Source organism: Conger conger, chromosome 6 (genome assembly GCF_963514075.1).
Source record: "Conger conger chromosome 6, fConCon1.1, whole genome shotgun sequence".
In the NCBI taxonomy this organism is placed as follows: Eukaryota; Metazoa; Chordata; class Actinopteri; order Anguilliformes; family Congridae; genus Conger; species Conger conger.
The window spans coordinates 14,148,371-14,220,459 of NC_083765.1; the positions used below are offsets into that span (position 1 = coordinate 14,148,371).

At 42.9% G+C, this 72,089-nt stretch overlaps 3 protein-coding genes across 9 annotated transcripts in view; all 3 read left to right on the top strand.

Moving 5' to 3' along the window:
• Positions 1–5,693, top strand: part of trim66 (tripartite motif containing 66) — a 27,942-nt gene extending 22,249 nt beyond the window's left edge. For all 7 annotated transcript variants that reach the window (XM_061246722.1, XM_061246721.1, XM_061246723.1 and 4 more), the window contains exons 14-18: positions 1–728; positions 1,678–1,810; positions 2,073–2,147; positions 3,536–3,688; positions 4,149–5,693. The exon at positions 1–728 is cut by the window's left edge and continues 600 nt beyond it. In XM_061246722.1, coding sequence (XP_061102706.1) covers positions 1–728; positions 1,678–1,810; positions 2,073–2,147; positions 3,536–3,688; positions 4,149–4,385 — 1,326 coding nt within the window. In that variant the 3' untranslated portion in view covers positions 4,386–5,693. The remainder of the gene's footprint in view (positions 729–1,677; positions 1,811–2,072; positions 2,148–3,535; positions 3,689–4,148) is intronic.
• An 8,977-nt stretch (positions 5,694–14,670) lies between these two features.
• Positions 14,671–19,624, top strand: rerglb (RERG/RAS-like b). The gene is made up of 5 exons (XM_061246328.1): positions 14,671–14,807; positions 15,841–15,897; positions 16,668–16,741; positions 17,299–17,447; positions 18,817–19,624. The coding sequence occupies exons 1-5, from the start codon at positions 14,756–14,758 to the stop codon at positions 19,100–19,102; spliced, it is 618 nt and encodes a 205-aa protein (XP_061102312.1). The 5' UTR covers positions 14,671–14,755; the 3' UTR covers positions 19,103–19,624.
• Positions 19,625–22,714: 3,090 nt separating this feature from the next.
• stk33 (serine/threonine kinase 33) lies at positions 22,715–47,408 on the top strand. The gene is made up of 14 exons (XM_061245247.1): positions 22,715–22,723; positions 24,582–24,602; positions 34,317–34,427; positions 35,166–35,279; positions 35,398–35,502; positions 36,133–36,271; positions 39,470–39,555; positions 41,405–41,492; positions 41,614–41,689; positions 42,519–42,631; positions 42,897–42,982; positions 44,418–44,687; positions 44,836–44,919; positions 46,054–47,408. The coding sequence occupies exons 1-14, from the start codon at positions 22,715–22,717 to the stop codon at positions 46,285–46,287; spliced, it is 1,536 nt and encodes a 511-aa protein (XP_061101231.1). The 3' UTR covers positions 46,288–47,408.
• The last annotated feature ends 24,681 nt before the right edge of the window (positions 47,409–72,089 follow it).

Consider the following 72,089-nt stretch of genomic DNA (forward strand, 5'->3'; position numbering starts at 1 on the left):
GACCCACACCGGGAACCAGACCCATACCGGAAACCAGACCGGGAACCAGACCCATACAGGGAACCAGACCGGGAACCAGACCCATACAGGGAACCAGACCCACACCGGAAACCAGACCGGGAACCAGACCCACACCGGGAACCAGACCCATACCGGAAACCAGACCGGGAACCAGACCCATACAGGGAACCAGACCGGGAACCAGACCCATACAGGGAACCAGACCCACACCGGGAACCAGACCCACACCGGGAACCAGACCGGGAACCAGACCCATACCGGAAACTGGACCGGGAACTAGGCCCATACCGGAAACTGGACCGGGAACCAGACCCATACCGGGAACCAGACCCATACCGGGAACCAGACGCTGGTTTGGAATCGGATGCAGATTCGGAACTGGATGTGGAACCAGAGCCCAATTTGGTGTCAGAGCCAGAATCAGAGACATATCTGGACCCATCAGCCGACGTGGACTTGGGTCCGGAGGAGGAGTCTGGGCCGGTTCCACAACCCGCGTCTGAACGATCGGGGCAGGCGGGTGGCAGGGAGCACGCTGATAGGCCAGCGGCGGTGGCAGGGGGAGGGGCAGAAGAAGAGGCGGGGCAAATGGAGAACGAGGACTTCTGCGGGGTGTGTCGGAACGGAGGGGAACTGCTGTGCTGTGACCACTGTCCCAAAGTCTTCCACCTGTCCTGCCATGTCCCCCCACTGCTCAGCTTCCCCACGTGAGTACCACACCGCTACACCACACACACAGCACTCACGCCCCACACACCCAGCACTCACACTCCACACACACCCAGCACTCACACTCCACACACCCAACACTCACACTCCACACACACAGCACTCACACTCCACACACACAGCACTCACACTCCACACACCCAGCACTCACACTCCACACACACACAGCACTCACACTCCACACACACACCCAGCACTCACACTCCACACACACACCCAGCACTCACACTCCACACACACACAGCACTCACACTCCACACACACACCCAGCACTCACACTCCACACACACACAGCACTCACACTCCACACACACAGCACTCACACTCCACACACACACCCAGCACTCACACTCCACACACACACAGCACTCACACTCCACACACACAGCACTCACACTCCACACACACAGCACTCACACTCCACACACCCAGCACTCCCACTCCACACACACACAGCACTCACACTCCACACACACACAGCACTCACACTCCACACACACACAGCACTCACACTCCACACACACAGCACTCACACTCCACACACACGGTACTCACACTCCACACACACACACAGCACTCACACTCCACACACACACAGCACTCACACTCCACACACACAGCACTCACACTCCACACACACCCAGCACTCACACTCCACACACACACAGCACTCACACTCCACACACCCAGCACTCACACTCCACACACTCCCAGCACTCACACTCCACACACACGTGCAGGGAACAGAATGCAGCCGTTTCTGCAGCCGTTGGTACTATATTTGAGCATGTGCCTCGGCAATCAGATAATGAAGGGAAATGTTAGAATCTCCCTCCATATATAAAATAAACACACACAGAAATGAGTACGTGTTCCCTCCGGGGCTGCTGCGGTTCTGATGTCGCACTGCGTGCCGTCCCCTCTCAGGGGTGACTGGGTGTGCTCCTTATGTCGGGACGTGCTGAGGCCGGAGATGGAGTACGACTGTGAGAACACGCGCCTCTCCGTGGATCCCGCAGGGCGGGGCGGGACGCGTGGACTGGCGGACTGTGACCAGCGGGTGAGTGGACAGGCCCCGGGCTCAGATACACCACACCCTCTGCTTTCCACTGAATTCAACAGCTAACAGACTGGTTTTATAATAGCTGAGTCCAACCAGCTTTCCACAGGTTTATTGTGTATCCCACTGCCCGCTGTTGTCCTTGTTATTTTAACTTGGTGCCGCTGGCCTTGATGGCCGGTGAATATGGAAAAAAGCATCTGCTAAATGACCTGAGTGACCTGGAGGTATTCATTCGCCTTTCCCCTGTCCTGGCCTGCAGAGCTGTGAGAAGCTGACGCTGTTCATCTCCTGCAACATCCTCAGTGCCCCCTTCCACGAGCCCGTCAGTCCACTGGTGAGCACCTTACTCTCCACCTGCCCTGTGGGCTGACACCTGCCTGCTGCCACACACATACTCACTCACACTCACACACTGACACGCACGTATGCACACACACTCACACACACACACACGCACACACACACACATTCACGCACACACACTCACACACATACACACTCACACACACACACACTCACACACATACACACTCACACACACACACACGCACACACACACACATTCACGCACACACACTCACACACATACACACTCACACACACATACACGCACACACACACACACTCACTCACCCACATGCACACACACTCACACACATACACACTCACACACGCACGCTCACACACACTCACACACACACACGCACACTCACACGCACTCACGCACACACGCACTCAGTCACCCACATGCACACACACTCACACACATATACAAACACAAACACTCACACGCACGCACACACTCGCACACACTTACACACAGTCACACAAATGCACATGTACTCACACATACACATGCACACACACACACACACACACACACGCACACACACGCACACTCACACACACACACACACTCACTCACCCACATGCACACACACTCACACACATATGCAAATACTCACACTCACACTCACACACGCACACTCACACACACTTACACACAGTCACACAAATGCACATATACTCACACATACACACACGCACACACACACACACACACGTGCACACACTCACGCATACTCCCACGCATACACATGCAAACATACACGCGCACATACATGTACAGAGAGAAAAAGAGAGTAAGTGACTTTTGATGTTCATTAAAGAAACAAAGTTACAATAACAACTTAAAAAGCAATGTCAAGTCACCCCCAACCCTAACACTTGGGTCACATATACATACACTCACACACACATGCCCACGCACATACACCACCACCACTACCACACGCAACAACAAGTATGAAATACATTATTAAATGTCGAACTTGTTGCATGTATATGTGCTTTCCATGTTTCTGTGGGTTTTTGCAATATAACTGTAGTTGTCTTGTCCTTCCAATAAAGCACATTGAGAGAGATAAAGAGAGTTAACTTTTTTTTTTTTTCATTTACTTTTCTTTCCATTTCATACCTACTTTTCTTTGCCACCCAATCTGGAATGCCCAGGTGTATGCATAGGTCTGTCTCCCTGCTGCAGCATCCTCTGTCAGGACGCTGTTCACCCACTGTGCTTTGAAGGACACATTTCAGAGGACTGACAGAGAATGTTGAAAGAATGGGACAATTGTTGCAATCGGGAATTACATTTTTTGGTGAAAACTTTTGCTACAGACAGCTTCTCCCCATAGATTTGCGTATGCATATTGCTCCTTGCAGGCCCGTCATTACTACCAGATAATCAAGAAGCCCATGGACCTGTCTGTGATCAGAAGCAAACTCAGCAGGAGGAGCCATTCGCACTACTACACTCCTCAGGAATTTGTGGCCGACGTCTTCCTGATGTTCCGGAACTGTGCAAAGTTCAATTATGTGAGTTCATCGTTTGCAAGCCTGGCTAAAGCATTCTGTGAGCTGTCTATGTTTGTTCTGTTCCGCTTTCTCGCTTTTGTGGTCGGTTATAGTTTATCATGAGCTCAACCAAATAAATAATCACCCGTTGGCCAATTAAAATGTCCATGTCTGAAGATGTCCGTTCTGCTGATATGCAGAACACCTGGTTTTGTTTAGATTTGAGAGAAAAAAGGCTGATCGTAGTTGCCAAAATGAACAGCAGAAAGACATTGCCCAAGTTGTTTATGATGTTATTTTCCAACTTTCTTTGATGAATTGTTGAGAATGGATATAGAAGAATGTGAAGGAAAATTACAGGATTACAAAAGTTTCACAACTGAAAACCTACACTAAAATGCAGGTAGGTTGACTATATGGGTGAAAAAGCAGGAGTTGTACGTATCGCTGGATAACTCTCCCCATCTTTCATGACCCGCAGCCCGACTCCGAGGTGGCCCAGGCAGGCCGTAGTCTGGAGGCCTTTTTCAGCTCCAAGCTGAGAGAAGTGTTTGGAAGCCAAACCTTCCCGGTGCCAGAAGAGGACTCGGACAGCGAGGAGTGTGAGGAGTTCTACAGGGCAGGTGCAGCTGGCTTCCCCTGGCCAGACAGGAAGGAACACTGTCACAGGAAGAGGAAGAGGCGACATTCCCTCAACTCAAGGAGACATCACGTGTAACAAGGGCCACACAAATTCACTCTCTGCAAGTGATGTTTCTGCTAAAGCACCAAGACTTTTCTTCCTGTATTCTTTTATTTTTTAGGAAGCACATATTTAGACTGAGTTAATCTTCTTCTTCCTTTCTTACTGAAACCACATCTGCACCACTGCAGATGATTTTACAAAACAAACTTTTACTTTTCCGATAAATCCATGGCTAAAATATCTATTATCTTATATCTTTATAAAATCGTATTTTTAGATTGTGCCTATTTATTGTAAATATATATTGAGTCTGCCTGTGATTCTTGTACCATATACTGACTTACATTCTAAATAACCCTGTTACAGTATGTATTCTGTATTTGTTATCTGGGGGCAGCTATAAAGTTGAGTATTGTTAATGAAAATCATTACTGCTACTGTTATTGATGTAAGATATTACATTTGAAAACTAAAAGCTTGAGGCTTCAGCTTTTTCTTCTTTCATTTTTACTCAGTATGTTGTTAAAAGGTAAGAGAGTATTTTCCCTCCGTGGCCTGTCCCAGTTCACCAGGAGAGCTTTGAAGGCCATTAAAATGGGGTTGAGTAAAGGGCACCAGCACCGTGGTATAATGTGCCATTTAGTTGTACCAGAGGACTAATGAATAAAGAGATCTAAAAACACTCACAGCCTTAGTGTCAAATTGAGGGGATAAAAATACATTTCTCTGTTGAAACAACACAATAGATCACGGTGCCCAGGGGCTGTGTACGCATACACGCTGTTGCTAAGCTACATATATGCATTTTCATTTCTGGAATGTAATTAGATTATGGTTGTTTGGAGCAAGAACCGTTTTTTATAAAGATGGCTATAATTTCCTCACGTGGCTGCCATGAAGTTTCAAGGGTTTGATGGAAGTGAAGGGCTGAAGGGTGAGGCTGGAGTTCAGCGAGTCCAGCATCTCCCAGTAAGACTGTTTCTGAATGAGAGCTTCCAGACTGAAGGGCTGGGCTGGAGTTCAGTGAGTCCAGCATCTCCCAGCATCTCCCAGTAAGACTGTGTAAGAGTGAGAGCCAGCAGACAAGCCTTGAGCGGGCAGTTGCCTTGTTTAATATGATGCTTACTTACTTAATCACTTATCACTTAAAATATTAATTGTGTAGAGCAGCCTTCTTGTTGACTATTTAATAAGCAAAAATGCTTTGTTAGGAACTAAATAATGGATTTTTAAAAAAGATCTATTACTTATAAAGCACATATGTGATTCTGACAAAATTCATTGTAATATATCGCTTTGTTGACATGAGTTGATGTTCCAATAAATTTAGCCTGGATTGTACTTAATTGCTCTCAGTCTGCTTGATTCTGTCTGTGCTTCTACATTTATCTAAAAATATGAATATTCTTGAAACGTATCATCATCGTCCTCTTCCAAAAAACTCATACCTTGACCAAATAAAGCCTGATTTTTTTAATGAGATTCGATATACAACAACATCAGTCACATTTTAAAAAACTACAGTTATGCCGTTTCCCAATGCAACTTCTTGCTCTTGTACCCTTTGAGGCCTTGTCCTCTTATGAAAAATAAAAAATTAACATTGACACTCTTTGAAGTAGCCAGCACCCATTTGCAGAAATTAGTATTTTGCATGTTTTGTCATGGTGAGCCTGGTCCTTTTATCCTCAGAAAATGTGCATAATGATTGGCTGTAAATGTTTTAAGTGAAGTAAAGAAACGTGTGTAATGGGGCTTGAGGGCTGAGCTCTGACAGAATGGGGCTGTGATGCTGTGCAGTTGAAACGGTGCACTGTGCCAGACTCCTGCCCGACCACGTGATTCCCCACAAACTCACTTCAGCCTCCCCATGAGGAGATACCAGCCACTTAGACACTTAGCTGCAGCGTCAGTCAGCATTACTGTCTAACAGTCCTGCACGGCGCTTCTCCATTTCTTCTGGGTTTTTTTTTTTTCAAATAGTTCAAAGAGTGAAATGTGAATGCTTTCCTGGAATGCTCCATTTAATATTTATTTAAGCTATATTTATAGTTCTTTGATCCTTTATAATTTATGAAATGGGAGCAGTCTTAACAACAAAACATTTAAGTTTCGTAGATAACAGCCTTTTGAAAAGCCGGAACAGATCTAGAGAGTGTTTGCCTAACGTTAAATAAACAAGTGAATTCACTTGGGGATCGTCTTCCAGGTTAACTGGCTCCAATGTATAATGCATGATCTTGTTTAGTTTAAATGGCTAGACTGGCCTGCATTTTATCAACATTTATTCTTGACTTTAACTTAAAAATACATTTCCGCTGCATAAACACTTTTATCGCTTAATATTGGTTGTCACTAAACATGCCTAACATTGTATGTGAAGAAAATAATTACAGTAACTTTTGCTTTAAAATGAGCTAAAGTTATAGGTCAAATTGTGATTGAACACAGACTATGATCCCTCTTTCATTATATTTGACCTCTGTCTGGTGGGAAACCCACAAAAAGGCCTGGTCATATGCCATTTTAGATTAGACCTATTCACTGTTTCTTTAGAATTAAAATGAGTCTGGCTATGGGTGACCTATATCCTTCTGAAAACCTCACTTTAAAGGTAATTTTTTGCTGCTGATGCAGTCCAGGCATGGAATGCAGACCTGAGATAGTTCTGGATTTGCTATTTGAATTGAACTTGTTAGTTCTAAGGATATTTCCAGCTAACCTTGATTAAATCATCAAAGCATTCATTCTTGAATGCTGCAAATCAAAAGTAGTCTACTCCAACCGACGCTGTTTGTGTTGGCCGTCACTGAGAACATTAACATACTATTTTTAACAGGTTAGTTGGCATTTGAGGTATGGCGTCTGTCTCGACTGTAGCCATAGCTTGGTGGTGAGGGGGAGATGGCAGGTCTGGTCGGTGCTCTGGACCTGGGCCAACGAGGAACAGTCCAGAATTATTTCACCAGGAACACTAAAAATGTGCACCCGTTAGCTGGACTAAATCAACTGTTTCACTGTGTTTACCTCTTACAGCTATTATAGGGAAAGGTACTGTTGCCTACCAGATTGCTTTCGGAGCCAGAAAGCATCTAGGCTACTTCTTGGGGTTGAACCATAGACTGTGGAAAAGGGTTGAACTACTCTGATAAAGTATTTCACTTGCTATAATTCAAAGGTTCCCTTGAGGTCCGACCGAGACATCAGTCGAACCTTGAAAATAAAATTCACCCCTTCTTGCACAAAAATCAAAGGCTTCGGTAACGACATATGAATTTCCATGGTGTTTACAGTACCTGTATTTTATGACCAATTTTTTCAAAACTTAATGCCCTTAAGCCCCAGTTGCAATTGTAAGCCATCACGGCAACATCCCCAGTCACGTTAGGAGCATGCTAGCTAACACACCCGTCGCATGCCCTGCCTGTTTGCAGTCTGCAGTCCTCCACTAGGAGTCAATGCAGTCAGAGGACTGCAGTTCATGCACAGCTGGGGCAGGCGGACTGCAGGCATTTGATCAACTAGAAGTGTGCTAAAACCATGCCCCCCTGGGGACACCTCTACACACGATACCCAAAAGTTGTAGGCTTTGTTTCCAAGTGGGCCAATGTGATTGTACAGCATTTTTATTTGAACATGAAACACAATGTGACCTGAATTTTTCATATAATGAATCTGAAAATGTCTGCTTTGGAGATATTTAAAAATACACAATTAAATGTGGGTGACATTGGCCCAGGAGGTAAGAGCAATCATCTGGCAGTTGGAAAGTTGCCTGAGAGAGACACCTAACCCCCAATTGCTGAAGACTAGCTGGTTGGTGCCTTCCTTGCATGGCACCCAATCACCATTGGTGTGTGAGTGTATGTGTGAATGGGTGACTGAGAAGCTTCAATTGTACAGGGCTTTAAATAAACTATATAAATGCAGATTATTTACCATTAAAAACTATATGGCCATGGAGAAAAGCACAAATTATTAAACTTATTTTTAATGTTTAATATTAATGAACATAAGCAGTACATTTTACTGCCTGTTTATAATGTATTTCTGTATGTATATATGTTTTCCCGTTCCCATCGTCTTAATCTTTTTCCTTGTTACAGTATGGCATACTGGGGCATCCTGGGGCTCTCATGTAAAAAGATCTGATATGATATCACTGTGACTTCCTGAGTAAAGGAAGAACGGAGACATGGCTTTGGGAGACATAGGGTATGTTGATCTTTAAACTAGTACACATACAGACTCAGGAAGGCATGCATGCTGAGGAGACTGTGTCATCACCTGCTGTAATTGATCCATGAAGTGCTGGACGACCTTCATGCCACCTGGGCCTCCAGGCCCAGAGAGCCCTGTTTAATACAGTATACAGACTATGAGCTGTACTAATGAGCATGTGCATGACCATTGTACACTTTTAAACTCATTTCATGGTGTACAAGAGCCACTTATGTATTCCCTAATAACCGTAAGAATGAGAATGTTCACTCTGTTTATAGTAGATCAGCTTTGGTTTCAGTGAATTAAACCATTTGTAGCGTTTGTCTCTACTGGGTTCTTGTCCTTAAAAAACGTGACTTCTGATTGGATTTAAATTATGAAACAAAATCACTCCCCAACTGGTTCACCGCAGTTCTGGGAAATGGAGTCACACTGTGCTGATTACATCATAATTTCTGAAAGAAGTGCCAGCTTGCAACAAATTCATCTACCTATAAAGGCAAAGCTACTCTTGGCCTGTGTCCAGTTACATCATGAGTCATGTCTCTGGACTGTGCAGCGATGTGTTTTTAATGAAATCAGTGAGAGAACGCTGTCAGAGCTTAGGTTCTGACTGCGTCTGAAGATTTTGCAGAAACAAAAGCTCTCAGAGATATTATAATTTACTGTAAAGCCACAAATCAGATGCAGTGACGGCTGTCTGCTGAAACCTTTTTCTTTTGAGATGCATTTGGGTTCCTTACCATTTATGTTCTCCTTCTGGCCATGTATATTTTAGTTTTTCTCTCCGTTGGGAATCATTTTGTCTCTTATTTCCTTTCCCACTGGAATGGCTTTGTTTTTTGTTGTTCAGCTCAGAGCATGACTGACACGATTAGCCCCCTCACTGACTTTGGTGTGTTGCCATTTTGGTTTTGTCATTTGGCTTTTGGTGTGGTTCTACATTAGCCGCGGCATTAGCTTAAGGCTGTGGTCAGCGCAGAGATGGGCGGACGGGTAGCACACAGCAGGAGGGAGAGCTGTTTGGCACTAGTGTTTCCTGATCCATGTTTGGAACTGTCTGGGGTGCAGTGGCATGTGATTTAAGATCATGTGTACTTAGACCAGCTGTGCACACGTGTGGGTGAAACCAGTCTAGACTGTGCACAAGACAAACCAACACTAACAGGAAATTAGTTTAATACTCAGAAACGGTAACTCAGTATCGTGGCGTCGACTGTAAATCACTTTAATCTACAGTACTGGAGCGTAGCTGGGTTAGATTACATGTTGCCATTAGGATTCTGTTTTTTTTTTGTGTGGGGCGGATTCAGATACCTTGCAAACTAAGAGGGATGGAAGAGCAGTCTCCGTGCTAATGCCCAGTAGAGGATAGATAACTTATGTCGGGCTCCTGAGAGTCTGCTTCCTTTTTTAAAAACAATTTTTACCCCATTGTACTTCTTCCTTCAAATGTGAAATTCCTACTCACATCCGTAAGCCAATCCAATCCCACTGCTGAAACTGCCTTGACATGAATTAAGAAGAATGTGCACTGGCACTGCGGCCCTCTGAAGCATGTGTAGTCAGCGTATGCCTGTTTTTACCATGCGCTCCATTAGCTGAGCTGTACCGTCGCTGACCCAGAGCATTGCCCTTCTGGGCACAGGCACCCCACAGGTGCTTGTGTTACCGGAGCAGATGCTCAAAGCAGGGAAATTCCTAAACTAACCTCTCCCTCCCTGGGTGATGCAGTGGCAAGATTCTGAACCAAACTGTGGACCTAAGAATGAGCATGCAAGAGTGATGACCAACCCAACATTACCTACAGAATGATTCTCACAAAGTCTAAGTTCCACCATGTCGCAGTCGTTGATGTCAGAGGCTGGAGTACTGTTCAGTAAAAATAGTTTTGGCTTCCTCCATGCTTTTCCATTGAGAGCTTCCAATGTTGCAATCACACAGGGTCTGAAGGTTTTTAGAGAAAGATCCTATCAACCTAGCCAGTATCACAGTACATTCACAGGCACGGTACAGCTTCCCATCACAGAAATGCAAAATGACCATGTTTTAGTGTCAACGCGTAATTTCATAAAAGCACAGAGGTAGAATCCAGTGTACATCATTATGTATGGCATGCATCACACCTGTAAAAAACAAACCTGAACATTACTGCAGCAATGAATTGTTCAGCAATTTGAGTACACGTCTTCAGTGTTTTCAAAATGCTGATATGAAAGGCCTCTTTGCACCTCATATATTCTCCCACACCTGTGATATCACAAGCTAAGATGGAATGTCAGAGCAGTATTGAGAGAACGTTATTTATTAGCTGGCTGAAGGAGGTATACTGTATCACTATGGAAGGATGGGTCTTACCCCTGTGTTTCTTTCAAAGCTGTAGGAGTTATTTTCTGCTTGACAAGGCTCAACTGGAGGGTTATTAACACAGAATTATCCCCTCTGCTGCCCGTTGAATTATTCTGTCAAGAGGATGTTCTTTTTTCACAATGTTCCAATCAGATGATCATATTCATTCAGAATTCATAAGGGTGTCTAAGCTAGCTCCAGTTGACAAGTACCTCAATAATGTTGATGCACATCTTTTGGCAAATTATTTGAAGAAAAAAAAAAATAGCTTGCAACATTTTTATGTGATGTGCAAAATTAATTATGCATACAAAAAATGTTGTCAAACATTTCCAGAGTGACTGAAATTTCAGTCATTTTAACCAGTGAGGACATACAGTGGGCTCCAGAATTATTGGCACCATTGCTGTGAACTAAAAAACTATACAGTTAATGACATAAACTTTATTTTCAAACATGCGTAAAGCAGTGTGATTTATTAATGAATGAATCAATCAAAGTCTTACATTTCCACAAAAAACAATTATTGGCACTAGTTTAGTAGTTTGTGCAAACACCCCTGGCAAAGATGACAGCCTTGAGTCGTTTGCTGTAATTTCTCATAAGGTTAGAAAACACATTTGGAGGGACTTTTCAGAATCATTGATATCCTTGGGATACCCCCCTCTTCAGTTCAGACCACAGGATGATTCATGGGATTTAAGTCAAGCGACTGAGATGGCCACTGGAGAGCATGGTTGTTGTTTTTACAGAACCATTTCTTAACCATTTTTATGTATCCTTGGAGTCATTGTCCTGCTGGACAATCTATGTACGACCAAGACTCAGCTTCCTAGCTGAGGCAACCTGATTATGTGCCAAGATTTCTTAAAACTTTGTTGAATTGTGCTTAAATAGTGTCCCTGGACCAGTGGCACCAAAACATCTCCAAAACATCAATGACCGACCGTCATATTTCACATATGTATGAGGTGCTTCTCCTTGTATGCATTCCATTTTGCCGCGTAACTTGTTGGTGGTGTGTATAGCCAAGATCTTCAAACTCAAGATGCTTGGTTTTGTGTATAGTGCGATCCTTGGCTTACTCATGGCCTCCCTCACCATCGTCCTTGCTGTCCTTGGGGATTATATGCACTTGCATCCTCTTCCTGGCAAGTTTCCAACCATTCCATAGGTTTTACACCTTTTTATTACTTACAGCGCTAAGTGGTATGTTTAACCGTTTTTCTTTCTTTTTTTGTACCTATTACCTGACTTGTGATAGTCAATTACCATTTGCGTCTTCTGAATTGACAGTTCTTTGGCTTTTCACATGCTGACAAAGGGATTTTGCAGCCTTGTTAACTCATTTTTTATACTTTAGTGAAACAGAAAGTGATGGAATAACACAATATAGTTGACTGTAGATTGAAATTAACTAAATTAAATTCAAATTGTATTGCCAATTTTACTTTGTTTGATTGTATCTACAATAATTGTTAGTGGCGCCAATAGTTACGGCACCAGAAAAGATTTGATTACTACTTCAAAACATTGAAACATGAGAGTAAATGTATTGAAATAAAAGTATCAAGTTTTCCCATATGTTTGAACATAACATATAGATAATTATCCATTTTGTTTATTATATGCAGCCTTTTTTTATAAATAAAATAATTCTGAGGCCAACTGTACATATGTTACCTGAATTCTTGGCTTACATGTGCTAAATAGTATAAGCTCATTCATCCCAATTTGTGTTTTTTCACAGCACAGGCAGATAGAAGCTTGCTGCATATGTTATAGCTCGGGAACATTTTGTGCTTTTGTTCTTAAAAGGGGTCAGTGCCTGTTCAGTTAAGTGCAAAGTAGTGACACATAGCAGGCTAATAGCAGGCCATCGCACTGAACTCCTCAGAAACAATAAAAAACTACAGGAAGTAATCAGTGAGGAGGAAAGTCTCTTTGACTGGTGAAACAGCCCATGAAATTGAAGAGTGTATGATTGAATACGTTTGTATAGTTTTTGCTGTGGGGATTGTTCAGCTTCTTTTTTGTATGAACTGACCCTTGGTGTAAAAGTATTTTGGAAATATGCTAGTAATCAGTGTTTTTGCAGTTGGAGCCTGTGTGTGTGCCATGCTTGGTAATAGGAATATATCCACAGTGTCTGCCTTCACACTTGTCATTTTTCACTATTACTTTTTATCATTTGTATCCCCATTGTAAGGATTCAGATTTTGTTGCTGGAAAGAATAAGAAGTTTATATTAATTTTCAATAATTCAATACTTAAATTCTTCAATATTTATTAAATGTATTCCTAGTAAGCATGGTAAAAGGTGCATGAAACATGAGATGACCATGGATAACCCAATGTGTACTGTATGCTTTGGTGCTAGGCAGCATACTTGCATCTTCGAGTCCACACCTGGCACCAACATCTGCTGCTAGAAACTCAATTTTGAGACTCGGAGGTCCCTCAAGACACGACATCCTTTAAGTCTGTTTTCAGAAAGTCAACCCTGAGGTGTTTTACCTAATTCAGTACTCAGAGGTCTCTTTAAGAGTTGGAATCTACGTAGCTCTGAGGGAGGCACGAATCTAAGTATAGGCTCAGGGAACGCTTTATTATGTATTTATTAGACTTATTACGTTTTCTGCTGCTGTAGCCTGTCCACTTAGATGTTTCACGTGTTCAGAGATGCTCTTCTGCATACCGCTGTTGTAGTTTGTGGTTATTTGTATTACTGTCACCTTCCCATCAGCTTTGACCAGTCCGGCCATTCTCCTCTGACATCTCATTAACAAGGTGTTTACGCCCACAGGACTGCTTGGATGTTGGATTTATTTTTATTTTATTAATTATTTTCGCATCACTCTCTGTAAAGTCTGGAGACTGTTGTGCATGTCCCAGGAGATCGGCAGTTTCTGAGATACTCAAACCATCCTGTCTGGCACCAACATTCCTCAGTCACTTAGGCCACATTTCTTCCCAATTCTGGCATTTGTTCTGACAGTTGAACCTCTTGGCCACGTCTGAATGCTTTTAGGCATTTAGTTGCTGCCCCATGATTGGCCCCATGATATTTGCATTAACAAACTGGTGTACAGGTCTACCTAATAAAGTGAATACTGAGTGTACATACCACCGTGCCTGGGACACTGTCACACTTTAGGACATACAGTACATACAGTACATGTTAAGAGTCTTATGCTATCTGTGCACGAGTGCAACCATGAAGAGGTAGTTTTAAGAAACGTTATTCTTCTCCACTAGATGCTAGATAATGCTTACAAACCTATGTAATCACAAAAAGGAGAAGAAAAGAAAACAATCAGTAATTGCCAGAAGAAGAAAAAATCATTATGAATGAAAATATGGATGTAATACAGTAATGGATGAAATACAATGAAATCTGTTTGCTGAAAAATCTAAGGATGAGTATTTGTTTCCTGAAACAGTTCAGGGGCATGCTCAACAAAAAGGGAAAAAGCACATTAAAATGAGATTAAAGTTCTGACTGTATAACAGTTCCCTGAGGGAAAAGTGGTGCATACTTAGCACATTCACACTAAACCCGGAGTTCAACAAAAATGGCAAGAAAGAAATGAAAAGCTAAAGGTTTTCGTTGGCAGTGACCTTTGAGTAACCCATTTTAGAGCTTTTCACGTCCGGTGGGAGGGGAGACTACGTGTCTGTGTGTGTGTGTGTGTGTCTTCTTATTTTTTCCCTGGGAGAGCTCTCCTGTAAGGGAACAGAAGAGCGGAACAGGGAGGCACAGCGCTGCTTCTCACAGGGCGGCAGGGCTCACGGCTGGTCTCTCCGTGGCGCGGCTCCCACTCGCAGGCATGAACGACATCAAGCTGGCCCTGCTGGGCAGCGAGGGAGCGGGGAAGTCAGGTGAGAGAGGGCAGGCGCCAGCGCTTCTGCTCCGGCTGCGGCGGGACCCGCACGCGCACTTTAGCACGGCTCCAGCCATGCGAGGGGCTGTGTGCGTTAAAGATAACATTTTATTATGCTCTCCACGTTGCCGCGACATTGCAGTGAGACGATGGCGATGCCTCAACGTTGCGTTGGCGTTCTGAAAATGTCATTTGTTAGAACCACGTGTGGTGTAACCCTTCCTTAAGCCTTTCTTAATGTAACCTAACATAGCCGTTCCTTACCTGAGTGTGTTTGTTTGCTGTGCATGGAGGGATAGGACAGTGTAACTGTTGTGACGGTTGTAAGTTACTGGCAGTGTGCATACAAGATAAATGTACTTTGTTTTCGGGAATAATTTTGCATGAAGAATGTGGAGTGAGGCACAGCTTAATCCATAGCAGAAATGAAGATGGATGATGTGGGGGCACCAAGATGATTTATAAAATAAGCCCTTCTTTGAGGAAGCAGATGGGGAATGTGTGCTTTTTTGTCTTTACAGTGCAGAGAAGTTTTTGCCCCTCAGGGCTGGCTAACTGAGAGCTCTTAAATAGAAATTAATTACCCCGGGTCCCTTAAGACCACAGCTTATGAAGTGCTGGAATGTTTAAGTCAAGTAGTGACTGGATTTAGACTTGAGAGGGTAAATCAAGACAAAATTTGTTTGGGAGCATCTGGTGCTGAGGTCATGCTTTAACACACTGCAGGGGACCAGTGCAGGGGGCAAAAACAGAGACGTGTTTACCCCATGAGCTTACAGAAACCTCCCCCCTCTCCACAATAACGCGCACCAATGCATGATTCACATATTTCATACACAGACTGGAGGAAAAATTAAAAAGCTACAAAGCAGCTTTTTTGATGCCACAGAGCCAATGTCTCAGAAAGCCTTTGTCCCTAGTGGAGCCCTTCATCTCCGGTTCATGTGGCCATTTTCACCATCGCTCCAGTCCTTCTTCCATCTCCTCAGGAGATGGTGTTGTTCACTGTCCTATCTCTCACTCTCATCCAGCTGTCTTAGTGCGGTTCCTGACCAGGCGATTCATCGGAGAGTACGCCTCCAATTCCAGTGAGTATTTAGGCTTCCTCGCTGATGTGATCTAACATTCTTCTCAGTGATTGCTGTAATGCTATAGCAGAACACCAAAATACATATATTTTGTGGTAATGTTGTGTTTTTGCAGTAAGGAGAGTGTTGTGTTTCAACTGGATTTACTAGCTATTCCCTTTGGAATTACATCTGAAACTAAGCACTCACAAAAAGGAAAAAGAAAAAAAACAGCACACAAAAAAGGACTCTTTTCAAAAGCAATTAATTAAAAAAATTGTCATTTGTTTTTGTCTATAATGAAACCAGTGTGAGGCGTTTCAATAACATTCCACTGTAAATGTGTTATTCTGCAGCCTGAAAAATGACTTGCTGAAGGTATGTCATGACTGCTGTTTGAAGGCACAGACATGCCAACCTCTTTCCCATATTTATTGCCTTTCTAATGTGCTGGAAGGGGCTTTGCATTTAATGCTTTGGATTACAGAAAAGTATAAAGTTTCAAGCCTCTGCATAATTGGATAACGGATCATTTTCTTACATCTTTCTTATATCTGACAGAACAGCCGGTACAGGGACTCATGAGGTTAATGCTTGTCATTGTTGTGGACTGCACGACCAGAGAGCTTAAGGAGCATTCAACACATTGTGTAGATAGTTCTGCTTTTATGTCATGCCTGTAAACTCATATTCACATTTATCTATCCTAACTTTATTTTTACTGTAGATAAGGAGGTCTGGCCTGCTGCATGTGTTTCTCATTACAGTTATAATCTCTCTTTCTGTTTCAGATTCCTTATACCGTAAAAGGCTCTCCATCGATGGCAGGCAGCTGAACCTGGAGGTCTTTGACCCATGCTCTCAGGTGTGTATTTCCATCCTCCTGAAATGTGTTCTTAGCTAACCCATAGGGCCTGTTTCACAGACACAGATTAAGTGTAGTGCTGGATGAAATTTAGGTTTCTACTGAAATCAAAATCCAATCTTAATCTGTGTCTGTGAAACTGGCCCATTCTAAAAAAATGGTCATAACATTGTGTTGCTCATATGCATCTCCATAAATTGTAATTCTCTGGAGTAAACACTGCCTCTCCTTTCCATTTACCACTGAGCAGTATGCTTTAATTAGAAGTTGAGTTATGATGAAAAATGCATAGAGCGACATTAAAACTTTCAGTGTGTGTTCAAAAAATGAAATGAAAAAAAGTGTCAGGTATTTTTTGACAAATTTACAGTCGGAGCGCTAATCAGAAACCCTGCAGGTATTGCGCAGGGAGGGAGGGTTTCGGTTGGCAGCGATGCCTGTGTCTCAGTTGATGGACTGCAGATTGAAAGAGTCAGCCTGCAGAAAGTACTGTGGAGGGGGTGCAGGCTCATCTTAGGGTGCTGTTCCTGAGGTGACAACACTGATGCTCCCAGCAGGGTGCGGAGGGCAGGTGCATCCTGGAGGAGCCAGTTAAGTGGGCGGATGGCTTTGTCGTGGTGTATAACATCAGCGACCGCTCCTCCTTCTTCAGTGCCAAAAATATCCTGTGCCAGATCAGGGAGGCACGTGTGGAGAGCTGCAAGGGGTGAGTGTCTTTTGCGATGACTCCTCCCTGACCCTGAAACGACCAGCTTTGTCACCAGCCATGCGTGTACACCCAGGGTACTCAAAAGGGTGTACTCAAAAGGCAGAATGCCACAAAAACAACTTACAGCGAGCACAGTAGGAAGTTGTTATCCCAGGGTTGGATATTTTGAGACCCATAAGCCCATTGCTAAACATGCCCTTTGAACACACCCCAGCTTTGATGAATGAATAAGTAGTGCTGTGATCTGAGGCCAGAGGTTTGGATCTTGGCGATGCACACCACCAGCCACAGTAGGCAAACTTTGAATGCCCCATTTACCATGTTAAAAATGGCTACACGGGGACAAAGGAAATACTACAAGTTGAACTGACTGTGATGGAAACATTGCCTTATAGGCCTTAATAAACAGATTTGCAGGACTTGGAACCTCTGGGCTCACTTAAGTTAATTATGTGATTAAACGAATTCTTCTGCTCAATTGAACCGGCTTGTATCCAATTTTCTCCCACCAATTAATTAAAATATGATAAAATGTTAGCACAACTTGGGTTTCGCAGGACATTTATTACATGAAAGTAATTTGGAGACAATGCGTACTAGTACAACTGGAGCTAATTACAGCTCTCTAAATGGAATCACACGGGTGGCCAAGCCTTACTTCTGTCTTGCTGTTTCATTCAAACTTGCCTCTTATTAGAGTCAAATCTAATGCTCTACAAGAAAGGCACGAAGCAACTACTCATGCCATGGTATTTCAGATTCTATCTTAGTTCTCCGCTCAATCAAAGCTGTTTTTGGATCACACAAAAATATTTTATTTCTGCTGAATAAAACAATGTTGACAGATTCCCCTAGCAGAGATAATTCAACTTTAGAAAGTAAATGTCCTCCCAAGTATTTTGTTCCATTTACCTGGATTTGCACATTTTTTCAGTGAGGAGGTAGAACTAAGTTCTGAATTCTGGGTTGGAAGAAACACAAGGCAGGACTTTTACTTTCTGACCCCTGGACTTTCCACCACTGCCCAACGGATTACAGTAATTGCTAAATATCCTCCACACACAGAAAAGTGCAGTGCTGTACTGCTGAAACTCAAAGAGGAGGCCTGAAGGAAGTAAAATGATCTTAGCGGAGTTAATGGAAGGTGGACAAGTTCAAAAGTTCAAATTTAAAAAGCACTTACCCTCCATCCAATTTACATAAAAAATTGTCTTTGGGATGCCGCATCAATTAAAAGGTACATTAATGCACATTACAATTAAATAAAAACACTGAGGAAAATATTACAAATCAGTATTAAAACAGTTACTGGATTAATATGAATATGAATATGAATATGAATGGCATGGTTTGACATGTGGTGCAGGGAGACGGAAGTGCCCGTCTGCCTGGTGGGGAACAAGCAGGACCTCTGCCACGCCCGGCAGGTGTGTGAGGAGGAGGGCCGGTCTGTGGCCCAGGAGAACCGGTGCCTCTTCCAGGAGGTGTCGGCAGCAGAGGACTATCAGGAGATCGGCAACCTCTTCACCAAACTCATCCGTCAGGTGATGGAGCACCTGAAGGTCCGGGCCGATCGGCGCCGCTACAGCGGCTCCAAGTCCATGGCCAAGCTCATCAACAACGTCTTTGGTAAGAGGAGGAAGTCTGTTTGAGAGTGGTGCGGGGATCGGCACTGCGCCCCCTTGTGGAGAGTGGCCGCAGACAGCCTCTGGTGGCCCTCCCAGACAGAAGCGGCTTGTGACAATGGTATTCCAGTGCAAATAGAATGCCTCCAGGAGAAAGGTATTCTGGGATGGATGGAGTGGAAGACCCAGGACAATTCACATTCAGTCAGGTTCTTGAGATATGTCACTCTTAAGAAGAATTACGAGAATATTGTATTACTCCGTTTTTTTTTTTTTTTTCACAAATAATAACATTCTCATTTGTATATTCAGTGTTTATTCAACTTTAATTGCTCATCTTATGCAATATGTCAATTATAGTTTCAATATCTTTATGATGTCACTGACATGTATATATTTTGATTTTATATTATCTAGATTGGCAGAAACCAATGCCCTGTACAACAAAATGGCCTAGAACTTCTGTACAATTGCAGAGATTGATGGTGTCATTGTAGGACCCCATTGTATGTGAAATAAATAAATAAATAAATAACACTTGGGACTGTCTGAGCAAGCACACTGAAGGCTGGTATTCAGACAAACATTTCAACTCCTTCAAGAAAAATATTTCCAAAATTCTTTGTTGCTAACCCAAGGGAAATGTTTTAGTCCAGTGGTAAGCAACCCTGCTCCTGGAGATCTACTGTCCTGAAGGTTTTCGCTTCTTGTTGAGCTGCTAATTAGTAGTCAGTTGTGCCAAATTGAGTTTAAATGAAAACATAGGCTACATGATGGTAGATCAGGGTGGTAGACCAGGGTTGGTTACCAGTGCTTTAGTCCCTCTCCACTTAGTTGCATAAAAGCAGTAATGGTACACATATAATCTATTATGAAAGTTTCACAATGGGGTGGTTTTGCATATTAGTGCTTTACTTAGTGCTTTAGCACTTAACTTTATTCAAACAGTGCAGCCATTGCACTTGCACTGGGATAGTAGGTATTTTGATATTCTGAATATTGTCAATGTTTGTTTATAACTTGTTTATGACTTTATGACTTTTCCTAGGTAACAGACACCAAGGGATGTTCGCTTCACGTCATGCCTAACCACCCAGCTAGCTGTGCCAATAGCCACGATATACCATGGGTTCTCCTTCCATAACGCTTAATTATCTTTATAAACAAACATTGACGATATTTTCTAACTTATATTAACAATGCATTGTGTCTTACTCACATTGTAAAATTAAAGTGCTAAATTCTTAATGAGTGCAGTTTTCATTATGACATATTGTTTGTTTAATTTCTGGGCTAGATGATTTTTGGAATCCTGAGGACACTAGGCACTAAACAAGATAAAGGAATTCAGTGTGGATTTCTATTTTTATCTCTTTTCAATTAGCATCTGTTGTCAAATGGCCCAAGGTTATCTGATATCAGATTAGGCCAATGAGAGAACAGAGTTCTGATACCATTATATGATGTAACAGGGCTCACCAGTGCTCAGTGAGAGTTCAACCTAGGATGGATGACTGGAGTTCTTTAAAAATGGTCTATTCTTTTTTCACAGTGTTACTTTCGGGAAGGCTCATGAGGGCCTCAGTCAGGAAAAGTTGCTCAGCACAAGTGCAGGCTGATTAGTATAGCTGGTCACTTGTGTCTGAAAGGTTGTGATTTAATGAAAGAAACAACAGACTTTATCAGGAGATGTAATCCTCTTAGTTATGTGTAGAACTACATTAATGAGACTTGGAAACACTTTTTTGGCAGGGGGTAAGCCAAACCTCAGACACGTGATAACAAATATACAAGGGTATGCACTGTAGTTGCAGTTTTCACAGAGCAATCTTTATGCACTTTATATACTCTCTAAGACACTATTTGCCATTGTTGCTGACAGTACTGTAATTATGAGCACTGCCTCACAAGGACAGCTTGAAATCTACCGAAACTACAGTGTGTCAATATACTTGGAGGGGGTATCTGACCTCAAATGCTCTTGGATAGCATTTTGAATCCCTTTAAAAAAACCCAAAGAGCTCCAAATTACCTTAATCCTGCTACATTTGACCATATAAATGTACATTAAGACTCATCCCTTTGAAGTTATTTCTTTTCCTCCAGGCAGAATGATTGCTTAATGTAATTTTCTAAATCCATACAGCAAGATGAAAAAATGGGGAAATATGTCCTTCTGAGCTTGCCAGCCCACATAACCTGGAATCCTTTGGAAATTGCATTTTATACCACAGTGCTATGGTCTTGGAGGTGGTCCAGGGAATGTGCTTAACAAACAGTTACTGCCATGTCCAGGGATCTTGGCCTCCTGGGAATGAATTGAAGTTGGCCCAGTGCGTGGGTGAAACCAGGTCCTTTCCACAAGCGTGCTGTTAGCTGAAATTTCATCTTGGGTGCCACCATGTTTTCCTAAGTATTTGAAGAAGTGTGCTCACTCCCCCTGTCTGTTTAAAATGAAAACTGGAGCAGAACAAAATGTTCTGGGACAAGTAGATCTGCTTAATATTGGTATAATTTGTCTTTTTTCTTTTCCTTTTAGTTCCATGGAATTTTCACATCTATAAAGTCAGTGAAGACAGAGCTTTCCTCTGGCGTTTAGCCTATGTCAATGGAAAATAAAACACCAATGTTGAAACAAGGAGCTTTATAGATGTAACCCCAGGTCTATAAACCTCCTCGGTTGAAATAACAGTGCATTCATGCTACGTTACGTAGAAATCTATTATGTTGCTATTTTCATTAAATACATTTGATATGATAGTTGATATGATAACGAAAACCTTAATAAAATCTACCTTTCCATGGCTTTTGTTTTTTTTTTTATTTTTTTTTTTAATGGAGAGTTCTCACTTTGCCCTTACAGATTTATCATAGACCACCTTGTCCAGTGAGTTTACTTCAGAGTAATTATAATAATTTGAATTGAATGACAGTCAGCCATTGGATAATACGTACATGCTCCTTTAACTGGCATTGCTTTATACTCTTGTTTGAAGGGGGTCCACATTGTGAGCTTTGACAGCTTGCCGTGTATTATTTACAAAATGTTCCATCCTATTTTCCGGCCAATGCACCAGTCATTACTATCATAGTAAAAAAATATTCAACCAGATTTGAAGAACATTTAACGGTGCAATAGACCACTAGATGGAGACATAATCACAATCCTGTCCTGGGCCCAGTATTTAAACTTTTTTTGGATAGGATTTCAGTAATCGATAGGATTAAATCGGACATTTTAAAAACCAGAAGCTGTGATCCAGATACTAAAAATTGCCACAATAATCTGTATCCATTTAAAAACAGAAAATCTTTTCAGCGAGAATAAAAACTTCACTGTGTTTGGGCTTCTATAACTTTGATTTATTAATATGTATGTATTTGACCCCGGCCTGCCTAGCTAAATGATACTATTTTGAACAGCACTTTAAAATTTGAATATTTCTTCACCCTGAACTAATAATTCTCCAGGGACCAATTTTCTTTCTTCGCTGCACAGAAGAACATATATATTTTTTTATTCCTATTCATTTCTTCAAGTTTAGATACCCAGTGAGCATGCTCTGGTGCCAAAAAACGCCCCATTGTCAAACATGGCACCCTCTGCTTCATGCCATTGATCAGCTCCCATAGGAATCCATGGAACCAGTAAGCGGAAGCTGTCTCCAGTTCTTATACTGGATATCCTGGATGTCACAGACAGGCAGACTTTAGAGAGCTTTGCAGATGTGCATCCTGAATAAAAGAGAGCCATTGTGGGAACATTAGTTCAGTATTAATATTTCAGGTCTGGAATACGATCATAGAGGATTTGATTCACTCAACCCTGTCATCAACAGTTCAACTACAAACCAATACCAGCTGTTTTCTGCATTCTTTCATTGAACATAGTCATATTGACTGTGGCCATTAACCCCCAAGCAACCAACTTGGGTCATATCTCACCCTGAACATATACTTTTATTGATATCTTAATACTAATGCTATATTTTATCATTCCAAAGTGTATTGACTTTGTCAAGCAACATGTCCTCAATAAATACATACAATTTTTTTTCTGGCTTCTGTTTTAATTTGGAGTGATGTGATGATTAGGTGATGACATTTCCTTTGCAAAAGCAACACATTCTGCCAATGTAACTTGATAAAGGAATGTTTATAACAATCCAGATTTCTGTGGGGACAATATATGAAGTGATACATATCCATTGATTTCTTTCGGCACGTAAAATTAAGTTCCAAATTAAAATGACTGTATAGGCTACATGTGCTTAATTTATACTTCAGAGGGTATATTTAAAATTTTTAAGTTAGGAACATTGACTGCGAAGTTAATGAAGAGTGTGGGGGGGAAGTTTGAATTGTACATTTTTGGGCTGTAGCATGTAGCATGTTTAATGACATTTGTCCAAGCAATGGTCCTGTCCCGCCTGGACTATTGCAATTCTCTGCTGGCTGGCCTTCCATCATCTGCCATCAGACCCCTACAACTGATCCAGAATGCTGCAGCCCGTCTGGTATTCAATGTTCCCAGACATTCACATGTCACCCCCCTGCTCAGCAACCTCCAAGCCTGTTATGGCTTGCATGAAATTTAAAACTTTGGTGCTCGAGTACCAGGCAGTTAAGGGATCAGCCCCTGTATATATTCAATCACTCATCAAGACCTCTACACCAGCAAGACCCCTCTGTTCTGCCACTTTGTGCCGTCTGGCGCCTCCCCCTCGCCACACCTGCACTTCCCGCTCACAACTGCTGTCTGTCCTGGTCCCATGGTGGTGGAATGACCTCCCGGTGGATGTAATGTAATTTTAATAAAAAATTGGGGCTTAATTTTCAATAGTTTGGTCATTAGTGTGTGCAAAATATGTAGGTTGCTTGAGGGTTAAAGATCCCAAGCCACATATCAGTCTTGCAAAGAGGAGGCACGAGGGGTTCCTTGGTGCCCTGGCTAAAATCCCTGCTCATCCCTCACTCAGAGCTCATTCCTGGCTGTATCAGTCTTGAGATCCCCCAGGTTTATTAGCTCTATAAATCCCATTCCCTCCGTTTGTTAGTGGTGACCATTCTGGGACTACGCTACACCACACTACACCATAATAGTTTACCCAAGTTGCACATAAGAGCAGTGTTATTATTAAAGAGATGTGGGTGTTTCTTTTTTTTATTTGCTTGATTTTCTATCTGTCTTATCATCATTTGCAACTGCGGTAATCAATATGCACTATATTGCAATTGTATGCTTCACTCCTCCAGAAACGACAGCATATAATTTCGATAGATGCATATAAAAACATTTGCAACGCCAGGCAACCGTTTGGCGCAACATAGTTTTCTTCATGCTCAACTTGTCGCTGTCCGGCTCCCGTAGTTATGTGTGCAAGTTCGCAAGTCGCAACCTCTTCTTTTCATGAGTGAAAACTTTGTGAAGTGGTGCTTATGTTAGGCTTGTCGGACAAGATCGGGAATATGGTCCTGGGACCTTAACGTTCATCCTACAGTATAGACTCAACACACATCATTTACGGTAAATGTATGTTATTAAATTAAATTGTTGGTTTGCTGTTTGCGCGAACAAAATTCATGAAAGCGACCTCACCTGTTTCCATAGCAACACACGCTGAAACGTCCTGCTGTATTCGCAGGACTAGTTGGCTGTCGACAGAATTCAAGATTAGAGTTTTATTTCCAAGTTAACTTAGCTATCTAACGTGATGTGCTTGTGTATGTAACTTTCTACAATGTATGAAAAACCGAAGACAGCTGTGGCAGTCAGTTCAGCTAACGTCACGGTAACTTGTCTGGCATTCTAACTTGATAGTTAGTTCCAGCTAAACTTAGGTAAAGTTAGTCTTAGCTACCATAACTAGCAAGTTGTCCAGGTGTTAATGTTAACGTGCTTAGATAGCACTAATTGTTTTGACATGTATTACCTTATGTTCCATGAGATTGGAGCTGCATCACACATTGTAAAACATGCTCAGTGACTACAAGTTATAGTATAACAAGGTAATAACGGTTCTATTTTGTAACAACACATAGCTAGGTAGCTAGTCCAGGTAAAACTGTAAAAGGTAGGCTAGCTATCATTTACCGCGTTGGCTAAAAGTGACGCAATTTAAGTATCGTTAGTAACGGTAGTTTAATTGGCGACCAAGAGAGGAATATGTATGTTATTTATTATTCATTATAACGTTACCCCTGGCGTAGCATTTAGCTTTTCTTGGAAGGGTTATCTAAAGTGTTAATGTTAATTATTTGTTAAAACTTTCAATTACCCACAAATGACATTAGAACAGTGGTCTCCAACCCTGGTCCTGGAGAGCTACTGGGTGTGCTGGTTTTTGTTTTCACCTTAAAATCAGCACCCTGTTGAGACCCAGGTAACCAGGTGAGGTGAGTTAACTGTGTAATCAAGTGCTCTATTTGATTAATTAAGTGCAGAGTAACAACAAAAACCAGTAGACCCTGTAGCTCTTCAGGACCAGGGTTGGAGACCACTGCATTAAAAGCTGATCAATGTTGGATAAAGTTAGCTAGAAACGATTAAATGATACTCACACAAATTTCAAATTAATGAACTACACTATTCTTATTACTTTTGACAGAATACTTGAGAATGACCAAGTTTAACTGCGATACACATAAATAAGATGGGGGCTGTAGAGTGTTTTATCTTGCAAATAACATTTGTATGTTTTATTATTATAGTAAGCTGTGCTTGTTTCTGTTTGCCAAATTGGTTTTAAAACTTGGAAATGAAACAATGATTTTGATTATTTTATTCCAATAGGCCAACAGCCCAACACAATATGATTATGTAATTAAGGTCACTTCTTTAGATGAGCTAGTCTTCTGTTGCTGAACTCAAAGTGTTAAGTCCCTCAAAGCACATTTGTGCTTCAAGTTAGAGAAAACTGAATGTTTGAAATAGCCGTTTGCATTGAAACATCTATTACTATGCAGGTTTCATGCCAGATAATTAGATTTAGCTGGAACAGGTCACGGGAAGTTAATTGCTACTTGTATGAGCTTTAAATAATTATAAGAGATTCAAGCAGCTGTGTATTTCATACTAAATAAATTGTTTCCGTGGCACTTGTAGCCTTAATTTTGGCTCCTGTTGCTACATTAACTTTCTTGATTTAGAATTTAATGTTCTAGTTTCATGGTCTCTGTTAATGACTAATTTAAATGTATAATGTGTCGCAGATGAAGACCGTAGGCATAATGATAACTTTTTCTTAAGAAAAATTACCCTGTTCCAGAAAACCCCAGCTCTTCAGTGCATGTGTCTTTTGAATATTAAATAATATTAAAGGGCTGCATTGTTCTTTCCATTTTTCACTTCTGCCACTGGGTTCTGATTTGACCTGCGGATAGTAATGCAATTAAATAGTCTGCACTAAACGGAGGCTCTGGCGCAGAGCTGTGTGTGGGTCAGGCCACAGCGCTAAAGGACTGGAGAAAACGAAAGTAAACGAATGTAAGTAATTAGGGTGTTTTTCTGGATTGCGTGTTTCCCCTTTGGGTGCTGTGTAAAACATAGACTGAAAGTTTAATGTCAGGGAGGAATTACAGAAACCCAAGTCTCTCTGCTAAGTGCCGAATGCAGTTTAGATTACTTGGTGAGATAATCCATAGTGCAGTGATCTGCTGTGTGTGCAGCGAGTGATTCAGGATTCATTGAAACAAACCGGACGGTGCCAGTCGCAGTCTGATTAAACCGCCAAGTGAATTAGACTCGGCAGGACTTGTTCACATTTTTCACCCATCATTACGTTCCTGTCTTTTTATTGTTTACAAATAGGGAAGGGCCTCCTTTTGCATTCCATTCGCTTGCTGTTGTTTGTGACACAGAAATGTCTGTATCTGTGAGTCAGGGAACGGAAAGCACTGCTTGTAATTTTTGTCAGTTTCTGGTATAAACACATTCTGAAATCGCTGTCTCCTGGATGGTATTGCAGAGTTAGAATTTTTTTGTATTGGAATATTTAATTTTTTTGTAAATATTTTTTATTATGATGACTTAAATTCCTGAAATGTTGTAACTGGAACTGCCGGGGGTATTTATCTGTGCGCTACCACATTCTCTTCAATTTGTTGATCCTTATCTCCTAGCAACATGTGAAATGTTTTTAGCCAGCGGAGGGTGAGGGGAAACTCGATTTTCCACTTCTCCTGAGCAGAGCCCGTCCACCCTGTGGGCACTCTCCAACCTCAGCCCGCAGAAAGCAGGCAGAAATGCTACTTTAAGCTGCTTCTTTACACAGCTACCCTCACTCACAACATCCCCAAAGAGCAAGTAAAAAAAGCAGGGTATCTATTTGAGGCATGAATTCATATCTCTCTCTTGTGTAGGATGACGGTTGTGGAAGAGTGGAAACCAAATGCAAGCATTCCATGTCTCAGAACTGTGCCTTGCAGAGGTAACAGGCAATTTCCACTGTTGATCTCAGTGCTTTTTCTTTTGGCTGCGCTCAAGATAAGGCTTAATTGGTTCCCTTCGGTTCTCATTGGGTACCTAAGATCCCCTGGGTTACTAGGGATGTCTCCACAGGTGAACATACTCCCTGGAGAGTGAAATTTGACTATTTTATGACTTGAGTAGCACATCCATGTGCTATTCTTTTCTCTCCTCCAGTGTATGCTTCTCAAAGTTTTAAAAACACTTTTTACTCCTGTGACCAATTATTCATTTGTGGACAAGAGCAGAGGCACACGCATTGTGTAGCATAAACAGCTGTGTGTCTTGGGATTCAGCTAGCGTTTATGTCAGCTTTAGAATAGTGTTGACACAGCAGATTCTGCTATGGCTATGTAGAACAGTAGATAAGGGTGGGGGTACATAGCAGACACACCCTGGGACAGTGGTACTGTCTTGGAGGTAGTTATAAATCCATTGATAAGTTCAACAAAACTCCCTTTATTGATTTGCAGCATTGCGTGCCACAGTAGCTTGAGTGCTGGCATGCAGTATCCTCCTCCATCAAGTAATGTAATTCCACGCTTTGTTAATACCGTGAAGTTTGCCATTTGTCATCAAAGCCTGCTGTCAATAAATAATTAACTCGCAGATAAAGAAGATGAAACGCTTTGTTTGCGGCGGGGATGTGTCTGCGCATTTAAACCCTGCACTCACCACGCTGCTGCACATCGCAGCCTCACTTCCGACTAAAAATGAGAATTTATCACTCTGTCCCAGGAAATATCGTCGCCCTCTTGTGGTACAACAAAAAAAAAGCACACATTTAAGATGAGAACAACCGACGTTAGGCTCGTCCAAAAATAGTCTTTGAAAGGCACGGCCATCACTGCTTGCCTAATCTGAAATTCTATATCTTCACGAGGTTGATACCTGTTAATTGAGAAGCCTGTGACTCTCTCAATATTAAAAGGCTCCGCTGCATTTCCTTATGGGGAGTGGTGCTGGCATTAGCAGGAAGGTGGTCACCAGCCCCTTCTGTATCGACTGACGTCACGCAGGAATGAATCAGCAACCATCCTCACATATTCCGTTTTAACCACCAACCCCCCCCCCCCCCCTCCATAAAAAACAATGCCTCCAATTTCTATTTTATTGTGCCCCCCTCTCAGATAATAAGTCCTTACTCTGCGTTTCCAGGGGTCCTTACCCGGTTACTCTTCTTACTCACTTCTTTATTAGCGCGTAAAGACTTGAATCTATAAGCGTGCCCCATTTTGCTGGATTGAGAGCCCTACAGCCCTCACAGTTTCATTACAGCCCCGGTAATAACACAAGTAAATCAAGTAATAAAGTTAATGTACCATATGGTAGAAAGCATTGTTTACACTTCACTATTGCTGAAAAGATAGACAGGTGATTGCAGAAGCTTGCACAGGGGAAGAGAGATAGAGGGGCTGTGAGGAGAGAGAGAGAGAGAAAGAAAAAGAAAGGGGGGGAGAGAAAACGCCTTACCAGACATAGAATTATCTTTGTGTGGCCAGGCTTCATCCCAGTGTCACATTCAATTTGTGTTGAGAGCCAAGCCCCTGCATCTCTCTGGCAGTCAGAGGAAACAATGTGCCTCTCTCTCCGCAAACAATCGGTAAATAAGCCCTAATGGGGTTTTGACAGTTATGTTAAGGGTATGAAAAATGCAAGGGGGATCGATTGCTGACATTCTATCTGCTATAATTACTTTCTGCTGAGTGCTTTCTAAGATCTGAGAGCTAGGTGAACCACGCTGGGTCTGACCGCTATGAAATTATCACCCGTGTATTATTTTTGTCGCGCATTTGTCACCTTGGCCCCGCGATGCTAAGGTCTCGATTCTGTTATTTCACTTTGTTATGTCTACAGTGCGGGCCATTCTTCCCAAGCGGATAGCATATTTATGTATTTTTATTGAAGAGTGTTACCTGTTGATGAACCCAACACAAAGAGGATAAAATGCTGAAATGTACAGTTTTCGTTTTCCGTTGTGAATTTTGTTACAGCTTGGTAAACTAGATTTGACGATGCATGCTGACTTATATTAGCCTGTTCTAGACACGCATGTTTATACATTATTCTGTTTCTCTGTGGTAATAAGTAGGATGATACATTTGACATTTAAAACTCATGAGGCGTAAGTTACTGTATCAGTTTCAGCGGTTAATGCAAAAAGCTTTGAAAGAAGGAGAACCTTTGGTCAATTGATTTGATAAGATAAGATAAGGTTGTAGTGTAAGATGAGTATATGTGTATACTGTGCCTGTAACTGACATTGGGGGTTTTCCAAGACTCATTGTAAGCAGTGGTGAACTGCTCATTAACACTGAGTGTAGCCTACTCGCCAAGGTACAGGTTTCTGTTGTGCATTTCATGTGATTTGTTTGATACTTTAGTAAGTGGTTGCAGGAGTGTTCGTTTGGATTGTGGGGTATTCTGGGCAGGCTTTTTATTTTATATATATGTTTCGTTATGGTTATTCCAGATGGGATGTTTGGGCTCGTCAAAGGGCATGGCTGGGGTTGTAGCCAGAAGAACATGTGAGGCTGTGTGTTAGTAAATTAGCCTATTGCTCCTATTCAGTAACTGATCTTCTTATTTATTGATTGAATTTTCTTGCATTTTATTATTGGTTATATTACAGAACTTCTTCTGTATGAATGTTTTTTTAAAGCATTCATGTCAATGCTTTAAAAACAGAATAAGTATGCCTAGGATACAGAAGGCTAGCACGGGTGTAATCACGAAGTGTGTTTAATAACAGGGTCATTTTGTGTCTACAGGTATCGATGGCAGCAGAGCACAGTGATTGACATGAAGCATTGTGAGCCCAGCAGAGCTTGGTAATTCTGTTTTCATCACTGTGGTCTTCCTGCAGGGCGAATCTCTCCATGCAGAGGGGCATAGAGGAGCACAGGTCCGGTGCACACGTGCATACCTGTATGTCTGTGTTCAGACCTCCTCCTCTTCCCCCAGGCCTTTAAAACGCTGTGGTAGATCAGCTTTGAGTGCCGCCGGCTTTTGTCTCAACAAACCATCCATCATACTAATCGGTCAGCGTTCATTAGACCACCATGGTTACAGCGGTATACACAGACTTAGGGGCAGCCCCTGCCTCTTTCCCCAGCAAGGGAGAGGGGTATTAATACACAACTCTGCCATTCTATACTCAAGTGTGAACTAATTCTTACTATAGCAAAGCCAAACGACAAAAAGGCCTTAGCCTAGGTGCTTGAATGGGGCCTAGGCACATATCCTTTTGATTGATTCAGACTAGCTACAGGTGAGATGGTTAAAAATAGTGCATGATGAACCAGTATTCTGATTGTTACAAAAACCAAAATGGTTTTTCAGGTGATTTATATGTTTTTAAAAGGTTTTTATAAAAACCTTAAATTCAGGCTGGTTTTAAAAGCCATACGCTGGTAAAGAGGCACACACCCGTGCTGTGACTTATTTTAAGGCCTCCTGGCCCCTCCCTGTTGTACCTGAGTTGACCCCAGTGGCAGTGTCCCTCTCCCAAAACGCCCGCAGGGAGACAGGCCCCGCGGCGCTCCCCTCCCGTGGCCCCGTCCCCGGGCCCCCTGCCCACGCGCTGGCCGCAGTTCAGCCGCTGAGGACTTCCAGGGGCTGTCACGATCATTGGCTTCCTGACGCGCTAGCGGAGGAGAGCTAATGGGGGAGACGGGGCCCGTTATGAGAACCCTGTCACGGGGAAGATAGCGCGGCGCAGTGAACAGGTTAAAGACACTGTTTCCTTGTTCATAATTAATGAGTCTCCGTGCGGCGGATCCACTTCAGCGCTCCGAGTCATCGCTTGATAATTGTCGGACATTTAATTTGGCTCCCGCCAGACTTCTTTCAGGCCGGGTAAATTGTGCTTAATGTTAATACGGACTCCTCCTGCATCCAGCCGGCCAGGCAAATGGCAGTTGGAAGGTAGGCTACTGTGCGCATGCTGGCCTTTCATGGCAAAAGCTGGGAAAGTGATGATTAATACCTATATTATTGCACATTATTGTATTTTATGTATACTGCTTGTGAAATCTTATCATATATTTATATTACTAAGTGGTCAGTACAACAGCAGTGTGATTAGGAATAGCCTAATTAAGGAGTAGCCTAATTATTATACGTTATTATGAAATGTCAACACTGAAATTAAAATGCACACGGTCTTTGAATGAAAATATAGTGTAGCATCATGATCTAGGATCAGCGTCGTGATTCCTTCCCAAGCACCCATCAAATGAATTGATACATGATACATTGATAGATGTAAAAAAATGTCTCAGTACTGGAATGATGAAGAATACTCCTGCTGGCTCTCCAGCTCCAGGGCTGTTGGTGTGTTTTGGTTTGGGGGATACGGGCTCTCAGAGACAACACGGGATGGGCAGAGGTGAATTACCTGTTCCAGCAGACAGGTTGCCGTGGTGACACAGACAGACTTTTTTCTGAAGTGCTTAGCTATTGATTTTCTTTGTGGGGTCACCTGAGTTAAACTGCAGTTAAGGAGCTATTCCACTCTGTTACCCCACAGGGATACGCTGTTACAGCATTCAATTGAAATCACATTTCTCATTTAATTATAAAAATGCCCAAACATTTCTGTAATTTATCAATGTGCAGTCACAAATAGCATGATTATTTGGTATATAGGTGTGCGTTCCATTTTCCATTGTATCTGAATGTATTTAAATAATTATTTAACTAATATGTTTAAATCATTTATTGTTTATTTTGTATTACAGATTATTTAGCCGAGCTGTTACTTGTATGTGATGGTGTGTGTTGTGTGTGAGTGTATGTCATTTGCATGCAGTACACAGTATGTCTGTCCTTATTCCTTAAACTGGCACACCAAGACATAACAATAATGTTTGGTATGTAAATATTTAAGGACCCCATGGTTACCCAGCTGAATATGTCGGCAGTGTAATTCACTGTGCGGTCTGACTTTAAATGAAAATGCACCCTGATGGGATATAAGTGAGCTCCATAATGTTTGGGACGTTTTATGACCGAAAAACTCTCAGCATAATGAAGAAAAGCCCCCAAACACCTGCAAAACAGATCATAAACACTCTTCATGAGTCAGCTGTGGCTGTGTCAGTGACTACTGGCTGTAGGAGAGTGCCCATGACTACTGGCTGTAGGAGAGTGCCCATGACTACTGGCTGTAGGAGAGTGCCCATGACTACTGGCTGTATGAGAGTGCCCATGACTACTGGCTGCAGAAGACTGTCCATGACTACTGGCTGTAGAAGACTGCCAGTGACTACTGGCTGCAGAAGAAGTTTTTATGAACAGAACTGCAGAAGCTACACTTCAAGATGCAAACCACTAGTTAGCCGCAAAAACAGGATGGCCAGGCTTTGGAAAAATGGTCCTGTGGACAGATGAGACCCAGAATCAGTTGTATCACAGTGATGGAAAGCGTGGAGGCCAAAAAGGACTGCCCAAGATCAAAGCATCCCACCCCCATCATCTGTGAAACATGGTTCTGGAGGTGTTATGGTTTGGACATTTATGGCTGACACAGTTACTGGCTCACTTGTCTTCATTGATGATATAACTTCTCATAGGAGCAGCAGAATGAATTCAAAGCCAAAAACTAAACTTCTAGACTGGCCAAGTCATTCACCCGATCTAAATCCAATTGACCATGCATTTCACATGCCCAAGAGAAAACTTTATGCATCTAGCCCCCAAAACAAGCAGGAGCTGATGATGGCTGCATTACAGGCCTGGCAGAGCATCACCAGAGAGGATACTTAGTACATAGTGATGTCTATGGGTCACAGACTTTGCATGAAGAAAAAAGATGTCTTTGTCCCAAATATTATGGAGCTCACTAAACCAAAAACTGCGGTTTGGTTTGCATGTGTTTGTTTCTGTTCTTTCGATTGCTTCAAGAATCGTCTTTTCTGTCTAGCTCAGTTTGCGAAACGGTTGATTTGTGAAAAGAAAATTCAAGGATCCGCTGACATCAATTAAGTTGCCTGTTTGAGAGCATTACAGATAACTTGCTTCACAAGTTTGCCGTATACTAATGAAAAGGCTTGGTGGCCCATTTATGTCAAAATCACCATGGTGTGTCCATAACAAGCACAAGAGGCACGTGCTTTACCTCAGAACTTCAATTGATTTCCATACAGTCAAATATTGAATATAAAATTGATTGTTTTAACCTTTTATCTGAGATTCAAACTGATGAATATAATCTTTCTTGTCTTGTTTACATAGCAGGTTGAGTTTAAGCTGCCATAGTCTATTATGTAGACTCAAACCCAATAGACAAACCCAATGTGCAGTTCATGCTGAAAAACCATCCAAACTGCAAAGAAGACTGGGCTAAAATTCCTTAGACTGATATCAAATTACAGGAAGCGTTTGGTTGCAATTATTGCTGGTGATGCAACCAGTTATTAACTTTAAAGGTGCAATTTTTCACAGGCAGGGGTATGGATGTTTGATAACTGTTTTCTTTCAATAAATATAATAATCGTTTCAATGTTTTTTTTGTTTATTCAGGCACCCTTTGTCTAATATTACATTCTGTCAAAAGATCTGAAACCATTCAGTGTGACAAATATGCAATGATAAAGGATACTTTTTCACGGCAGTGTATTTAAGATTCTCATTTATTTTTCCTCTGCAGTGCTGCATTCTGATTGTTTTTTGAACTGGTGTCTGGTATTAATTAGCCTTGCTGTGTAATTTCTTGGTCAATTTCCTGTGTGTGATTTTCTGTGAAATGCCACCTCTCTTCATGCGATCCAGTTGACAGATGCTTGTGAAGCTGGTGAGAAAATGGCTTCCCAGTGGATCCGTGTGAGCAGTGCGGAGAGGAAGGTGCCCCACACGCGCATGGAGGATGAGGCTGCCATCCAGGTACACCGGCAGGACGCCGTCTGCTATTGAACTTTGACCTTTGTTTCGCCCTCCCTCAGGGATTCAGCTCATGAGCGTCTGAAAAGGGAAGATAATGTTAGTGAGAGATGTTCCTGCTTGATTTGGGAATTGAGCTCCAGCGTGGCCTCGTTCTGGCTGGATTAGGGGGGGGGGTTTGAGTTCACCAGAGCTGCTCTGGTTGCTGCTGCATTAGTTGCTTACAGCCATGCCCTGGGTGCCCCCAGGCTGCCAGTTTTCAGTGAAAAATGTGCTCCTTTCCGGAAGTACTGGGAAAATAGTCCTCAGAGGACTGCAGGCACCTTACAGTACATGTTTCTACACAGAGGTGGCTTAAGAATGAACGTACAAATTATAAATTGAGAAGGTAGACAGGGGGAAATGTTTTAGAAAATCCAGTTTAGCATTCATACTCTCTGGAAGAATACGAGTGTGATATAGGGGCGGCCTGTAGCGTAGTGGTTAAGGACTGGGCCCCTGGTGCATTGCTCCAGGGGAGGATTGTCTCCTGCTTAGTCTAATCAACTGTAAGTCGCTTTGGATAAAAGTGACAGCCAAAATGACATGTAGTGTAATGTAATATACAGAATTATATTACATTATATATTATATTAACCCCCGTTAAGCTGCCTGGGATCTGCCAGCTGATTCCTCTTACCTGTTTGAGGTCACACAGACAGCTATATATTAATTTGTCATGTATTTGTGTTGTGTCAATAGCAAGTATACACATTTGGGAAGAAACTGGGTCAAGGCAGCTTTGGGGTGGTCTATGAGGCCACCCACATCGAGACGCAGAAGAAGTGGGCCATTAAAAAGGTTAACAGAGAGAAGGTGAGTGGACCCTCTGTTCAGTCCAGTCCAGAAAGCACCTGCACCCTCCAACATCAGGACTCACAATTATAAGTCTTCTGTGTCCTCATCCCCGTGGTCTCATTCTCGTATTTTCCAGGCTGGGAGTCACGGTGTAAAACTGTTGGAACGGGAAGTAAGCATACTAAAACGAGTCAATCACGGCCACATTATACACTTGGAAGAGGTGTTCGAAACGCCGAAGGTGAGTGTTGACAGTATCTCAGATTAGGTACTCAATCAGTAACTTAATCCATATTATGAAAAGCTGTCCGTTTTTGACTGAAGATGTTACCCGTGTAAAATGATGGGTAGCATTACTTGATGTTGCATTTAAGGCAAATATAAAAACCAGCAGACCCTGCAGCTCCCCTGGACCAGGGTTGGGCATCCCTAAATGTGTACAGTATGGTACAAAGATGAATTGTACTGATACTGTTATGCTGTGTTGTGCTGTAAGAATGTCAGACAGTGTTATTTATTTTTTTTTTTTCAGCCAAGTATTTTTATTAACATGAGATGCACCTCATATCTCTACAGTACGGCACTCTGGTGCATTCTGGTGAAGCGAGAGCAAAAAGTACAGTAATGTAACGACATAGATGGCTGTGTAGATTCAGGAAAGTTCTGCTTAATTACCAACATTCAACATCCTCTGCATCGGTAGGGCCTTACTAGGCCGCTAACCGAATGTTTTCCTGAGATAAGTTGCTCTATACGGTGGTGTGATAGAGTGGTGAATAGGCTCGGGGGGTGGGGGGCTTTGTGAAGATGTCCCTTGTGCGAAATGTCCCTTGCCTGACCCCGTAATCCTGTGGTGTTGCCACGGAGACAGAAGATGTACATGGTGACGGAACTGTGTGAGGGAGGGGAGCTGAAGGAGATTCTGAAGAAGAAGAGGAATTTCACTGAGGAAGAGGTCCGGCACATCATCCACGGCTTGGCAGAAGCTACAGTGTACCTACACAGGAAGGGTAAAACCTCGCTCTGCTCTCCGCTCACATCACGGCAGTCAATGTAGCATCACCCAATCCCAGCCTCAAGGGTAAAGGGAACTGCACCCTAATTCCATGTTACTGTATTTTCTTAATTCTTCTACTGCTAGATGATTTTTTTTTTACATCTAGGATGTGGTTGTCTAGTTATATTACATTGTGCTTCCTGCAGTCCAAAAACACACCTCTTTGACTTTGAGCTATGCTGTGGCACTACATTTCCCACGATTCCTCTTGCTTTTTTTAGTTTGTCAGGCATGGATTGGACGCCAGTGGGTACTGCGCATGGAACGAGAGAGGATGTAAATTAACTACGTTTTCAGAATTGAAATAGTAATTGGTCCCTCCCCCTTTCCAGATCAATATGTATTGCTTATTTTCTTTTTATTTACAAAAAAGAAAAAATACCAGGCAGAACACAGTGCCTCAACCTGTACATACATTTCAAAGGCTACTCTTCTCTCTCTCTCTCTCTCTCTCTCTCTCTCTCTCTCTCTCTCTCTCTCTCTCTCTCTCTCTCTCTCTCTCTCTTCATGCTTAATTTGTTTCCACCTCCTCTGGTGTTTTTAATAGTCTTATTTCCCATCCTGACGGCAGCCTTTCTCTCATGATTATGAATCCTCTTTAAAAGAAACTAATTAAAAAATCCAAGGACCTCTGACACCTGCGTCGGCAGTAAGTCATATTTAGTTTCTTTTTAGAAATAATGACGTTGTTTCCAAAAGTCTTTGTATTCAATGACATTTGATAATCAGGAAGGCGACACCATATTATTAACTTTGATTATTTCAATAACAAGGTAATAAGGAATATCTGCAAGCCACAAAAAAAATACAAAATAGATCAGCCCTTTTTAATTGAATCCGATGGGTTCATTTTAACGTGTTTTGTTTTTTTGTCCGTCATAGCGGAATCGCTAGTTAGAGGTAATTTAAGACGTTGCTTGGCAATGAGACCATTATGTGTGGCTAATGGGTCATTTCGAGGAAGGAGCAGATGAATACTGATTAATAGGTATACTTGCACACCAAGACTCCCCGTGCATTTGTGTGCCCTGTCTCTATAACAACTAAGGAAACATGCCACTCTGTTTGCTTTGCATATGCATTGGTGATACGTTACTCACTGAAAATGAGACCGTAAATGTTGCCTATTTTTTCCACTATTGCCGTTGCTGACAGATATGGAGTTTTTTATTATACAAAATGCAGGCTTTTCTTTGATAAGATGTATTGCCTGAATGTTCAGCTCAGAAATTCGCAATCTATTTAGATATTTTTAGACTTTTGAACTGTTGCTTGTGCTTCAATTCAAGTTTTATTTGCATAGCACTTTTTACGGAGACACCGTCTCAAAGAGGCTTAACAGCGGAAACACAAAAGAGCTTCCGCTGTGTGACGTTTATCCATTTCATGTTCTCACTTTAATGCGGAATTTGCGAAAAAAAAAAAAAAATGAGTTTGTCTTCCTGGTGTCCCTACTCATCCACATGAAAGAAGCATAGCAGCGGTGTCACATGACCACTGAGCAGTGGAACGTGCGGAGCAGTAATGAGAAGAGAGCCGTTATCTGCTTACCTCTGAGCCCCCGATCCATTATATCACAGGCCGGGCTCAGCACAAACACCGCGCAGCCCAACATATTTAAAAGGACACAAATAAATAATGAGTTGTCAAAGGATGTTTCTTATCCATCTGCACATATTAAGGTTAATAGCTTTCCTGAGACGAAGCGACTGTGCTTTTTTTCCACGTCGGTAGGCATCTGGCTCCCACAGACCGGCTCGGCGTCCCGGTGAATTAATGGTGCTCTCTGGGGAAGGTTGTCTGCGCCCTATGATTGATGCAGTTTGCCGAGCAGTCACCTGCTGAGTGTAGCAGACTCGCAAGTTTTCCCTTTACGAAGGAGGAACATCTGTTACTTTTAACAATTGCACTTAAAGGGCACAGAGAACTGCTCTCTGGAGCGAGGGGGGGGGTTGTATCAGTACTTTGCCTTTCAGTTGTCATACTACTCATTTCTGTTGTAGCCGCTTGAAATTCATTCTACCTTTCCAGGTGGACACCAGAAAGCCTCTCATTGAACCCTCAGAAACTATTTGCTTGGTCTTTTGTCATGAGAATTAATATGTTGAAGAGGGAAGGTAGAGAGGATAATTTTTATTACTAATGTTTTTTGGAGGGATATATAGGGTAGATCAGAGAGGATGTGGAAGGGAATGGCAGGAGAGTTAAGTACAGAATGTTGGGAGGGACTCTGCTTTCCTGACTGAGGTGGGCAGGTCAGTACTTTGAAACTTTGAAGACTTTAAATATGCTTAATCTCTAAAGTTATGGTTTTGAGGTTGTGAAAGTGATTGCATTTTGTATAAGGTACTTTAAGGTGCTTGACATTTTTGTGCTCACATACATTATTTTATTACTCTAACTTTCCCATAAAGCACTGAATATTTGTATTGGTAATAGTAATTAAATGATGTCCCTTTCTGTTCTAAAATGTGCTCATAAGAACTGGCATAGCATTAGCATTTCTTACCCCAGTTTAACTATGGCTTTTAGGATTAAGGGAACACAACTGACACTGGCCTTATGCGTTCATGACACTTTCACAAATTGCATGATAAGACTTGTCCATTCAGTGAATAATGGCACAACACAAGAGCTACAAAATTTGGAAAGAAAACAAGATCCCAGTCCTGGAGCTGTCTGCAAAAAGCAGATTAGTGTCCCAACCATGGGGAAGCGTTTGCTCGCAAACCGTGATCTTAAAGCAAGATTAGCACGGTCTAGCTCATTTACATGCTAGCTAGATTTGTCGATAGCTGTGGAGCATGATAAATGGATTAGCGAGTGAATCAGTCACTTAATAACAATAGAGAACTTTATTTGTATAGTTATCTCATCTAGTATTGTTTTAAGGCGGCAAAGTTTGCTATTGTGTTGCGAAATTTTATTTGACAAGCTATCAGAGGCTTTTATGTGCAGTTCCCCTAGTTAGCGCCTCCAGCAGTTGGAAGACTTGCAGCAGTGAAGACACAGCCTTTCGGGGGTATTACCATAGAGATACAATCACATTTACACTTATAGCTAGTTATATAATTTGGCAGAGACCAACTTTATGGAATTCAATATGAGATGTGTGTGGTAATATGGATACTGCCCTGTTCTCTGGTTTCAGATATTGTACACCGGGATCTTAAGCTGGAGAACATTCTAGTGAAGGGTTCCCAGGATGGTGAAGAGAATGGGCTACTCCACATCAAGGTGAGACTGAGGATCCTGGTCTGCAGTAAGGGCCTTGGCACAGTGCTACAGTGAGATCCAGGACAGCTCTCCTCTCCTGTTTTTAAACATAGCCTCGACCATACTAGCATTAAGACTCTTCCCTCCTTCATAATATCGAAAAGAAGAAGTCAAGGTTGTCCTTAAGGACAGATATGCACATTGCTGGGTGTGTGGATGTAAGCCAGCCCAGGGCTGTAGAATGAATCACACACACTGCTTCAAGGCAGCGCAGTCCTGGCACGCCATAAAAGCCTCTTATCTGGCAGGAGGTGGCCATCTTGTCTGGATATTTGCTCTGGTTGAATTTATCCCGTCGGCCACAAATCATTAAACGCTGTACACAAGCCACATAGAGTATGTGCCTGTAGTGAGTTATCACTAAAGCAGGGAGAGAGGAGCCCCGAGTGGCCCGGCTGGTAAAGGCTTTCACCAGCAGCACAGACTGGGCCTTACAGCTGAGACAACGCCGGTTCAGCCTAAACTGTGTGTGTCATTACCCGACTGTAGCCAGGAGTCTGCTGCAGCAGTCCACGGCCTGCTTCATAGCACCAGGGGCAGAGTGGCTTTAACTCTGCCAGGGTTCCTCCAATTACCGCTGCATTAGGTTCTCCTAATGATGCGCTGTGTGCCCAGAGTACCAGCTGTCCTCCATGAGAGACACCCTCTCCAGCCGGTGCTCTGTGTGTAGCATTGTGTGGTCTGTAATGAGTACCAACGGGTCAGCGGCTCATGGAGGAATGCGTGCTCTTCAGCTAAAGCAGGCCCTGTATGTAGGTAGCTCATGCTGCCTGAGGAGACATCATACTGTATACCAATCTTAATCAATAGATGAGAGGTAGAAAAGTTTATTTCAGGGTGTGCTGTTGCTCAAGTTTGGAAGTCATTCCACAATAATGAAAAGCACAGTCATGTATTGAAACGGTTTGCGTATTTTAAAGGTACTGTATGTTCTTTGAAAACATGTACATTTCCCCTTTTTTATTACCGTTACAGTCTGCTTCAGAATTCAAATGTTAATGATTCATGCGTTTTCAATTGGAAATTCAAATGTTTGTACTCAATTAAATATTACTCATAAATAAGTATAATTTTTGAAAAGGCAGTAAATAATTTATAAAATGGGGCTATATGAAGCTTTATCTTAGTAATCATCTTACAGAAATAACGATGGATAGATTTGAGTACTGCAGTCTAAATTGAACCTCTGTCAGTCATTTGGATGGATGGAAATGTCTGCCAGTATACACTCTGATTACACTCAGCAGGACATCTCCTCAGTCAGAATTTCATTTAAAGCTTTGAAAGTATAACCCCTTGCTGCTTTATCTTACATGATTAGGGAGAATGAAGACTGCAGCAAATTGCCTTAATTCTAAATTATTCTCTTTCAAGTTGGCATGTCAGATAGGATTGCTCATTTTCAGAATTAGATCAAACGGGTTGATACAATGCCCGGACCGTGTTTGTGTGTGTACTTGCACACTCATGCTTACAGTACTTGTGTGCAGTGCGTATGTGTGTGGAAGTCTGCTGTGATTCTTTAAAAATGAGACGCTGACAGGAAATCACAAAACGGATCAGCCCTCACAGCGCACCCCTTGCCTACAATGTGTGTATATGCGGGACTGATTGTGAACGTCCATACTGTTTGTGCGCGTGTGTGTGTGTGCGAGTGTGTGTGTGTGTGTGAGTGTGTGTCCGTGTTTGTGTGTGCCTGTGTGTGTGTGCACGTCTGTGTGCGAGTGTGTGTGTGTGTGTGTGTGTGTCCGTGTGTGTGTGTGCCTGTGCAATAGACCTAGGTGTTATTTTCTCTCTGTCTCTCTCCCAGATCACAGACTTTGGGCTGTCTGTCCAGAAGGGCGGTGTGGGCAATAAGTCCATGATGCAGGCGACCTGCGGAACGCCCATCTACATGGGTACAGCGCACACCCTTTCTAACACACACTCCAGCGATGGGGCTCCCGATGAATACACGGATGAGGGTTGAGGATGAGAGTGACCCACCTGTTCTTGTGATGATGTGTTGTGCTCTTACAGCTCCGGAGGTGATTGACGGTCATGAGTACAGCCAGCAGTGCGACGTGTGGAGCATCGGGGTCATCATGTACACGCTGTATGCACCACATGCCCGTGACCACACGAGGGCGCCACTCACATCGTCCTCCACCATTCATAGCTGTCATCAACAACCCCACATCCCCAGCATGTTCACAAATACCCTTCACTTGGCTCATGCATTACTTGTTTTCATACTGTGTTCTGGTTTGGTTTTGGTTTGTGCCAGGGCACAGTGATGTAAACAGGGAGGATGTGGGCAGGCAGTAGCCATGACATGAGCACAGGGTGATGTGGATGTAGGGTGATGTGGGCGGGGTGTAATGTGTGGATTGGGTGATGTGAGTTGGGTATAGGTGTGCGGTGATGTAGGTGGGGTATAGGTGTGCAGTGATGTGAGTGGGGTATAGGCGTGCAGTGATGTGAGTGGGGTATAGGCGTGCAGTGATGTGAGTGGGGTATAGGTGTGCAGTGATGTGAGTGGGGTATTGGCGTGCAGTGATGTGAGTGGGGTATAGGCGTGCAGTGATGTGAGTGGGGTATAGGTGTGCAGTGATGTGAGTGGGGTATAGGTGTGCAGTGATGTGGGTGGGGTATTGGCGTGCAGTGATGTGAGTGGGGTATTGGCGTGCAGTGATGTGAGTGGGGTATAGGTGTGCAGTGATGTGAGTGGGGTATAGGTGTGCAGTGATGTGAGTGGGGTATAGGTGTGCAGTGATGTGGGTGGGGTATAGGTGTGCAGTGATGTGAGTGGGGTATAGGCGTGCAGTGATGTGAGTGGGGTATATGTGTCCAGTGATGTGAGTGGGGTATAGGTGTGCAGTGATGTGAGTGGGGTATAGGTGTGCAGTGAGGTGGGTTTTGCTCTGACACACTCTCTCCTCCAGACTTGGCGGGGAACCCCCCTTCCTGTCCAAGGCAGACGACCGGCTTTTTGACATCATCAGGAAAGGAGAGCTCAACTTCAGCAGCCCTGTGTGGGACTCCATCAGTGACGGAGGTCAACACCCCTTTACACTCGTTAAGACTCGCTGCCTTCTCAATGGAACACATTTACATGCTTTTTATGACACCTATATCTACCTATATCTGGGACTAATTCAGAGTAATGTTCCTCAGTCTATTTCATAAGGGCCATGGAATCACAGTGCCCTTGGTATGTGCTACTAGATGTTAGTTACACCGAGTTTCAGGTATACATCAGGAGTATTGATGGATTTTCAGGGAGCATTTGAAGGCTGTAATATTATCTGTTTCCCCTGCAGCTAAGAATGTGTTGCGCTGCCTGCTGAAGGTAGATCCCGCCCACCGTATCACAGCCAGTGAGCTTCTGGATAACCCCTGGATCACAGTGAGTGGCAAAACACGGCTTTGCAGAGGGCAAATAGCGTCACTGAGCCCTAAAACTTTAACTCTTCTGCACCTACTGTGCATCACACAGACACATCATACTTCCTAATGACTATAGGATAATGTCTAACTAGCAGACACAATGCTAGAAATCTCATTTCCACTCGTAATATTGACAGTTCTTGTATTACAAAATAGCTAAGTGTTTAATCCCTTAAGTATCGCCATCTTTTCTTGACACAAGCTTGAAAATGACATACCAAAAATACAAAATGTACTATTCTTGAACTCTTTTGACTAGCATAGACCTGGTCTCTTCTGAATGGTAACCCTTTGGAGTTTGTTTTCAGAAATACTCCAAATATTAGTCAAACAATGTTACAGAAGCTCAAACACAGTGCATTTGGAAACTTTTTTTCTCACTGAAAATATTTTCTGAATACGCACAGTGTGCGTATTGAAAATGCTATGTTTTCGTTATGCAAACAAAGAAATGCTGTTGTTTTATGCAAGCTAATACATTCTATACCATTGGAAATGTAATGTCATTAGCTAAAATGCAGTACAGTCATGACTTGAATAACATCCCTGTAGTCGGTCCTTTGTTGAGTAGAAGTTCTACTGTATTTTCTTACACACGGCTGGAGGTAACAGGTTTTCTGTGCAACTGCATTACTGATACTGATCTGAAAAGCTACATGGGCTCATCGTGTCCTAGAGAGCCTATACAAAATGAAGATAATAGCATTCTTATGTACAAGTACATTTGTAGAAGTATGCAATGGGGAAACGGACAACAATGATAATTCCTCCAGAGAAATTCGAAGTAAACAACAGACATTCTATCAACTTTTCTCTGAGTTAGCACCTTTCTAGAATGAGAAACTATGATGCATTTGGTTCGCTGGACCCTTGCCCTGAAAAGGATACTGACATTACCGTATTTCCTCTAGTATGTGGATTTCAAAAATGCAGAGAAGGCGCGGTCCCCCCATGCTTGTTTTGCCACCCAGATGTTACAAAACAAGGAACTGTTGTCACTAAAGCAATGACATCTTAAAATATGTTACACAGATAGAACCGTGAGTTTTAACGTTACCATAGTAATTGAAAATTGCACTACGGTAAAAAGGGGTTAAAAAAGGCTGAAAGCGTTTGCTTACTGTAAATCTGTAATATGTTACTGCTCGGGTACAAAACTATATACCAAAGATGGATTTAATTTTACCTTCTGTGGTGAAGTTAACAATCTGTCTGGGGAGCTGGCAGGCCAGCATGAACAGTAAAAATGAAAATACACCAACACGCTGTGCTAAGTGCAGTGTGTACGATGCCATGCTGTGGCTTCAGCCGTATGCGTTTCTTGTGTAAAATGGCATTCAGAGAGGCGCAGGTACTTTTTGGGGGTGTTTGAGTGGGGTGTCTGTCGCACTCAGGGCGATACCTCCACCACCGGCACGCCCATCAACGTGCTGGAGATGATGAAGCGGTTTCGGGATGACCCGGAGGACGGGGAGAACGCCGGGGCCCCGGGCGGGCTGAACGGCCTCTCCCTGCACCCGGCCCAGGACCCCGCGCCCCGGCCCGAACCCGCCCCGGGAGAGATGCCCGGCTCGCCCTGCTGCGCCAGCGCCAAGCTCCTGGAGCTGGAACACGCCAGCGAGACTGACAGCTGCAGCAGCTCCCCCTCCACCCCAACCAAACAGGTACCAGCTCTCTGTCACTGCTGCCGTCATGAACGCGCTTCACAGGACAGACGTTAGCTCGTCTCATGAAGTTGTCTTTTGCGCGTCTTCACTGCGCAAACGTTTGCATGGGGTACTAAAAACCTGTGCTCTATGTTGCCTGTTCTAGAGACCAAAGAAGAAGGCCACCATTTTGACCTGCAGTGATACCACGAGGAAGAATGGCTCGAGTGGGAAAGGTGGCAGTAGTTCTGTAAGTAGATCTTCATCCTAAAACACACCCAACCTGAACTAGAGCTGAACGCTACTCAACCCAAACATTATCACACCCAACCTGAACTAGAGCTGAACACTACTCAACCCAAACATTATCACACCCAACCTGAACTACAGCTGAACACTACTCAACCCAAACATTATCACACCCAACCTGAACGAGAGCTGAACACTACTCAACCCAAACATTATCACACCCAACCTGAACTAGAACTGAACACTACTCAACCCAAACATTATCACACCCAACCTGAACCAAAACTCAGCTAATCCACTACTCAACCCAACCATTATCACACCCAACCTGAACTAATCAAATAATAAAAGACCAACCCCAGGGTATTGAATCAAAAGGCAGGACCAGGGCTAATTGGTGGTACATCCAGCTAAACCACATAGTCTCTCAGTGCAAGGCTGTGCTCCACAGACTCAAATCCAGTGGAGAAATGCGTAATTGCACAAAGCATTGGTTAATCCAAGGGGCTGCAGCCCTTGTCCTGGAGAAGCCCTTTTTCACCTTAAAATATCCAGCCATTTCAGGCCCTGGAATCTAGTGAGCAGTCAAGTGTGGAGTAAGTGCATACCGAATACATTCACATCACAGTAAGAAACGATAGTACTTCTGTACAGGTCACGTTCCAGTTGCATATATAGATTATTATTATTTAACCATTACCTTCACTATACACACTATACAGTGTGTGAGAGCTTTAACTCTTGACACCTATCTTAATTCTGCCATCTGCATGATCTGGCTGCCTGGGTTTTGCAATGGCCTCCTATATCTCCAGGTCATGCAGAATGAAGAGGGCTGGTAACTGGTTTTCCCTCTTGATTTTGTAAAGTGTATAACATTACCAGACCTTCCTCATGGATCGAGCTGAAGGCTGCAATACTGTCCATTACAAAAACTGCCATTTTTATTTTTATTTACACGCTCATCCCCTTAAATGTCCATCTGGCTTTATTTTAAACTAGATAATGTATTCCAGGCAGTGATGACATTTCTGGGCCACTAGATGGCGGCAGCACTGCCCTTGAATGAGAGGGAGGCGCTGAGCGCCGGTGTGAGTGTGCGGTCGGGATGAGGACGCGGGCCTTGTCTCTGCAGTCTTGCGCAGGTGGAGCAGGTGGTGGTGTGAAGGCGCAGGGCCAGGGCAGCAGCAAGCGGGGCAGCCCCCAGGAGAGGTGCGAGGCCGGCCCCTCCCAGCCGGGGCCCCCCGGCCGTCCGCCGGTCTGCTCGGGGAAGGTGGACAGCCACAGGTTGCCTGTCCCCTCCAACTGCACGCACGGACAGCAGAGCCCCAAACCCATCTCCAGAATCAAGGCCAAAAAGAGCGTATAAGAGCCTCTGCACCCTCAGCCCTGGTGTACCCGCCATGTTTCTCTTTTTGTTCCACCCGAGTTTGATGGCAAGGCTGCGCTGGGTTATTACGAGCCCGAGTATTCATAGTCTGAATGGCCCGAGTATTCATAGTCTGAATGGCCAAAACATTAAGTATCTCCAGCATGTCTCGTGCATTTGTTGAACCTAATGATTAATAGGAGTTTGTAGCTATAGGACTGTGTGGAGCGAAAAGCAGGAACGTTTCTGGCACAATGGGACCAGGGTTGAGTACCCCCGAGTACCTCTGCCCTACACAATGTGCCAAAGGAAGAATGCCCTATGGAAGGCATGGCTGGGCTGGAAGTCCCCACCCCCACTTTCACCGGAACCATCGAGTCCTGGACCAGCCAATGGGAGGCGGTAGATGCCTCTCAGTCGCAGACTCCCATTGGCTCACTTGTTATCGCTCTTTGTGGACGAGGCAGATTTGTATTAGAGATGCCACACGTTTGAACGCAGACAAATGTAGAGCACTCTACAGGCTGCTGAAGCTTTAACTTTCCTCAAGGCCTGTGAGCGCTCTGGCCACCTATTATGACATCATATATGTGCGCCTCGGTGTGGCCATTTCAGTGGGCGCCACTGCATTAACTTAGGAATCTTAATGTTTCATGGCATTTTCGTGTTCTCTAACTGATGTTGACTCCACAGACATCATAGGTATGTTAATTAAGTGTGCGTGAAAGAGAAAGGGAGCATTTATCTTTCATAATACTTGTATCAGTCTTAATAAATATTTTGTAAATGACCTACAGGGTTTATCAAAAATTACAGATTTGTTTTTAAATGAATGTATTACCATCACTGACAGTTAATCTTAATTTACTTAAACGGTAGTTTTTCTATCCAGTATGTGTTGCATTGTCGCACTTCCTCGCCAGTGAACGAATGTTTGCTCTGCATCCAAACTGCATCATGGGAGATGTGCATAAAAGCGAAGAGGTTTGTGCTACTCAAGTGTTGTTACTGTTTGATGGCCTGGAACATGATTCAGTTGCCAAATCTAATGAGCAAACCTTGCTATACACTAGCAATAAATCACCCTTTTCCTTTAATAAATAATCAAGAATTCCCTCAAAGTACCAGTGTTGTTTTCAGCTGTTTCAGATGTGGACGCTCATCGCCATCATTGCACTAAATTACACAGAATTACAAAACCAGTGTATTAAAGATAAACTTTCAGAGCATCCAAGGATATTTTATTTTCATCCACTCTAGACCCAGAGGCTGCTTATTAACTGTACTTAAAGCTGTAAGGAATAACACGTGTGGAGTTCATGCGGTGGTAAAGCACTCCTTTCCAATATATATATATATTTTTTTTTAAAGAAGAAAGAAACATAAATACATGTCAGCTTGAAGCCCGCTGTTATAGATGCAGGAATGCAGGGCTGGGCCCCCCGTACTCCTGAAGGGGGGGGGGGTTGTGACTGGTGCTAATCTGGTCTGGAAGGGCGTTGTAAGCTGTGGGGGAGAGCGGGGAGAGATCCGTCGTTCACGCGCATGTCTGCCCGCCGTTCGGAGAATAATCCCCCTCTACGAGAGCAACATCGGAGCGGTCAGGCGTGACCCGCCGAGCCAGCGCACGCACACGCACACGCCGCGCCGTGCCGCCCGGGGGACCCAACCGCGGGCCCAACCGCGTGGGCTGGAGCGGGGCGGGTAACGGCTGCTCCCGGGCGTGGTGAGGGAGAAAAGGCCTGGAAAACGGAGGGAACCGCACGCAGAGCCGAACGTGTGGGGAACAAACCTCATCTGCTGTGAGGTCAGGAACGGTAAACGGTTGTTTTTAGCCTGGCACCACTGCAGTCTTACAGTATAGTGAGGTATGAGCTCTTTACTGAACATGACCAATGTGTCCCAAGCAGGCACATGGCTCAGTAAAGTCTTGAAAAAACTAATAAAAAGTTCAGAACATCCAATATACACCTAAGACGAATCACACTTCTGTTTTGTTTCTGATGTACACACGAGTTGCTGCATATATCCACTGATTACAGTAAGTATCAGTTCTATATTTATACACGGGATAATTAGACAAATGTGTGTGTATTGACCTGAAGGCGTCCACAAGGTTGAAAGAAAGATGACGCACCTGTCAATTTCAATGACCGTACGGCAAACTCGCAGAGGCCACAGTGGTCTATTAGCAAGTTATGCATATGCATGCGCTACTGTATGCGCTTGCATTAATGCATGATTGACTAGTTGATTCATCACTCGGTCCTATAAGTCACCTCTGCGTTATAGATCTGTGGAAGTTCCCTGCTGATCTGGTTATATATTGAACACTATTCCATTTTCAGGTATAAGCATTACTGTTAATGACTGTGCCGAGGATCTATAGCAGCTTGTATAAGGGAATAACTGATGAGTGAGAAACAATTTTAAAAATCTTGAGCAGTGATTCATCCAGTCCCTCGCCCCCTGCGGGGCAGTGAACTGAATTTGCATAAGGTCTGTTTAGACAACCTCCTGTACAGTTAATGTGTTGTCAGAGGGGCGAATGGGATTTCAGCATATGGTCTTCATTTTTCTCCTGCCAGGCTTTTAATTCATGGTAGAAAAGACACACTCGCACGCGCGCGCGCACACATACACACACATTCAAACACAAATTGAATTGTGTGAGTGGAATGTGACCCACAGTAAATTACGGAGGTGCATCTGCAAGCCTCGGGGAAGGAGAGAAGAAACAGCGTGTGAGGAAGAAGGGATATGGAGATGGGTTTTCAGATATGCACAGGTACTGTAGCAGCCACTTTAGCAGCTAACTTTTACTTTGGGCCATTGCATGTTTTTATCTGTCTTTGAAAAAAAAAAAAAACTTGCTACCATCTTATCAAAAAAAATAAACCCTGAGTGTTGTAGGCCTCTTGCAGAGGTCCAAAGAACACAGGGAGAACAGGAGAAGGGGGTGTGTTTGGGATAAGGCACAGAGGCAGAGTAAATTAGAAAGGCGCCCGATCGGAACCAGCGCTCCGGCCCCTTCCGTCTCCAGCAGTGACCCTGGCAGATGGGCGGGGGTGGGGGGAGGGGTGGGCGCAGTAGGCCGAAGCAGCTCCAGTGTGCATCCAAAAGCGGGCGGGGGTGGAGAGGAGGGGAGGGGGGGGGGAGCTGTGGAGATGATACCTGTGGTGTGATGCTGGGGTGCAACTCCTACACACATGCAGATGGGTAGAGGACCGGAGGGGTTGTAATCACAGTAAGTGTGCTAACCCCCCCCCCCCCATGCCCACACAGACTCATCAACACTTCATTGCCATGGACACGGGAGGCGGGGCACAATAACCTTAATAGAGCCTCTTTAATTAATTGGCTCATCTGAAGAGACTAAATGGGCACATCAGAGATTCCTAGCATAGCGATCTTCCACGGCAGACAAGTAAGCCACACTACATTGTCATAAGAGTAGAAAAATATGAAAGGTTAATCGGGTGTCTGTGATGGCAAGCCTGTCGGTGTCATGTGACCCCATTGGATGCCTAAGTTATACTGTAAAGCCAGACTGTCTGTACCGAGTATCTCCTGTAACATACATCCAAGCAAAACTGTCAAGAAGTCCTGTTTTTCAACACCGCAATATCTTTAGAATATATCAAAACTGAGGGAAAGTACTCCTGGTCTACGTAACCATGCAAAACACATGCCATTTTCAAAGTAAGCCCCATCAATCTTTGTTGACACTATTCCTTTTTTTAACTACTCTTATTTGGGATATTTGCAATTATAATGAATCAGCTCATTTGAATATCAAATTAATTAGAGAGCACACAAGAGTAAACGCTCTTTTTAAAAGTCCTTGTTAAAAGTGAAAAGTTCTTTACTACGGTCGGATGCCGTGTTAATTTACAGTGATATCTAATCCCATGTTACTGCACATAAAAGGCATTACTATACATATTTTAATGGGGAGGTGGTTGTTTTCCAAGTAATTTTCTGCTAGACTACATTTTTAATTTATTCATATTTAATTTATTGGTCTCTGCATTCCCACTCAGTAAAACTAATCAACAGCATGTATAGGCCTCTTAAAGACACAGCTGCATTGGCCCTGGAAGAACATTCTGCACCACTGCACCCTGGCCTTTCCGTTCTTCTCTTTTCTGGAGACTGCATTTCTGTCACTTGGATGGAACTTAATTCTACCCATCAGACTTTTCTTCCCTTAAAGACATCCTTAATATAATTGAACATGTATTTTTTAAGAAAAAATGAAAAATAAAGTCCTGGCTTGATTGATCGAACCAAAATATTTACATTTTGTGGGTGCTGAGTCTGGCCGTTGGTGCCTTTGACGGAATGCCGTTCTCAGAGAACAGCATCCCCCCCCCCTCTTTCTCAAAGCCCTTCTGAAAGTCCTGATGCTTTTCCCTTCCATTTTACACTACTGTGGCTCCAAATACCTACTGACCCATTCATAGGAAACACATGTGGTTTGCTGCAGCCTCACAGATGCAATGATTTCAATCAATTGCCATCACCATGCAATGGCAAGGGAATCCACATTAACATTACATTTAGTGTAAGCTTGTTACACACTGTCTGTACACTTAGTGACCACTTTATTAGGTAGACCTATACACCAGCTTGTTCATGCAAATATGTCATCAGCCAATGATGTGGCAGCAACTAAATGCATAAAAAAATGCCGTGGTCAAGAGATCGAGCTGTTTTTCAGACCAAATGTTAGAATGTGGAAGAAATGTGATCTAAGTGACTTTGACCGTGGAATGATTGTTGGTGCCAGGTGGGTTGAGTATCTCAGAAACTGCTGATCTCCAGGGATTTTCACACACAATATTCTTTAGAGTTTGCAGAGAATGGTGCGAAAAACAAAAGACATCCAGTGGAGAAGGGCCAGACTGGTCAAAGCTGACAGGAAGGTGGCAGTAACACAAATAACCGCACATTACAACAATGGTGTGCAGAAGAGCATCTCTGAACAGACAATGTGTCAAACCTCTTAAGAGGATAAGCTACAGCAGCAGAAGACTTAATAAGTCTAAAAAAAAGTCTTATAAATACCTGATAAAGAGCTCACTGAGTGTATATTTATTTGGATATTTACTGAAGGAAGGTACAGTAACTTGCTCAAGGATACAACAGCAGTGCCTTGGAGTTATAAGCACAGTTCCCTAGCAGTTACACGACACTGATGGTGCATACCGACCTTCACAAAATAGGTAATTTGACACCCTTCTATTGGCATGAATCAATTCATTCCGAACGCTTAATTCTTTTTTCAGCCAGGTGGCATTATGAGGTCGGCAATCCGTGCAGAGGGAGCGTTCAGGGAAAAGTGGGAGATGGGTTTGCGGTGGAGGCGGGAGCAGTCGGCAGGCGCGGGAGTGCTCGGAAAGTCCGCTGATAATGAAGTGGAATGGGCGAAGCACACTCAGTGGCTCGATCATAGGGAAATTGCGGCCATCGCGTCAGTCTTAATCGAAACATCCATTACAATCCAACGGGAAAAAGAGCACACACCATTAGTTGGCTAGTTTGGGATAGGACTCTCAAAAAGGACCGGACTTGAGGGACACAATTAGGAGGTCACAGGCGGGTAAACAGTGGTGATTAGTCCTGCAGGACCCTCCAGGGCATGGAGGTACTTACTGAAGGACATTAATGCCACATTTACATTGGCCATGCGCAGCCAGAACAGTGTTATTTAGAATGTTGATCTGCGTTTCGCCGTCTTTTTCATGCATTTCCTTGACCCCTGAAAAACCGACTAGAAGTTAATGCCCGTGCCCATTGATACGTAACACCCAGTTTCTTCATACCTAAGGACCTAAAAGGTACTCACTACCCAATTTCTAATATCTGAATAGCTTTGAGAAAAGGGCCTATTTGATGAATGAGGGAGAATAGAAAGTGGTGTATTTCCACATTCTGTATAATAAAAGCACAGATAATTCAGGGGTCTGAGAGGTTTCCATTTTTCTACATGCATAATGTCCTCCGCTTCTGGAAAATTCTGTTCTCCAGCAAATTGATATGAACTTTTCCCATCGCTAACGGGGACATTGTGTACTGGAAAGCCAGGGCTTCTTGCCATGTTATCACTCTAGCGACATGCAGCATGCACCTTTATTAGACTTCAACAGGAAACTGCTGATCTGTGCTCTTCCAGGATTGTAGCATGCCAGCAACAGTAGTATTAGCATGAACAGTAGCCTGCTTTGTTTTTTATGTTACACTGTACGGCAACTATCAAGAGCTCTTTCCAACAGATAGAAAAATAGACTGATACAAATAGATGACTGAAGATCAGATGGGAAAGCAGTCTAAAAGGCATGTTTGGCGAAGGAACATGGATGTTAATGGGGGGGGGGGGGGGCAGTCCGGAAAGTTCCTGCTTTAGTATATACATGTTGGTTGATGTTTGTAGTAAAAAACTAAAGTGAAAGAGCAACATTACTGAAATACACAATGCACACTGACAATTAATACAATGACCAATTAATAGACTATTGTGATTGTTGTGGTTGAAGTCTGGTTTTGCTTGAAGTAGAGATTGATGAAGGGGAAAAACTGATGGACAGGAGGAAGGAAAATAAGAAGAAAAGGATGAGGGAGAAACACTAAACAAATCAAGTTTGGAGCTCCATTGTGTATGTAAATTTTGAGTATTTACATGAGAGGTCACAGAAGTTAAGTTCAAATGGCGAGAAACTCCGTGGTCACCGTAATTATTTATGTGGGAAGTCATGAAAAGTGCCAAAACTCAGCGCTGCACAGGTACGGGGATGCCGCCAAGGTGTAAATTGACAGATGATATACAGCCATCCCAATCTATGGGAAAAGCCTATTTTTTTCAGCAGGGCTTTGTGTTTCTCTGTCCATTCAACTGAAAAGCTCAGGCTGACAGTAAGGTGAGTTTACCACACGACTAGGTGAACGACTGGGGGTTATAAGCTTACAGAACACAGTGAGCCACTAAATCTCATAAGTGTTCAATATGTTAGATAAAACATCACATTCATTTTTTTTCTGAAATTCTCATTTGAAGTTCCACAACACAGTGATTGCTCACACTTCTTCCAAGCATCCACCAGGAGCACTGTGTTCCCCATGTTTCTAAGATTGACCTAAGTACACATTTCATAATGATTTACTTGAAGTTACTTGCGTTTTCTTTTGTTTTGAAATGAAAAGATATACTCATAATAATTCTACAGGGGAAATCATTACATTGAATCTAAAATACCAATGTGAAAAAAGACAGAACATTTTGTTTATTTTTTAAACAGATGTGCTATTATTGATATCCCGTGGGCTGTTTATGAAAATCTGTTCAAAAAGAAAAATAAACAGACAAGACTCCCAGGTCATTTTGAAAACATTTAAAGTTTTTATGAAATGTAAAATTATGCTCCCTGCAAAATTACAGTAGCAAATACCTTTTCTAATATCTGTAGAATCCATACCTGTAACACAAATATAAACTATGTCATGTAATACAATATGTGTGGGCAAGGCCCCTCTCTGTGGGACTGCATGTTTCATAATTATATGTCCCCATAACACTATCCCCAACCCATCCCCAAACCTTCACCAACACAACAATGAGTGCTGACATAGCACAGGAAGAGTACAGTAAAGTTGGCTATACAATGCAATATGTTGAAATGTCATACACTAGAAAAAATGTATTACACTTATTTGTTAATTTGTTGTGACATACAATCCTTTATTTAAAGGCAAGTGATGGTACTGTAACTGATTTCTTGCTTTGAGCTGCCGGCTGAAATCATAGTATTTGGTAATATTCTATCAAGAAAGGGATCCAACTGGGTAATTAATGTAGACAAGTTAGACAAGAAAAAATGTTGAACACACCAAACAATTTGTATTATTCTGAGCTGTAGAATTGGACTAGGTAGATTGTAGAGGCCTTTTGTTGCCATAATTTTCAAAACGAGGGTCTCCCATCAGTGAAATACACTAGGCTAGACGGTTTTCTAATGCAATCAAAACAAAAAGGAGATCTGTTTATAAATAGCTTTTTTTAATTACTGTTTTTATTGATTTTGACTTGAGTCATTACAGGACAGTACTAATGGACAGTAACGCGATTTGGCGAGGGTCCCGCGACGGGCTAAACCCCTGGCAGTCCATCCAATATCTCCGGGTTCACTAAAGGACACAATCAAATGCCACGCTCCCCCCAGGATTCCACAGACATATTGTGTTCCCCTTCCTGACAATCCTCTCCCAATAAGCCTCATTCCAAAACGCGGAGGGAGGCAGAGGTTCCAATATCGAAAAATGCTGCTCGCTGCTCTCTAAACGTGGAGCTGAGCCACATCAAACACAATACTGCAGTCCTGCCCAGGGAGCACGGCCTGCGTGCACACCAGCCCCTGTCCTCTGCTTGCACATACACGCTCCTCTTAACATACATGCACTGTACAGTCATTTTCACATTATCATCATGATGTTCATTACCCAGCGCATAACAATAGCTTACCTGCGTAGGATTTGTTTTTAAAGCCAATACCTGCTATTGTTGTGCTAAAGTTGATTTAACAGTATCAAGGCTAAAAGAATATTCCTATCACCATAAAACTTTGCCTGTTTAATATACATACTTTTTTACCTGTAATATTTACCAGTTCCCACGCATGCACCCACACACACACAAGCATATAGTGCATTCGCTATTTTATTTGCAAATAGTGGAACAAAAGTAGCATTTTAGCCTTCCTCACCTGGTATTGCGTTTGTGTGTATCTGACATAACAAAAATATAATTTTAGCCTCCCTTACCTGGTATTGTGCTTGTGTGTCTCTGACTCTGACATGAATATTTGGAGGGTGATGGGGAGAATACAAACATGTTGTGAAACTGTGGCCTACTTTATCAGCCACGACTGCCATATTAAAACAACAGGGTATGTAATCATAATTGCGATATTGATTAGTGGTGACTCACTTTTTTTCTGATTAGGATTTCCTTTCATTGCTGATTCCATTCTGATAATGTTAGACTCATTGGCCTGCATGATCCATGAGTATTCAATAACACTGTTTAAGTCCAGCCATCTCGGAATGACAGCCACAGTGCTGCTGTACATACAGAGCTGACAGTCAGGTGTTCTGCATGAGAGGAATTCTGCATTACACCATCACCCTTTATGCACACTTATCTGATTTCATCAATAAAAAGGGCCTATTCGAGAAGACCCAACCTGTGTATCTCAACCATTAGATGGAAATGAAGGAACTTCACCTTCAGAGTGCTAAAACGTTCATTTGTAGTTGTGACAAAAAGCACCAACCAAGGCAGGTGTTTTTTTCATTTTTATATATAGGATAAATGGAACCATGTGATCTGTGCAAGCCCCACATCTTGCAGTTAACAATAATTTCAATGAATCCTTCAGCATGACAGAATGCTGGATTTGCATTAAAAAAACAGCCAATTGCTCAGGTTATAAATTGTATGTAAATATTCTTTAACAAGCCAGACACATTATGTCATATTTTTGTGAACAGCTGGTTGCTTTAGTAAAAATGCTCTGATGACACATTTTTATTCAGTTCACTAACTTTCCCTTTTATGCTCACAGTTACCATTCCTATTAGTAAAGTCATAAAACATGACTGAGACCAGAACCCAAAAAATGAAGAATGGATACACGCAGGCCAAAGCAGGCCAAAGCAGGCCAAAGCAGGCCAAAGCAGGCCTCCCCCTCAGCAGTGTGAGAAGGAGCCTGCATGCGGTCTGCTTTGTGGCAGACGAGGCTCTGTGGCCACGCTTGTGGTGGTGCTGTGTGTGTGACCTCCATGAAAGGTCTGTGTCTATGCAGTGTAAGCCCTGAGAGGAGGGGCCTGAAGAAGAGCTAATAAAGTGTTATTAGAAACCAGGTCTCCCCAGTCTGCTCTACTCTCCACTGCATTGTGCCTGCCTGTGTGTGGACCGGCGCGACCAATATTTGTATGCCCGCTCTGTGACACAGTACTGGGGGGTTGCATATAATATTATTAGATTGCTATTAGTTAATGCTAGTTTTTTAAATGCAATTATGTTTCCAGTGCAATCTAACTATAAAGCAATTTGAATTTCGTATCGCAATCACCAAAGCACTATATAGAGTACAGGACATTCCATGTGGGACAAATCATTTGGAAATAAATTTCTGAAATAAAGGACGTCTGGGCGTACAAAGGTCTGTTGGCAACCCTAATGGACCATGATGTGATAATGGCCAATAATCAAGTCAGAGTGCTTTCTGAAGGGTGCAGTCGAGCCATAGCACATTTTGAATGGTGCGAGAGGGCCACTGTGAGTGCCACTGGGGGGGGTTCTCGATCATCAAAGTGGAAGTGACTTGGCCTTCCTCCCACAGTGGTGACACGTTGGGTTTGTTACAAGGTCATAGACATTCCTTACTTAGACATTCAAAATTGTGGCCCTCTGTTGTATGCATAACTGCGGTCTCAAGTAGATAAAATAAGTGTATGTGGATACGGGAATATGTGTGCATGCAAGAATGCAAGTGACCACTCACAGGTTGTGTGTGTGTGTGTGTCCATATGTGTATTTTAGTAGTATTGCAGTTGTAGGTTTGAGTACATGCTTGTATCTTTGTGTGTATGTGTGTGCTAGTGCGTGTAATGCATGTACCGTATGTTTATTCATTGCTGTTGTGTGAGAGTGTGTAGATATGTTTATGCATACGTGCATGCATTTGCTAATGCAATTTGGTACATCCCCAGGATCAGCTATTCCTCTCTTCCTTACAGCTAGAGCCATTTAGAGTAGAATAAGGACTGATTCAGGATCAGTGCTGTGGACAGAGCCAGATCGGTTTCCTGTCCCATCAACTGTGCTGCTGCTCCAGCATTTGGAGGCCACTTGTTTCCATGCTGAGATGTATGGCTGTGATTAACAAAACCCGCAGCTCCACTACTGTGAAAAAAGAGGGCCTTCTGTCTCAATCTATCAGCTCTGGATGAACTTGGAAGATCCGTCTTTCTATTGTAGAAGTAGTTTTAGAGCTTTATTGCATTTGGACCCACGTGGCATGACAGAATCTGCGCGAAACGAGCACACACATGCACACACTCACAAAATGGGATTTGTCAGAATTAAAGAAGGAAGAAGTTTCCAACAAAGTCCTTTTTAATAACATATAAGAGTTCAACTGCATGTGGAGACAGTTCTTTGCAAGCTATTTGCTTCTGGAACATGGAGGTGAAGTTCAAAAGTAGATGGAAAGATAAGATGAACTTGAAACAAACGGAAAGTGGCTCAGGTGTAGAGGAGGGTGTTTGCGACTTACAAGTGCATAGGTTCTTCCACAAGTCAAAGCATCACATCCATAACTAGGAAAATACATAGGAAGTGCTGTTCTAAACATAGAGTCATCATAAGTGCAATTTTTATTTTTTATTTTTGGGGGGGGGTTAGACAAGAGGGATAGGGATATCAGAAAGGGGGCCAGGGGAAATCAGGAGGAAGGGCTAAGGTATAGTTTGAAAAGGTGTGTTTTTAGTCTGCGTCGAAATAGGGGGAGGGATTCTGCTGTCCTGACAGTGGTAGGCAAGTCATTCCACCACTGAAGAACCAGAACGAAAAACAGGCGTGAACTTGCAGCTCGACCGCCAGGTGCTCGTAGTGAGGGAACCATAAGTCGACCAGAGCTGGCAGACCGGATTGGTCTAACTGGGGAGTAGGGAGTGATCAAGGATTGTATGTAAGGTGGGGCAGTCCCCTTAGCAGCCTGAAATGCCAACACTAGGGCCTTGAATCGGATGCATGCAGCAATAGGAAGCCAGTGGAGGCCAATGAGAAGCGGGGTGACATGAGTTAGGGTTAAGTTTAGTAAGAATCCCTCCACTCAGGTCTGCTTCATCATGGTTACACCCTGCATTGGCAGGGTGTTTCCGCCCAGCAGTGTGTCCTGTTCTTGCTCCTGGTTTTGCCCAGGGGTTTTGCCTTAATTGATTATCCGGTTCCCGTTGCACAAGCGTGAATCTTCTGGCCAATCCAGTGGCTCCAGTGATCTGCCAGCACAAGCTACTTGAAGTTTACCCCAATGCAATACCACTCGCTTGGCAACATGCTCGTCTGTGGTCACGCAGATGGATGAAGGCCCAGACACACAAATTCTAACTTGCATGAAAAATTACGTTGGGGAAAAAATTGTATTGGTCCTCAATTATAAAAGTGAGGGAAGGCAGATCCTGCATATACACTCATTGAGCACTTTATTAGGTAGACCTGTACACCAGCTTGTTAATGCAAATGTAGTATGCAGAAGAACATTTCTGAACACACAACATGTCAAACCGCTAACTGGATAGGCTACAGCAGCAGAAAAACTGAATCAGTGCTCACTGAGTATATATGGCCCATTTCCAAAGAAGATCAGTTTTTTCGTTGGCAATTACCTCTTCCCACCTTCCATACAAACAGAAAAATAGCTGCAGGAAAAAGCCTGGCAACCATGTTTATGAGGATGTCCAGTAGTTCAGAGTTTTACAAAGAAAGATTTTGTGATCAAAACTGTTGATCATCCGGGCATTTCTAGCAATGATTCAGTAGAACAGCAGAGCAGAGACTAGATTAAATTGTGGCCCAAGGAAGGAGAAAATAAGAAAAAAAGAAAAAAGAAAAAAGTGTTGAATAAAGCTTTTAGATTTTAGATATACAGATTTGAAAATCCAGAAATCCAGACAACCAAGGTACCTTTATGCTGCCTGATCCCCAACGCTGATGTTACACCCTCATCAAACGGGAGGCTTTTAGTGACACATCTTTTGATCTGTATAAATGAGTCGGGATCAACACCCAGCATGCACAGGAACGCTGGGGCAGAAGCAAGCAGGAAATGACATAATGCAGTGGGAAAAGCTGGGGCTTTCTTTATTTCGGAGCCGAAAGGCAGGCGTGGAACTCAGCCGCTAAAGAGGGGTCTTACCCAGGTGTGTGTACTGTACATCCCTCTGAGAAAGTTCAGTTTTATGCTTTTTAATATGCCTTTCATTTTATGCTCTCTGATGTTAAGGGAAGCATGACCTCAATGCAAAGCGCTGCCTCGGTTTGTGGGGAGTTTTCCCTCCAGCTGAGACGCTTGATTTTTATTAGACGACGAGAGACGGAGTTTCATAGCCGAGCACTAGAATTCCTCACTTCTGCCTTTCTGAAGGGGGGTTACAGAGCCCCTTTCATCATAAAAGGGTCAGCCAAAGCTCGCTGAAAAGACCTTTGTGGACAGATTGCTATTAATTGACGGCTGTGTAAACCAGGCCAATTTGTAAAGCAGTGGATACAAATAAATGACTGCCTCACATTTACGGGTCTGATTCCTCCGTCCAACTTTCAAGTAGCAAAAGGAGTATTCATCTGAACTCACTCTTTACCTCCCAAAGCCATGTTCTTTGAATCATTCAGCAAAATAATGATTCAAATCTTGCCTTGGCTGGGCAGCAGGACTTAGCAGACTGGCCCTGCAATTTGGACACTGAATAATGCAGAAGAAAAGATGTGAATGGACCTGAGAATGAAATGCTGTGTGATTGAGTGTTGGAGAAAGGAGAGTCGGTAGGTAAGGCCATTATGGATAGCAGGCTTGTTAGCACACTCCCAGGCCAGTGGCTCCATGCACACTGCAGCCCTTCTCCTCGTCTGTGGGAGATCTGTAGTGAACCAGCCACTGGCTGGAGCCTGGATGAACCACAAGCATGCCCGTTCAGCACAACGGCACGCATATTTACCGTGGTATCAAAGGTGAGGTGTGTGAGAGTGCCATGCTGCTGGCTGGGGCCACCTCACCCTTCCTCACCCTCCCGTGTCGGTGCTCTCCTGGTCTTTTTCAGTGGCCCAGAAGGTATTATTGCACACATAATTCAGGCCAATCAGAAATCCAGGGCACAGATTTAAAAAAATCCGTCCAGGTCACCAAAACGGGGGTATATAGTAGGTGGGTTGGAGTGGTTGAATGGAGAGAGTGGGGGGGGGGGACTGAGGCTGGTTGGGGCTTGGGGCCGGGGGGGGGGTGGGGGGGTGAGGGTCAGCCTACTTATGTTCAGGGGGCTTTTTCCCTCTTGGCAGCCAACACTTTCAAATGTTAATGGAGGCAGAGCACAAAGCAGGAACGGGTCTGAAAATGCTAATTGCCTCTAATTGATGTAAATAGGTGCTCTAATGGAGGAATTAAGCCTTTTAAATACGCAACCCAAGGCAATCAGTCCCTTCATTTGCCTGGGTGGCACAGGTGTGGTGGAGTGAATTTCATCTGCTTCGCCGCGGGCTAATTTGTCACTGGGCTGCAGTGGAGCTGCGGGCAGGGGGGTTTTCTGGGGCTTGCTCTTTTTGGGTTTGTCTTCCATGTTGAGTGGGTTCTGCACATATGCCTTAGCACACCCATAATGCCTCTACCCCCAGCCCCCGGGTAGCACGGTTCATCCTGTCATGTTTGTGTTGTTTACGGGCCAGCAAAGGCATAGGCCCAAAGGGAAATGATAGCTTTAGCCCACCACCAATCATGCGCAGAGTAGCAGCCGGAAGTGGTTTGTTACCAAAAAGTTCAAAGCCAGTCAAGCGTCAGCCGCTTCCTGAACAGTATGTTATTTCAGTTTAAATGCAAACCACCACCCACAGCAATTATCAAGTTGCTTACCAGCAGCCAAGTGAGGGGCTTGTTATTAGTATACGTAGGTGAGGTGGGAGGTGAGTCCACAAAGCCAGAAAGTGGTTGTTACCAGTTTGCAAGCACCTTACAGTGACCAGCCATTGCGAATGCACACAAATACTTTCATTTTCTTTTTTGCAGAAGAGATTCTTACTGTAATCCACTGGTAGTGTCTCTGTCTCTATGATGTAAATATGTACAGTACATGTAATGGACTGTAAATAAGTAAAATGTAATACCATAGTGATGGGACCTCTGTGTGTTCCCTATACCCTGTACTACCATCTAATGCAAATAAAATATAGTGTGTGGGAAAGCTCTACGTCAAATGTATATTTTCATGCAGGCCTGTTATTGCGCTGTCCAATTTCACAAAATGAAAGCTATTCAATGATAACTTAAAATGACAAGGAGCCATTCAGGGCACAAAAAAATCCCTGCGCATCATGCCTGCAACATTCAAAACACATGAAATAAATAAATAAGTCATGGTGCTGCACAGTGATCATCCTGATAAGACACAGCTCCAGTGGGTGAATGGGTCCCCCGGCCTGATATCGAATTCTGACCCTGCCGATGCCGACTTGCGGAGTGAAAACAACGGGCTAGTTTGCCCTCTCCCAAATCGACAGAGGGCATTGCAGCATCGAGGCCAGCCTACAAAACATACAGCTGGACGTACCGTATTGGGAGAGAAAAAAAAGAAAAGATGCTCTGTCCTTCAAGGAGCACTGAGCACCGTCTGAACTGCCGTCTCGCGCAAGCCTGGCTTCTGGCCCCCGGACAGGCCTCAGCAAACTAACATGCACACACAGGAGAATGAGAGCTGCCACAGACACATTACAGTCGCAGACTTAAACAGACAACAAACACCGGGGTCACACTGTATAGCGTTCAGAAGAGCCAGGGAGATTTGGCTCTGAGAAACAGGCTGAAGAGCCATGAATCTCCTACCTGCTCTGTTCAGTCCAGAAATGACTTATTAGGCCACTAAGAGGTGGTAATAGTGGATTTGAGCAGACAAAAGCCAGGAATCTGCAGAGACTTAGATAGAAAGTCTGCCGTTAATGAACAAGACCTGAAACCCCATTTGAAAGGACAAATCAGATCACAGGATTTCAAACCCATTAGCCGCCGCTCAACAGGGATGATAATAATGATAAAGGAAGCCGTGGGTTTTTGATTTCTTCGTGGGAGAGCAGCGTTGTCTTGGGAAAAGCTTTCTTCCTTGGGTGGAATCAAAGAGCTGGTTCATTTTCACTGTGACCTTCAGAGCTCCAGGCGGCCAGACAAGGGCACAAACAGATTGAGAATTAATTGGCGCAATTAACATTTTGTGATTATAAGGGCTCGGGATCAATACACTATGCAAATAGCAGTATTGATGTGCGGCAGGAACCTTGTTAATTGTGTTTGGGGAACAAATAGGCTCTATGTGTCTATTCCGTGGTGGGACAGCAGGAAGTGACAGTGCACAAATTGCTAGCCACTTTAGATGCAGGAGGGGGGTGGCATGCTTTAGATGCAGGAGAGGGCAGAGCACTTTGGATGCAGAAGGGGGTACGGTACCTCAGATGTAGGGGGTACAGTACTTTAGATGCAGGACTGGGCAGAGCACTTTGGATGCAGAAGGGGGTAGAGCACTTTAGATGCAGGAGAGCACGCTGTACTTCAGATGCAGGAGGGGGGTATGACATTTTAGACATAGAGGATAATATAGCACTCCTGAGGGGCTCATCCAGCTAAAGCACTGATCCTTAGTGCGGTGGTGCACCCTATGATCTGCTGTCTAATCTTGACCATGAGGTCACTGCAAGGGCACTGCATTCTCAATAGGTAATCCTCTGCCTCGGCGTACGATGGCGACTCCTCTGGTCGACCTGGGTCCAGCGCTTTGCCTGAACCGTCTGACCGCGTGGTTGGATCCTCCAGCATGGCAACCACGTGGCTCACCTGGTGGACTGCAGAGTGAAAAATAAGCAGCGACTGGTTGAACGTTTTTCAGAGGACACCGGTCAGTGTTCCATCGTGCATCTGTCCAAACTGATGGAGGACACTGCAAGGATGGAACAGGCCTCTTATGACTGGGCACCACAGCTTCAGCTGTGCCCTCCTGACACAATGGCTGCCGGCTTTTTCATTATTTATCTCCGTACAGGAAGGGGAGGGAGAAGTGGACGCGTGAATAGAGTAAACAGAACTGGAAACACTCAACGCGAGCGGCCATTCTAATGAATTAGTCTCAGCTTTATTACCGAGGACAGGATTTTCCATTCCCGTTATTAAACCGCGTTGGAAATGCACTTTCATTTCAGATAAGTACCCATAATCCTGTTTGTTGAACGTGGTATATGAAGTTAAATATAATTTAAGCAGAAACGGAAAAGGGTGGAACAATGTAATCACGAAGAGTGAGATTGAAGTGATGCTATTATCATTATTATTAGTAGCACTTGCTGTTAGAGTGATAACATCAGTGGAGGTGGAAAAAACTGCCAAGTGTAACAGCGGAAGACACTCTGCTCAATGGCATTGTGTATGATCCAATAAATCATATCTAGCGGGGGCACTATCGTAGTTCCGTACCAGTAGATACTGTATTTGTTGGGTTTTCTTTTTCTCTGTCCGAATAACAATAATTATCGTACACTGTGTGGCCTGCAGCTTACTGAAAATCCACAAGGAGCCCTGCACTCAGCGCGAGAAATACCATAGTAAAACATGTGCACTAATTACATGGGATTAATTAGCCTGGGGTGGCCGCCTGGTCACAGTGATACTGAGATGTAATGCACTGCGCTGGTTTTCTCCTCGGTCTAAAACACACTCCTGCCTGGCCTGTTCACCACGGAACTGGGAACAAAACACAACTCCCTAGTGACAGTTTGGCAGAGCCGCGATAAAAAAGATGCAAATATTAATCCTGCAATGCTTTTATGTTAGCCACGGCTCTTAACAAATAGGAATTATTAATATTAAAGAGCGTTACAGAGTGGTGTTGAATAATTTACAATTTCCCTCTCATTCATTACAGTAGGAAATGTGGCTCACTCAGCGTAGATTACAGGTAATACCATAAAACAGAGGAAATTACATGTTATTACTCATTTGTTACTGTGCTAATTGCTTCTAAGTCCTTTCAGTTTTGGGCCTTGTTCATATGAAGCAATGTCTTAATACTCCAGAAGATGAATTTGGTGTTTAACACAGGAACTTTCACAAAATGGGCAATCAGCACTATAATAAAACTTTTAATAAAGAAAATTATTTGCTATACGTGCATGATGATACAATTTATTTAGCAAATTATTTATATTATTATATGTGCGATATTCAGCAAATAAGTATGGGGGGGGTTGTTTACTTTCATATAAAAAAGGCTGCCTGTGTGTGCGCCATTCTCTGTAAACTCTAGAGACAGTTGTGTGGAAATCCCAGGAGATCAGCAGTTTCTGAAATACTCAAACCACCCCGTCTGGTACCAATAGTCATTCTACAATCCAAGTCACTTAGATCTGAACTTCTTGACCATGTCTGTATATGCTTTAAAGCATCGAGTTGCTGCCACTTGATTGGCTGATTAGATATTTGCATTAACAAGCTGGTGTACAGGTCTGCCTAATAGAGTGTTCACTGAGTGTATAATAATAAGCCCAGGAGAACAGCAGATCAGAGAAATCACAGATCAGAGAAATGCAAGTTAATTGCAAAGACAAGAGAAAGAGAAACAATAATAATGTGTATAATGTACATTTTTTAAGGGAGAGCACAGACCACCCTCCTTATGTTCTCACTGTATTGAGACTGAGGGGAAGCATAGAGGGTTACAGACAAAGATGGAACCACAGAGCATAAAGTGCTACAGCAGGGAATCAACCCCCCGCTTGCACTGGGGGATTTGTATATGGGCTGAGATTTGGTCGCTTTATAGACTGCACCTCACATTCTCCCACGCAAGTAGACTTTTACATCATACAGAGTCAACTAAGAAGTTATGCATCGAGTCAAACTAGTGGGTTGCATTATAGCGCACACCTTTTAGTACAGAGAGGCAACAATCAAGCTACCAGAGGTTATAGATCATAGACGTCGGGCAGGGATGTAAGTTTAGTAACCCAACAGCCTCTATGTGGAGGAGCAGTTTTCTTATGCAGCCCTGTAGGCTAGAACCAATATTTTTTAATTTGATACGGATGGATATTGGCAGTCAGTGGAGAGATGCAAGCAGAAGCAATATATACGTAAGTATTGCAGAAGATTGTGCTCAAGTCAGATCACAGAATGTTGAATAGGTTTGAGTGGGTCACTCGCACAAGCAGGGAGGCAACCTGCAGTGAGGTGCAGTAGAGTTGGTGTAAGGGTACTGTGGACAGGACACGGATTTGTGGTAGGTATTTCAGAAAAGGGCAGATATTTCTTAGGTATTTGTCTACAACGCGTTCGTAAGCATTATAATATTACCCCCCCGATCTCGCTTCACTGGCTACCTGTTACAGCTCAAATCAAGTTTAAAACCTTGACATTAGCCTAGAGGACAGCACATGGAACAACTCACCAAGACCTTCAATCTATCTTTAAACCTTAAATATCGACCAGACCTCTCTGCTCCCCAACCCCAGGGTATCTGGCTATTCCCTCTCTGTGTGGTGACTTGTCCCAGTCATGATGCGGGGCGGTACCAGTCCACTGTGGTAAAATGAAATTCCTACGGAGGTGAGGATAGCAGAATCAGCGGCCATTTTCTAATGCAACCTGAATACCCGCCCCTACTGTTTGCATCTTGGCTCCCTTCCTCCTGCCATACTCTGGTAATTCTTTCCTTATGTAATTATTTTAGGATGTAGGACTGTAACAACAGCATGCTTTATGTGTTTTATATGGGTGTTAGCTATATGAATCTGATTTGTATTATGGTTCTAGTTTGGCATACATTAACTTACATTTAGTGTCGTATTGATGTTGCACTTACACCCAGTGGTCGGGGAATGTTATTAGTCAGGCCTGCCACTGTGACTCACATAATTCTGATGGGTCCACTCATGTTCTCTCTCATTGTAAGTGGATGAGAGCGTCTGCTAAATGAATGCCACGTAATGGAAGAGATATTGGCAGCTCTGGCTTGTGCCTGCTATGTTGTCTTTAAAAGACATTTTGCTGATGAGGATTTACACCCTGCTTTTTGGGAGAGAAGGATTCTGTGACTATCAGCAATAGTGTGGTCCAGCATAGGACAGGACTTGACAGGTAGATATACGAGAAGAGATATATGAGTTTCAGGTGTTTTTCAGACAACCAGTAGAAGCAATCTTTACCCTCTCCTAACCTTCTTGATTGCACTGTACAGTAAATCTTTTTTTGACTTAAATATTTGGTGAAAGAAACTTGGTGACAGATATTGAACTCCTTGGACCGGAGGAAGAATACCACTGCCAGGCAGAACCCACACAGAGCAGGAGCCCCCTCTGTCCCCACGAGATTCATTTATGACCACAGTAATCTACCGTTTGCTTTCCGCTTTCTCAGTTTTCTATGCTGTAATAAAAAGAAAGGGAATTCGCTGCAATCCATTTATAAGCATTAAGAGGTGGTGCACACAATGACCTCTAGGAAAAAGATGAGGGGAAAATGGGAAGGAACACATCGTCTGAGAAGAAAGATTTGTTTCAGTTTACTTCTAATCAAATGGGGATTTTGTGGGGCCTTTGGAAGCCATTCCAGACATCTTTGTCGCGCTGCGTCTGTCAAATCCAAACATGCTGACCTTAGAACATATGTGTTCTAGCATATTCTACCAGGACCAGGCGCAAAAAGCAAAAACATTCTTATTTATTTTGACTTAAACTCAACAAAAGGGAATGTAAATACTTACATCACTTTGTAATAGTAATAATCATAGTAATAATAAAACAATGTAATATTATTTGCACATGGATTAATACTATGAACAGCAAGAATACTACTACTACTACTACTACTACTACTACTACTACTACTACTACTACTACTACTACTACTAATAATAATAATAATAATAATAATAATAATAATAATAATAATTATTATTATTATTATTATTATTATTATTATAAAAATATAAACAACTGTTACGTTACATATAAGCATGCACAGATATCTACTGGATCCTAGAGCATATAAGCAGGAACAAGACACACAATTAAATGGCATTTTCAGATACCTCAAAAAAGACATTTTCAAGATTGATGCCTTCCGTGTATTGCTCCAAGTCAGTGGGTAATGGCAGAGGAAGGGAATTAGAATCCTCTTTTTGCTAAAGGCACCACCCCTGAATTGCAGGCATTAAAGAAAAGAAAAAAGACGCATGAAAAGGTGTGTGTGGTTTCTATAGGTGTCAGAGAAACAGGGAGAGGAGAGTAGCCAATCTGCTCTGTGTAATGGATGTGTCAAGAGTTGCTAAATCATAGGTGGCCAAGGCAGAGAGACAAGAAGGCCAGACGCAATGTCATCTTTTAGAGGGAAAGAGAGTGAGAATGAGAAGGGGTAAGAGAGATGTGTGTGAAGGCTAAGTGCTAAGAATCTGGCGAAGAATATTTTACCTTTTTACAAAGAACTGTTTTTTTTTCTTTTTCGTTTTTTTTTGGCGTAAGCCGTTAACTTATTGCTTGCCCGAAATTCTCACTGCATCCGTTAAGGAAATTAAGTGATGGTACTTTGCTCAACAAATACACACAGACTTTGAATCCTCTTACTTAAGGTCTGATTGCTTCCTGACAGTGGTTTTAAATGAATTGTGGTATGGAGTGATAAAGAGCTTATTGTCAGGAATAAAAGCTGAGAGCAGTGGAGAGGAGCCACACACGGAGTCCAGACGATACGGGCTATTATGGCCAGGGAATGTGTCCTTGGCTGCCTGGATGGCTTAGAGTTTTATTTCATCTTGTTTTTCTGTCTGCTGAAGACAAAGCGTGACCCTGGATAAGAGGGAAAGAGGGCAAGGGTACAGATATAGGGTACTTATTTAGGGGAGCTGCAGTGTGTGTGTGTTTGTTTTTTCTATTATACGTATAAGCAAATTAACAGGAGCAGTGTGTGTATGTGTGAGTGTGTGTGTGTGTGTGTGTATGTGTAGCACACCTTTGTCTCTTTGAATTTCTCCAGGCGGAGGGGTCTCCCATGAACAGACTGTAGCAAGATTTCCCATGCCATGTGCACCTCATTTCACAATTTTATATAAAAGACTGCAAGAACAATGAGGGATTCTGGGAATTGTTGTTTATTACTGGTGAGTGTGCAGTATGTGAGGAGAAATGACTGTTTATCAATGGCATTCTCTAAGCCAGCGGTGGCTATCCTGGGTCCTGGAGAGCCAGAGAGGCTGGTGGCCTTTGTTTTCACCTTAATACCGGCAACCATTTCAGACCCAAAAACAGTGAGATGAGTTATCGGTGTAATTGCCTGCTTTCACTGATCAGTTAATTTCCGAGTAACAGAAAGAAGTGAGGAGAGACTGTGGCTCTCCATGACCAGGACTGGGGAGCCCCGGTGTAAGCATATAAAACGGTAATGACTTTACCGAAGTAAATTAATGCCATAAACATTATGAAATGGAACTACACAGGAACAAGTTTAAAAAGTATACAGAAAATAAATGACTGCTGTAACGTAACATGTTTTAATGGCTACTTTTGAATGACTGTGTGTGAATGCAGCACGCCTCTTAATGGAGCCACTGTAGCTGCATTCAATGGAGATCCTGATGTAAAAAATCTATGGCATGTTGGGTGTACTGTTTCATAGTAAAACTGGGAAATTATGACACATATACATGCTACAACACAACAGAATGTTGTATGTAGAGTATTAGAAGACAACAGACCCAATCAGAGGTCCATGAACATTTTAGCATGTTTCTGTTTTTTTAGTTTTCATATCAGTTTCCAAGGAGAAATATTGTAGACATAATCCTTGTTAAATATGCATGCTTGCAAGCAGGAGCAGAGTTGACTTGTCATTATTGAAAGGAATTCAAGATGAAGTGCACCTGCCAAATACCACCGAAAGTACTAAAGGCTATTTCCCTCTAATTTGCAGGGAAAATGGTGGGGAAAATATTTTTTCTCCCAATTCGTATTGGCCAAGGACCCCAGTAAGCCAGCCTCATATCTACAGCATTGTCCTGTGGTTCAGTAGGGCGAGAAATAGCACACTTGTTCTTGGAAAGTTGTGACCACTCAGTCAACTGACCAGTCCATTCTTCGCTGTACCGTGCCACACTAGCCTTTCAGTTCCGATGGGTCACTGCCATAAAGGCAATCAGGGATCCCCACTGCAGTGACATTAATATGAAAAGCGCAGAAAATGGACGATTCTTCTCCCACTTCGCCTCTCTCCCCTTCAGCCCTCTGTGCCCTCCACCCTCCATTTCAGCCAGAACTTTATTTAACGGTTGAAGTTTGGTGGTGGGAACATCAGGGGCCTCGCATCAGCCCGTGAGCAGCGGAGGAAAGCTTTCATAAACCGCGGGGAACAAATGGGATTTAACACACAGGAGCTTCTGATGGCCTATTAATTCTGCTTTGGCTTTCTTCCAGAGCCAGCCAGCCTCTCTCCTAATTCAGGGCTAATTTCTATCAGAGGTATCAAGAGACTTTTTTTCCCTCTTTCTCCCTGGGCAGGATGCGTCCACACAACTTTAATGGATTCATTCAAGGGCCGCGGCACGGAGACATTGATTGGCCCGCTTCTGAGGCCCTGCTGCTAGTCACTTGACACAGGCAGCAAATGAAATGTGACCTCCAGTAAACAGGCCCGAGCCGTCTGGCCCAGCATAATCCATTAGCTCAGAACCTTCTCCAATCCCGTTTAATTAATGAAGTGATTTGGGGGAAAAAAGTTGCAATTACCAATCCTTTGCAATTTAAAATGAGGCAATATTAGGGTAAAATATAAACTGGAGCATTTATCCATTTCTTTATTAGAGACTGGAGGCAGTGGCGCTGGGTATTTTCTGTCTTCAGGGGTAAAATGTTCAGTGTGATTTATAGTAAACCAATGCCAACATTTCTCATTAAATGGACTTTGTGTTTACATACTAAATGCTTATAATTCAAATTGTTTACAGTTTGTTGGAAGTCAGTAAAAAACATAATTGCTATGCAGGTGCATGTATTATGCCACTAATGTTTTCAGTTGTATTTACTTATTTATTTTCAATTAATGATTTATAATGCAACTTACAGTGGTATGCAAATCATGAATTGAATTTTAATGCGACCCTAATTACCAGACAAAGATTTAGCACCCGTTGTGGTCTGGTGCCCAACATTTGCTCCTAGATGATTAGCCCTATGAAAGATTCATATAAAGTTGTTTTTAAATGCACTGTATTATGGTCTTTCAGTGCAACAATGCAACTATGGCTTAAAGGGTGACTGCATCAGAAATGTACAAAATAATAGGTTATTCCTCAGCTTACAGTTTGGCAAGCATGTAGATTGAACGGTGGTTTAAAGCACATATTGTTGAGAATTTGAAAGGAATGTATGGCAAATTGATAAACCCAGAGCAAATGTAAGAGCATAGAAAATGCAGGCAGTACATGTGAAACTAAGTGGAAAAAGACTGAGTCCAGTACTAATACACGAAACTAAACAAAGAAAGTCTACTACAGCATGGAAAGGCCTATAATGTCTCACATCTATGAAGATACTCTTTATTTCATGAAAAAATATTTGCGGGCATGGAGATGGCAGAATTCTATCACACGGAATAAAATAAAGTGCCGTTCAGTAGCCCCTGAGAACACTCGCTCGTGACCTTGAAATGACTACCCACCACTAGCATTATGCTCACGTCACCCTCCCCCAAATAATTACTTATAATACAGCAGTTCCTAACATTGGATATGCCTGTCTCTCACCCACAATTTCCTCTCCGGGAAAAACAGGGACCTGCAGAGCCAGACACTGCAGGATCCAAATGGCATTTGGTAATGGCTTTTTCCCCCAGCAAACCAAAAAGCCATTGTAAAGATTTAGATTTTAAAATATATGCTGACCTTTCTTCCCCCTCTCTCCTGTTCACTTGTCATCAGCCTGTAATTGAATCAATATATTTCCTGATCAGTCCTGAGATTGAATAAGGTCACAGGAAACCATGTGTGGACATTAAAAATCATTATTCTACTCAAACTGAGCAGAGATGGCACAGTCCGTTCAGGGTTGAAAATGAAATTCTATTAGAGTCTATTACACTTTTACAATTATAGAATCGGTCCAACATTACAACGGGAAATGAAGCCATAATATTAAGCCCAGGGGTGTATTACAGAAAGCACCATAGTATTTTTCTGCTTTGAACCATCATTACATTGATGAAGAACACTTGGTGTCTTTACGGTCACTGATAAGTGACCTTCTCCATAAAATATGCAAGTGGTCTGTTTTAGCATCTATCTTTATTTTTTTGCTTTTCCAAAATCTCTGTTCCCACTGCTTATGGTGAGCATATTGTCCAGAAATCAGAACCTCCTCCAGGACAGTAACATCATTTCTGCCCTCAAATTGATTCCTCTCATATGCACTCTTCATTGCAAATATTAGCAGCAGCTAAAAACAATTATGACCTTAATTATGTGTTATAATGTTTTTTTTGCTGGACCTGCTTTTTTGCAGTTCCCAGCATAATTGAATTGTTCTCCAGCATGCTGCAGTTTCTAGACAATGTGTTAATCCTGACAGCCACTTACAATGAAGACAGAAAAGAAAAGGAGAATGTGTAAAACTATTAACGTGAGAACTGTCGGTATAAACTCCAGCAAATTATTTCTAACCATCAGAGCCTGTATTAGATAAAGTTCAAATTTTAATTAGCTCAGTTATGGAAAATGAATAGCACTTATCATCAATCAACTTATCAACTCTATATTTAATGAACTATCAGAAAATAGAGAAAAAATATCAGTGAAGAACATTCCACTCTGTTATATTTAGCCAAAAAATATGTTTTTTGGTTATCAACAGTCAGTCCTGAAAAAACATACTGTACCATATACCCAACCATAGCCTATAGTTTTATTTCAAAAAGCTAAGACATAATCCTCAACTCAAATCCAACATTTATATTTACCATTAC

Bases quoted from the DNA above. Each gene is read 5' to 3' on its own strand.
- stk33 (XM_061245247.1), top strand. The intron at 36,272-39,469 runs GTAAAACCTCGC...CTCTGGTTTCAG, and splicing joins AGTGTACCTACACAGGAAGG to ATATTGTACACCGGGATCTT. The intron at 39,556-41,404 runs GTGAGACTGAGG...TCTCTCTCCCAG, and splicing joins ATGGGCTACTCCACATCAAG to ATCACAGACTTTGGGCTGTC.
- rerglb (XM_061246328.1), top strand. From the start codon at position 14,756: ATGAACGACATCAAGCTGGCCCTGCTGGGCAGCGAGGGAGCGGGGAAG. The intron at 14,808-15,840 runs GTGAGAGAGGGC...ACTCTCATCCAG, and splicing joins CGAGGGAGCGGGGAAGTCAG to CTGTCTTAGTGCGGTTCCTG. The intron at 16,742-17,298 runs GTGTGTATTTCC...TGCTCCCAGCAG, and splicing joins TCTTTGACCCATGCTCTCAG to GGTGCGGAGGGCAGGTGCAT.